Source organism: Chenopodium album, chromosome 9 (assembly GCF_948465745.1).
Source record: "Chenopodium album chromosome 9, dcCheAlbu1.1, whole genome shotgun sequence".
Classification (NCBI taxonomy): domain Eukaryota; kingdom Viridiplantae; phylum Streptophyta; class Magnoliopsida; order Caryophyllales; family Amaranthaceae; genus Chenopodium; species Chenopodium album.
The window spans coordinates 52,969,266-53,040,651 of NC_137842.1; the positions used below are offsets into that span (position 1 = coordinate 52,969,266).

Below are 71,386 nucleotides of genomic sequence, written 5' to 3' on the forward strand. Positions count from 1 at the left end.
TTTATTAAGGGTCTATAATGGTTCCAAGTTGTAGGTTTGACTTTGTCTTACTTTGGTTTGACTTTATTTTTGTGAGTTGGCTTTTAAGTTGAGTCGTCTTTAAATATTTTAAAAGAGAGTCTTCTGCTGTGTGTCTTTGATAGTTTCCTTAGCCGTTTTCACGGTGGCGGTAATATCTTAGATGTTCCTATTTAAAGTGTTAAACAGGGCAAAACAGGTATTTCAAAAGAAAGGAATTTCTAGAGTGTTACGCTCTCCCTCTGATCTTATTAATCTTGATATTATCGTCTGGTAAATATATGTCTTTCTCGTTCACCATGCACAATAAACAAAATAAAATTCTCCTTTTAGCTTCTTTACCCCTTTGACTACTTCATTATGTATCATATTTTGCACCTTATTTAGCCCTTAACTCCATTCTCCATGCTCAGTGGCTAACTCTTCTTTGTCAAAGTATAATTATTCGACTATGATCTGAGTATGTTATTCGATGTTTTCACAAAGCTTTTGCGCGGTGAAGGTAGAGGTGGATAATCTCTTAGGGTTTTAATAGACACGTGGAAGGAAAGAAGGAAAGGGATCGAAGAATGATAAATTTTTCTTCCAAATCTCTCCATTGCTAGAGAGACCAATGTATTGCAATTTAATTTCTACATTCTCTCCCCTCCAATTCCCCTCCAATTCCCTTCCTTTTTCATTTTTTTTTATCCAAATGAAAAGATATCACATTCCTTCATTTTCTTCCCTTCCTTTCCCTCCATTTTCTTTAATCAATACAAAGCATTTACATTTTACCATAAGTCATCATTATCTTTTCAATCTCTAATAGTGCATAGTTCTTCAGTTGGTTTTCAAACAATTGAAGTTTTTTTTTTCCCTAATAAAGGACAATTGAAATTTAGAATATCCTAATTGATTCCTTTGTTTGTATAAGACATCATCCAAGAGTAGTTCCAATTGTTCTCCCACAAGTCCACAACTATAAAGGTTCATATACCTCACATAATTGTGGTATTGTGACAAATTAAAAAGGTGACGTTGTTGCATAGCGTATGCCCATAGAGATGCCTCACGAATTGCATCTTTCTACTCCCTATCTCCCTCTAGCATTCCCCAAGCATAACATGATGCTTTGAATGTAGGTTAAATTGTTCCCTCGAATACCTTGATATCTACGTACGTATAACTTGGGGGTCTTTGCCGCGTGTAAAAGCATGGGCAAGTAGAAGTGTTCACTTGAGGTTGAATGAGCGTAACGTAGATCATTTTTCCAAGGTTGTTTTTATTTTTCCCAGGTCTCCATTTTCTTACATCTACATGCCACGTGATTTTAGGGAATTATACATAAGTGAGGCCTTCTACCTCTTGACACCTTGACTTTGATTTCAACCATTTTGTGAATATAGATTTTTCATCACCTTCCATGTTTAGGAGTATTTCGTACTTGATTTTCACTACATGTAACTGTGATCTTGTTAGCAGATGGAAACTTAATCATTTTACTGCTGGCATGTAATAATTAATGTCCTATTGGAAAATCCTCCATATAGTTTCGCATGTTGATACATAGCAACAATTTGGATGGGTCCTGTCTTCATCCATTTTGTCTTCAGCCAAGAATGATCTCTATCTAGACCCTTGTGCATGTACTTAAATAAGTGCTTAATTGCCCGAATTTTGTTACACTATTCTACATTAATATATGTCTAGTCTGTGGCAATCAAGGTTATAGTATGTCGTACGATATCACAATTGTGGCATCGAATTCCACCCTTAGTAAGCGTGCGACCATTATCCCTTCTCCTATAAACTGGAAACCCATACTAATCTATGAGTGTTCCCTCATTGAATTGAGTAAGGTAATGCTTTGAGCATTTTGCCTTGGCCATATATATGATACACGAGGCTGTTTTCCTTGCTTCTTTGCATGACTCGTGAGTCATAACATTTTATACTACTGCATATGCGTTTGATTGTAGTTATTCATAATATATTTCAGTCGAAATCTGATCTATGTGTGTTGGGCTAGGAAACTTGCAATTTGAGTGAAATAATAGTATAATGTATTAATGTGAGCATGTAGGAGTCCTCTATCTCTCTCTCTCTCTCTCTCTCTCTCTCTCTCTCTCTCTCTCTCTCTCTTTCTCTCTCAATTCAATAGCATATCATGTTAAAATACTCACTCCGTTTATAGTTATGTGCAACTTTGGAGGGGTTTACGGTTACCAAGGCAAAATATGGAGGGCAAAGATTAAAGGGAGTTAATTAAAGTGAGTGGAAGAGAGAAAATTGGTCTCCTCCCCCCCACTTGCAAATATGGAGGGGAAATCAGATTGTTTTGGAGGGGTTTCTTCCCCCCCCCCCCCCCAAATTTTCACAAAAATTTTGAATTTGAGAATTTTAAAATTCCCTCTAATTTTTTTTTTTTAAAAAAAAGGAAGCTAAACTTCCAAATTTTCTGATTTCATTTCAACATTTATGAGGCTTATAAATAACAGCCTCCAACATTCATGAAGCATTCAATGCTTCTCAATAATTACACAACCATGTTTGTTCAAAGGATTGTTCAAATCCACCAAAAGTTAGCACTAATAACATACGTTTAGCCCACATAAAACCCAAAAAATTACTCCTAATCTAAAATTAGTGCTACACATAATTAGTCTTCATATCATCATTACATCATCTTGAGGGAAACATCATCTCATCAAAAACCTTCATCAGCCCACCCCCCTTCACCATCACCAGCAATCTGCAAGTTAAAACAGCAAACAGAAGACATGGCAGACATAGATGAAGACCCTTTTTTCGACATTGATCACTTAATTACAGAGGAAGAAATAGCAGAGTTGTACTATGATTAATTATGAAGAGCATATGCAAGATGCAGATTTTGAAGCATACAACTCAGACAATGAGAACATGCAAGAAGAGGCTAAAGAAGAAGACACAAGCAATAACAACAACAATCAAACTCAGCAAGATGAAACACAAGCATCATTGTTTGAAGAAGGGACTCCCCAACCAAACAGAAAACAGCAGAACATGCATCAAAAGAGAGAGATTGTTGATGCAATGCTTTTGAAAATGCAAGATGGTAACCTACCAAGAGGCTACAAGGTGGAATTACCAATCAAGTTCAATGTTCATAAATCAACAATCACAAGAATTTTCACTGAAATAAAAAGGCAGATGGCAGAAGGGAATTTGATTGATGTCAGGTCCAAAAAGATAGGCAAGATAGGTCCAAAGCCAAGGGAATTTTATGATGAATTCCTACAGTCAGTCCCACTGCACTTAAGGCAGACAGAAAGATCATATGTTGCAGCACTCAATATTTCACATGTAACTCTTCATTATTTGAAGAAAAAGGGGAGAATCAGAACACACACAGCAAGCCAGCACTGACATCAGGTCACAAGGTTGCAAGAATGAAGTGGGTTTTGTCTCACATAAACCCAATCCAAGTTAATGAGAACCCCATATTTGATGACATGAAGTATGCCATCCACATTGATGAGAAATGGTTTTATCTCAACCCAGATAAAAGGAGATTCTATCTACTACCAAGTGAGGAAGATCCCTATATGGCTCAACAATCAAGGAGGTTCAAATTAAACCTTATGTTCATGGCCATTATAGGGAAGCCTCTTTATGGGAGAAATGGGGAACTCCTACATGATGGGAAATATGGGATATTCCCATTCACACAGCAAGATAGAGTAAAGAAGTCAAGCAAAAACAGACTAGCTGGCACAATGGTCACAAAACCACTTCAAAATGTCAACAGAGAGGCAATAAGAGACATTTACTTAACAAAGTCATACCAGCAATAGTGTCAAAATGGCCAGAAAGTTTGCCAAAAAAATGTGGTCATACAGTGGGATAATGCAAGGCCACATCAAGTACCAAGAGATGAAGAGTTCATTGCAGCAACACAAGAAAATGGATTCAACATTGAGTTTGTGTTCCAACCAGCACAATCACCAAATTTGAATGTGTTAGACTTAGGTCTATTCAGATCAATTCAATCTTTGCAATATCAGTCTTTTCCAAAGAATGTAGATGAGCTTGTTGAAAAGGTGATTAAGTCTTATAACAATTTCAAACCAGAAGTAAACAAGTACATTTGGGTGACATTACAAAGATGCATGATCAAGATATTAAAGGCAGAAGGAGGGAACAAGTACAAAATCTCACATATGAACAAGAAAAAGCTGGAGAATCTAGGCATTCTGCCAAATCAGATTGAAGTGGACAGGAGTATAGTGTTGGAAGCTGTGGAATACTTGAACACAATGTTCAGGCCAGCACCCTAGGGAAATCATGAAGCAGAAACAGAAGACATGGAGGTAGATGCAGACTAGTTACAAAGAGACACAGACAACAACCAAACACTGCCACACATAACCACTTAGGAGTCAACAATGCTAGGTTAAATTTCACTTTTGTTTAGTTTTTTTTTTTAACCAATCAATAGGTGGTTAGGTGTATTTTTTATGCTAGGTTATTGAAACAAACATCAAAGGCAATGATGGTTTAGTTCTAGTGCATATGTAACAGGCTTTTTGTAGCCATATTTTAAAGTTAATGGAAGTACTTAATCAAATGAATCCATCAGGAGATCTTTTTTTTTTAAACACAACTCTTCAAACATGGTGACCTCAACATCAATCACAATATAGTGATTGGTGGAGCAATACCTTTGTTCAAAAAGTATTTCATAGGAGTCCCTTCATCATTTGGATTCAATTACAACACTATAGTGTATTAAAATGGGGACTCTACAATATCAACAACAAGGGGCATGTGAAGGGAACTCCATTACATAATGTTCTCTACACTATGATCATTGAGAACATTTTACACACAACAACCCAAGCAAAAAGCCAACTCAACAAACCATCATTAAGGGTCATCATTCAACAATCAAATTCCCATATGCCATAAGCCATGATTACAACATCAACCATTATCCAACCCATCACATGCTTCATAAATTAATTAAATCCATGATAAACAGAACCAAACCAGAACATCCAACAACAATTAATCCAACACAGAAGGCAACCAAACAAGACCATCAACTAATCATTATCCAACATAAAAGGCAACCAAACCAGAAAGCAATCCCAGTCCTCACCAACATCCAACATAAGGTTGAACATAAACAGGACAGAAGCAGGATAAACATATCCAACATCAGAACAGAACAGAACCATCATAAAAAAATCAAATCCAAGTGCATAACAGAACCAGCATAAACAATTCATGTCACAAGCATACATAAACATCACATAAAAGGGACTCAGTAACAAAAATTAAAGAAGTTAAGGTTAGGAATCGTTACGAGTACAGCTACTCAAAGGGTTGAACCGAAGGGTTCATCCGCCTCACATAGCACTTCACAACAGGAACAGAACAAGAGGGCACTTCTGGTTTCTTGGCTGGAGGTTCCTCATCAGGCTCCTCATCAGAAGACAACTCAATGAACTCGTGGTCAGGGAGGCCACACATCCTTCTCAGAGCAACACGCGCGACCTTCCTTGTAGCCCTAACTCTTGGGGGTAGCATTTCCCTCTTAGATCTAGGCTTAGTTGGCACAACAGAACTTCCCTCACCACTCTCAGCAACCAGATCTACAGCCATCTCAGAGAAATCAAGCGATTTACGACGGGACTCACCTTCACCCTCCTCCTTCTTCGCTCTTTCTTCATCATCAATGCTTTTGAGGACTTGACCAAGGGCTCTGTAAGTGTACAGAGTAAAGTAGGGACCCGTCTCACTAGACTCGTAAAATTGACGAGGAAAAGGAGATCCAACCTCGAAGCAGTGGATGAGGTTTTCGATCAGATTCTCCTCTCCCTTGTCATTTGTAGCCATATAAGCATCCTTTAAAGGATCCAAGTTCACCATTGTTATGGAGGGACTTTGATTGGGAAAGATTGAAGAAGAGAAGAGTAGATCTGGAGAGAAGAAGTGAGAAAATCGCAAGAACAGAGGAGAGAGAAAATTCCAGAAGATGAACTAGGGTTCATCTTATGAACTCTCCAGAAGATATAGAGAGAACCAACCATCAGAATTAAATTTTGGTGGTTAGGAATGTGAGTAAATGAGGAAAGAAGGGGGAAATGGGAAGATAAAAGGAGGGAATCATTAGATTAGGTGAATCTGATTAGTTTAGGATAAATTAGATTAGGTTATAATAAGGGTATTGATTAACAAAAAAAATAAGTAAGGGCAAAATTATAATTTCCCCCTTTTTTTTTTACTAAAAATAGAAAGAAAATGGAAAGTAGCACATAACCCCGATCATCCCGAAATGGCAAAAGTTGCACATAACTATTAACGGAGGGAGTATAATTCATGTTCCATCTCTCTCTCTCTCTTAATTCAATAGTGTATCATGTTAAAATATAATTCATGTTCCATAATAATACAAACTGAATCAAATCCCGATATCCATTGAGACGAGTAGCCTAGATGTCGTGTTAGTTAAGCCACTTGACATGTTTTTATCAAATTAGATGCGAGTGTCGTATAAAGTGTAGTTATCAAGTCCACATCAAATGTCGAGTTTCCTACTGTTGATTGGAAAAACGATATTCAGATCTTAAATTTGCGTGTTAAAATCCGACATTAGATATATAAAATCAGATAAATTTATGTCAATTTCATATACTCAAATCAAATTAATTTTTCATATCGGATCACTTTTTAACAACTCTACAACCATAGTAGCCCATAAATAACCGAAGGGTTACCAATAACAATTCAGCCCGGCCTGCGGGGAAAATGACGAGCTATACTCAACAATCGTTAAAGTGGTAAACGTTAGATTGTGCAAGCGTATAGTTAACGTCGGTAGACCATCTCCGTTTCAATGAGCGCGTTTGACTAATTTGGGTATAAATAAAAATCGAAGTTGACAGATCCATGAAATTAATACAAAGAGAAATACAAGGAAATAATCCTTAAGTTTGGAAATTAAAAAGGTTAGAATTTTCTCTTCTTTTCTTTTCCTTACAAAAACATCATCTATCTATCTATTCTATCTGTCATCTAGATAATATAGTTTAAAAACCCCTCAAACCCTAGATATTTTTTCTTCAAAAAATTTTTTTTTTCTCTATTATCAATGCCTAATTCTTGAAGGTTTTTTCTGTAGCGTGTTCGTATTATTCTCACCTTTCTTCAGATCGAATCAATCAGGTTTGTTTTTTCTTTTGCCTTTTATTTTTTTTTTAATTTTTTAATTTTTTTTTTGGAGGTGTGTTTATCGGATCTCATTCAAAGGTTTTTTTGGCTTGAAATTAATGATTTATTTTTTATTGTTGAATTAAAAATTTAAATTAGGTATTTTTGGTCAGATTTTTTGTTTTAGGGTTCTGGTATGGTACGGATTGTTTGATAATGAGGTTTTTCGATTATTGTTGAATTCAACTAGGTTTTATTAGTTGTTCATGTGTTTTCTCCTTAATTATATTGAAAAAAATTGTATGAATGATTGATTTTCTAGTTATTACCTGATTCAGTACTTGAAGAGTTTGCTTGTTATGTATTTTTTTGTATTGAAAATTGTATGGAATTATGATCTGTTGCTTATTCAGCTTATATTGCGACGTATTGGATTGAATTTAGTTTTCTGTGTTAGTAGCAATTACAATCTCGTCATTTGAGGTTTTAAGGAGTTAAATATGGTTTTGAATCTGAGTTATTCTGAGTATCTGCTTTCAGATGTGGTTATTTGTTATCAATTTATGTATTACAGTACATGATAATATTGTTTATTGGACTATGAATTATTGAATGATAATCTAGGTTCATATAGCGTTGCCTCCTTCCCTTTGATGAATACCATTTTTTCATGTTTGGTCGTTTGGGTGATTGTTTGGAGTATATATTTCCAAATCGTTTACATTTTCTCACATGTTTGTGGCAGTAGCTGATGAAAATTTAATGTTTAATTTTTGTACAATACAATAATACAACAGATAACTCTGTCTTCCAATGCATCTAGTGTTAGAACTGCATCTTTTGATCCTTTTCTTTTTCTTTCCGTTTGGAGGATTGTCAATTCGTATCAGCCGTTTGTCACATATTTGCATACATAGGTGTTGTGATATATCTTGTTGAAAATTAATAGTATAATGTCAAGATCAAAGTCCTTGTCAAATAATCAAATTAGTTGTATAACTGTATGTTGTGCTTGTCTTCATGAGGCAGTTTGCAGTTTTAAGTATTTATTTTGATGACATTTTGATAAAGACAACTTGCATTCCCTTGCCTTAGTGAAGCTTGATTCATAGATTTCTGTTCTGAATGTTTTCTGAGATTGTCTATATCCTTGCAAGTTTTGATTCCTTAAATTTTCAATGTTGAATTGTGTACTCGTTTCCCCTTCTTTTGTGGATGTTACATCAATTCCATGTGCGAAGAGTTTGTTATGCTCTCTATCCCGGACCTTATGTAGTTTAATTCCTCTTGGCAGATTTGGATTCAATTTGTGCCACAATACCTCAAGCTAAAGGAAAATGCTACCTTTCGAGAGAATATTAACTGCATGAGTGCCTTCAACTACTCTGGCCTGAAGTTGTGACACCTAGTTTCTTATAACAGGGAGTTAGAACTTATATTAGGTTTGTTGCATTTAGAGGTTTACTTTTCCCGAGGGGGGATCGAAGAGCATCGGAGCACAATGCCTTCGGTGCCCACTACACTTCCTATTGTACCTTCAATTTTGTTGGCTACTTCTTTGCGTAGTTTATTATGTTCCCATCGTCTGAAACATCTTGAAAAAAGTGATCGGCGTGGTAATCTTAGTTAACATTAGGCTATTTCTGTTTTTCGCTTATTAGTGACGACCTTTTGTCTTCTCTTCCTCGTGTTTCTTGGTTTTCCTCTTATTAAACTGCTCACACCTTGTAGAGAGATAACAGGAATTGCTCTATAGAAGGTAGTTGATCTCTGCTATAGTCATTACAATTGTCTTTGAAGGCATTTGTTAATCTGATTGTGTTGTGCAATAGTGCGATTTGTTGGCTCTGCAATTCTCTCGTTCTGATTCGATGGGCAGCATCCATGCATATGGTAGTGGCACTGATGATCATGAGCAATCTTCTACCATGAAAGTGCAGTATGCCTGCAGTGGCACTACAGTAGACACACTGCAGAAACTTGGAATTGCATTTCATGATAATCTGCTAGTGAACAGTGAGAATTTGGATACTGGCATTCTGCCATCTGATGATAATGGCAGCAGCAGCAGTAGTAGTCTGGAAGATAAGGACACAGGATCTGGTGATTTTGACTCAGATCTAGAGGGATCCATTGCAACATCTTGTAAGTGCTTGCACAAGTGTGCCACTTTTCCTGTCGCTGTCAAGGAGGAAGCAACACTTGATTATCAGTCTGAAAGTAAATCTTGCATGCGCTCACTGTCTCTTCCAACTGAAAGCAAGCTTGTCTCTGCCCTCAAGGGTAGCCGTGAGAAGATAGGTGTGCCCCCAAGGAAGCTGAGTGTATCTTGGGCTCCTGACGTATATGATCCACCACCAACTTCGTTATCTCACTATCCAAAGAAAAAGAATCAGCAGCAGTCCAAGAGCAGCAAGAAACATGGAAAGGGAAAGCAAAAGAGCAAGAGCGTGCGTGGGGGAGGAAGTGCAACTAAAGACAAGAAGCATTACCGCAAGTCAGGAGGAAGATCTGACCGGTGCTTGGATTCCTTTGCAGAAACTGATAGGGTATTATCATCAAACAGTTACAAATCTTTAGATCTGCTGGATTTCAACGAGGATATTGATATTGGTAGCCCTGATTCCAACTGTTCAAGCAGCTTTCTGGGGCAAGCTGGTGGTACCATGCACTGTGTTTGCTGAGGCTATGTTAGCTGGTCACGAGGATTTTGCCACCAGTTTCACATCAACTATCACTGTAAATAAATAAGTTGGTGACATTTTCGAGGCTATTTTATTTGCTTTGTGCTACTTTGTTGTTTTTCTTCTTCTAAGACGCCTATGCTTGAACTGTTAGTGTGTTGGCTGACAATATACTATGTGGGTTGGTTGTTAATATTATCTGGGTTGAACTGTCATATGCATTGTTTTCTGCAGATGGTATGCTCTACAATTAAGGATAGTGTGGAAACTTACTATCCTAAAATTCTTACCCTGTTGTTTCAAATTGTGAGGTATTGCCAGATTTATTATCCCCTGTTGAGGCTCTATTTTGAAAACCTTAAGAAAAATCAAGTTTAGATAAGAGCTAGCAATGTCAAACTAGGGTTCATAAGGATTATTGGAGTTTAATTTACAATTAAAACAAGTTTTATGAAAGTCTAATAGGTTCTAGTTTTATTTGTTTAACTACAAGATAGATTAGGGCACGGTCATATGGGGAGTCGTTCTTCATCTCACTTCTCATATAATTTCATTCTTGCATAAATTAAATTAAAAGAAACGACGATAATATATTACATAAGGATGATTATGGGCATCCTTGAAAAACCAAAGCTAACTTACAAAAGGGGAAGGTAGGTAGCAGTTGAAAAATTAGCTAACCCACCACCCGGCAGATGCTTTAAAGCGGAAAGACCTGCATCCAAAAAGAGTTCTAAGAGCTGGTCAGAAATCAAAATAAAAAGCAGAATAAAAGGCAACCAAATGAAGAAACTAAGGAAACTATGGGAGCACAGAGGGGAGCCTAGGGGGGGCTCAGGGGTTGCTGCCTAAACATCATATGCCTTCAGTGGCTGCCAAAGAATTGGCCAGTTCCTCCATATAGATCTTAGTGAGCGGCGTAGGGGAGTAGAACTGATAGACCACTTCATCATCAGCCTGAAGTCTACCAATCTTAGCCAGACCATGAGCCAGTTTATTGGCCTGGCGCTTAATGTGCAGGATGGTAACACTCCAATCTTGTCTGAGTAAACTCACAATGTCATTGATGAGGTTGGACAGCTCATAAGATTAAAACTCACATTCTATCTTCAATTTACTTGTACCAAACGCCTCGAAATAACATCTAACATCATATATGTTTCAAACTCAAAAAGGAATCTCATACGTTTTATTAGATAACTTTAAGGGTTGTTTGGTAGGGTATTCAGGAAAGGAAAAGGTAATCAACTATCTTGATTCCCTTTGTTGATGCTACCTTGACCACCCTTACAACTACCTTTGACCAACCTTGAAATTAACACCCACCACCTGATATTATTGCCCAACCACTGATCATCCACCACGACCACCTCACAGCCGCCGACATTTCTCCTAATCGCCACTAAAACCATTGTGAAACCCGTCGCATACCCAAAATAATCCTAGACCCCACTTGAAAACACCCGTCCACAAACTAAATCGCCCACTCCCACCAAGAAAAACCCACCCACAAACCATTGAACATGTCTCAAAAACCACCCAATAAAAACCTTAACTTTCTCTATAAGCACCCTACCACCAATAAATAACCCCCAACATAAAAAAAAAATAATAATAAAAAAAAAAACAACCCTTACACACCATTAAAACAACCAAGCAATTAGATCAAAGAATTTTACACACACAACAACAACAACAAAAAAAAAAAAATAAATAAATAAAATAAAATGCAATTGGCAATAGAGGGAGCCGAGGGCGGCAATTAACCAAGGAGTGAGAACCGACAACAACTAACCAAAAATAAGGGATTGACTTTCCTTTTTATTTCTTTCCTTTTGTTGATTCCATTGTGTTTATCTTTGTATATGTTTTTTTTTAAAACACGAATAAGATGTATTACGACATATTTAATTAATAAGGCATTTAAGTACAACAAAAAATATCACGAAAAATACAAAATAACATGTATTTGAATTATTTGGGGAAATACACTAAACCATTAATTTAGTGATAAAATAGTATGTGAAAGAAAAATCATTTAATGTCATTGAACTGAAGTGTTTTCAAATAGTTGTATATAGGGGATCTTCTTTTGGTCCACAACTTGTTGGTAATCGGTTTTGATAGGAGGAAGTACTAGTGTAGTGTTGTTATGCATTTGCAAATGCATAACAAATACTCTCTCTGTCCCTAATTGTTTGCTCCACTTTCCTTTTTAAGGTGTCCCTAAAAGATTGCCCCATACAACTTTTGGCATGTTTTCCCACTTGCACTCTCTCTATCTCTCTCCTCATTGACATTTGTGTCAACCCATGTGCACCATTTTTTGCCCAAAGCCTTAATAAAGTAGATTTATAGTTTGAGGCAAATAATGGGGACAGAGGGAGTACTAAAATATTAAAAGTCACTTGGAAAGAGAGAAAGGAAAAAAGAAAAAGATGTGTGGGAACACTTCTAATTGTATCGCTTAAAGTTTATACGAAGTTAATACTATTAGTTATTTAGTGATACTATATATACATGTAGTTAGTACTTAGTACCACTGAATGCATTACGCATATATATTACCACTGAATGCATACATATATAGTACCACTCAAATATTCAATGGCTCTATTTGATCACCTAATAATACTATTGATTACTCAATGGTATTACTCTAAAATCAAGTACTAAATTATGTGCAATTATACTCTTACTCCTCGTTATGCAATTGTTCTTGCATAACGAAACTCCTTTTAAACAAGCTCGTTTTGATAGGTTAAGATGACACGTGTCTGTAGACACCCATTTGAGTCTCCCAAAAAACCAAACCCAGTGATGAGTACCTTTCGCGTCGAATCATAATCGAATGAAGTGAAAGTGTGGAAAGTCTAGTGTTGCGGTTAGTTTTTATTTCTTTTCTTTCTATCTATTTTTGAAAACCTATTTTAAGAAAACAGCCAATCCAGTTTGTTTTGGTCCATGACAAGGGTCCAATAATGGTGTACTTGGATGAGGCTTAAGAAGAGCTTTCCAACGATATATTATAAGCCCAATTCCGATGAATAATGAGGAAGTTATGGCCAAAATACTAAACTGGGTCCGGTTTGAAATTTATATGTGGCCCAATGATCTAGAGGAGGGCCTAGTATTGATTTATCATTCCTAATGTGATTAGGATTGATTATAGTCTTATAGAATCTTATAGAAGGTTCTTTTGAATCCTAATTTGATTAGCATTGATAAATTGACTTTAGTTGACTTTTTAGAGTTTAAATCAGAATAAAAGAAGTGTTTTTAAGGAAAATACGATTTTTCCCTCCTGTACGGCTAAATTTTATCAAATTAAGAAAACGCGTGGAAACTGTTTTCTAGTGTCTGACGACAAGACCAGCGCCTGGCGTACAAGCTTGGCATCTGGCGCTAGCCCTGGCGTTTGGCGCTAATGTCTGGCGTCTGGCGCCAATTTGTTTTATTCTCTTCGAAACTCTGATTCGTTTTTTTATCCATTCGGCTGATTTTCTCTATAAATAGCCTCCTTAAACCTCCGTTTTCAATCAACAACTATCAATTCTCATGAATACTCTCTAATCTCTTTCACCAACTCTCTTCAAGAATCTCTTGATTACTCTCTCTCTCTCTTTCTTTTCTAAACTAGCTTTTGCATACAAAATTCTGCATTCACAAGACCAAGAAACACCTAGCCAAGTTCAAAGTTGCTTTCGCCCTAGACGTGAAAGGTTTAATTTCTGAGGGTTTGGTCCCAAATCCATCTTTCAATTATTTGATTTAATTGTTTGATTATTATTTTCCTTGAAGTTACTAACGTGTGTATTTTGTTATTAGAAAGAGATACGAAGCATCCAAGTAAGTACTTTGATTGATTTATTGATTTATTGATATTATGATATAGGTTTCATGCTTAGATTGTTATTATGATTCCTAGTGTCATGTTAGGGCGTTTTGATCTTCCTAGTATTATGTTTAGGGTAACAACTATAATTTCTAATATCAAATATGTCAATTGTGATTCCTGCGATGCTTCCTATTATTTTCCTAATATCATGTTAGTATCATGTTTGGGTTAAAGCTATGATTTTTATTGTTTAGTGACATGCTAGGGTTTGTTATTAATTTTGTTAGTATCATGCCTAGGATCTTGCTATTATTATGGGCCTGTTCATATTTACTGAACTGAGCTGAACTGAACTGAACTGAACTGATTGGAGCTGAACTGAACTGATTGGAACTGAACTGAACTGAACTAAGCTGAAATGAATATTTTATGAGAGAGGGAAATTAAGAGCTGAACTGAACTGATTGAAGTTGAACTAAACTGAACTGAACTGAATTGAACTGATTGGAGCTGAACTGAACTGAACTGAAAATAAGTAAATATGAACAGGCCCTATGTTTTAACATGATTATTATAATTATATTATTATTGTTTTGATTATTATTATGTTGCTTGATATTATTTATTGTTATTGCTTGATCACGCCTTTTATGCATGTTTAAAGGAAATTGGTACTTGTAATCACGCTTAATAAGATAATTTATAATCTTGTTTAGGGTTAAGATGATTATAATTCAAGTGATCGCCAATAATAGATTTATTTGTGCATTAATATTCAACCAACATAGATAAACAGGTTTAGGGTAAACCTATTGATTGCATGCTAGTCAGAAAACGCACATGAATACGATCAGAATAAAGTAGAGGCCTATTATTAAGGCAGTTTCAATCTCTTTTAGATTGAATTTGTACCTTCATCCCCGAACTTTCAGTCATGGTTCCAGACCTATTGGAGTTGACGATCTTCTGGATCGTTAAGGGGTGTAACCTTCTCCTCGTGAACGTTTTACAAGTTCTTAAAACTTGTTGGCGACTCTTTTGCTCTAGCTTCCTTCCCTTTGGATGCCACCATGCTTAAGTGTATGATCACAGTGGGGTTCAAGCTAGGGGTAATGCTTGAAATATTCCCTACAGTGTCATTTAATAATTGGTTAAAAAATAAAAATAAAAAAAGGAAAAATACTACAAAAAAACCCACCACATAACAATCATCCCCCACCCACCGTGAAACCCTCTTCCTTACCCTAGCCCCACCAACGGCCGGTGGCCACCCTAAAGCCTCAAAAACGACTAGCCACGGAACCCCCCAATACCAAAACCACCCCGTCGACCTAAAATCACCCTCGAAATTACCACCTGAACCAAATCCCACCCACGAATCCACCACAACCACCAACTTGAAACCGCTGATAACCCCCTAAAAAACCGTCAAAACCGCCAAAAACCCCCCTCGAAAACAGTCGAGAACCTTTTCAAACCCTCTAATTATCCCCTCGTAAGGTGCTGCTCCTGCTATTCCTGCTGTCCGTGTTTGACCTGGGTTCGAATCAGATTAATTTGTGTAATTTCGTTGGGGTTTTGGCTGGTTGTGGAGGGCGGTTTTTGGTGGTGGGGCAACATGAATAGCGGGAGCAGCAGCGAACGAGGGGGAGTCAAGATCGATGTATCTCGCCGTCGGGGGAGGATTTGGAGACTGACGGGGGTGTTTAACCTGGTCGTCGGCGAGGCAAGGGGAGGGGGATACCGGCAGAAGTCTAATGGCATGGGCTGGGGTGGGTTTTTCTTTTTTCTGTATAATTATTTTACCAAAAAAATAAGTTTTTCTTTTCAATTATTTTGACCAATTATTTAGTGACACTGTCACTTAATTTTTTTTTTTTTAAAAAAAATTACCCAATGTACAGGTTACCGGTCATAAGACACCAATAAAAGAAGATCCCCTATAAAGGTGGGATTACTAAATAATAATCTAAAGGTGGGATTATTAATGGCTAACCGACCAAAGGTGGGATTATTAGAATCAAAATTTTCCAATAGTTTATTATTGACAGCAAATAAAGCTCGATTCATACATTTAACAATTGCTTCCATCCAGAAACACTCCTTCAATTAAATAACATTTCACAAGAAACAATTAAAAAATAAACAAAATAAAGACAACATATAAATCATCTATTAATGTAAAAGATTTACCCTTTCAAATCAATCTTTATAAAAATTCTAATTTTTACCCAAAATCAATTTCTTCAATATTAAACAATGAAAACCCTAAATTATCAAAATAATCAAGTTAGGAAAATTTAAACGAAATAATTCAACAACAAACAAGATGAATTTTGGGAGAAGATAGGAAATTTTGACACTTAATTGAGAACTTAATTGTGTATTATCTGATGCATTAATAGTTGCCGCCCAATGAAAATTTTTCCTCTTAGCTTCCTCCCAATGACGCGCAGAGTGAAATTTTTGCCGCCCCTGCTTTCCTCTTATTTTTTTAAGTTGGCGATTACTTATTGGTGATGTACAATATGTTTTTTAAACACTATGTGTACCCCTAGTTTTTACCAAATTCTATTCCATATTTTGATAGGTAAAGGGCTACACGTTTCCACATTTTTTATTGCATTCTCCTCTTAAATTCTTGCTCTAAATATGAAAAATAACCCATCTATCATAACTCCTTTTTACTTGCTTTTCCATTAACCTTTATAACTCTATATTAACTTTTCAAAAAAAAAAAAAATTTACTTGAAAATCCATTTAATGTTGTTCTACAAGCCATAATTGTCCTTAATAAACATAAAATAGGGAGTTAAAAGACATTAGCCTATCACATACCCGTCATCAGATTGTTGCTTTGCTTTTGATATAGCAAGAAAAAATATTTAAAATGTGACACATAATTTAATATGTGAAAAATTGGAAAAAACCAAAACAATGATTCCGAAAAACTACTTTATGAAAGTAGGAGAGTATAAGACCCTAAAATATTAGAGATATGAAGGCGTATGTAAAAGGGATATTAGATTATGTGTATGTAGAATAAGACACCTAACAATCTCTGAAATGAATTTGAAAGTATATAAAAGAATTATTAGAGCCTTGTAGAAACATTGGACAATTGAAGGATGTAGGTGGATTGCATGCTTTCAAATGATGCCCAACATATCATATTAATAGGCGATGGGTGAAGTGTGTAAAAAGTCCACACACATGTTCTTTCGTGTACCAGAACATGATCTAGAAGTCTCATAAACGATCATGTTTTCTAGTAGTTTTTGCAATTTTCTGCCAATAAGCCAACATGTTAGAGTTTTCTAGAAATTTTGTGAGACATAATTAATTTGGCTTATGGAATTTGGTCTACACTATCTAAACCCAACAATCTTGTTAGTCAAAGAGCTGATTGGTTTGATAAATTCATTCGGTTACGCCATTGATGGAGCCCATGGCCTGAACACCACTAGATTAGGAGGGTTTCCTTGAGTTTTTTCAAGAAACCTTAAAATTTTCATGAAGCCTTGAAACATCACCAAATTTCGCATACACTTGATTTTTTATTTTTTATTTTTTATTTTGTTTTAGGGTAAAAGAAAGGCCCTACCAGACGACTTACACTTTAGCTCTCTCATAGAGACATTTTGGTGTTGTTTTGGTCATTGTTTAACATTACAAAACATAAAAGACAAATGTGTTTGGAGTTTCATAAGCTGATAAATTCAAAAGAAAAATAACTTGTTTATAGATATTATTTTCTATTACACCCTCCAAAGAGAGTCTTGTCATGCCGGAAACAATATTAACGACTAAAACCTTTCATATATGGTCAAAGTAACAAATAACAATTAACCCTTCCAACAAAGCCTTACTACCTTCTTTCACAATTAAACTAAAATAAAATCTCTTATATAATTTGGTAACTATTAACGTTCTAGTAAAGCTTAACTATCTTTTTCCAATATTAAACCTAAACAAGCCCTAGAGGATCGGATCACATAAACTAAAAATGAAGTATAGTTTTATTTGAAAATTACATATTCTATAAAATAAAATAGGAAAATTTAACAACAACAAACCTACCTTTGCCTCATTCTCCCAAAACATACCAACCTTTAAATCTTCCCAAAATAAATACAAGTTTGCATTTTTTAAAATGAACCAAAATGACCGATAACCTATACAACCGGTAGTTTTTTTTTTTAATTAAAAATCGTTAATTATCCTTTTCAAGTTAACAAAATAATTTTTTAAAAATACAATTAAAAAAAAAAACCACTCTCCCCTCACCCAACCACCAGCCACCCCCTTCTCCCTTTCCAGCCACCACTCCCCCTCCCCCTTCACCTTCCATTTTTTACCATCCCATCCCTTTCCATTGCTTTTTCGATCACACCCCGCTCCCCATGAAACCCCCAAACCGACAATCCCTAAACCAAAAAAATTGTGAGAAATTCATGTTGGAAGAAAGAAGAATTGGAAGATTGAGAAATTAAGGGTTTCGATTTCGGATCTTTGTGGTAGTGAGAGGATGGTTATGGCAGGTTTCGGGTGGGAAAGAAGTGGGTTTTTGGGTCTTGGTGGTATGGTGGTTGATATGGTGTTTTTGGTGGGTTGGTTTGGTTGTTTCGGTGTTTAGGTGGGTTGGTATGGTGGTTTCGGTGTTTTTGGTGGGTTGGTATAGTGTTTTTGTTGGTTGTTATGGCGGTTTCGTTGGTTGCTTGGTATGGTGAATTCAGTGGTTTTGGTGGTTGGTATGTTGGTTTGGTGGCTGTTCGTTGGTGGTGGTGCACATAGGTTGTGATGCAGTGGGTGGAAGTGATGGCGGTGAAGGTTAATGTGTAGGTCCAGTAATTCTAGTGGCGTTAAAGGTCGCCGGCGCCGGGGGAATTGGTTGGGCGGTGGCCGCTGGTAGGGTAGGGGGTGACTGGTGGTGATAGGGGCTGTAGTGGTGGGACAAGGTTGTTTTGTTTTGTTTTTGTTTTTGGTTTTGGTTTTGGTTTTGTTTTTGTTTTTGTTTTTTTTTTAAATTTTGATAATTTTTACCAAAAACTTAACCAATGATTTAATGACAAAGTGGATTTTACCTAGTATTACAGGTAAGGTGACCCGTTGAGTTTATTTTGGGAGGAAAAAAATGCAAACTTGTGTTTATTTTGGAAAGATTTAAAGGTTGGTCTATTTTGAGAGAATGGGGCAAAGATTGGTCAGAAAGACTTGCATAATGTTATTGTGGACCCGATATTTATACACACGCAACTGACATTAGATTGAACATAGTAACCTTAATTTTAATATAGTAACCTTTATTAAAACTAATATAACGTTTAATATTATTGTGAACTTAAATTACAACGTTATGACCCTAATGTTAACATATTGACCTTTACTATTCATATTAACCAATATATAAAATATTTCGTTAAACAAATTAACCTCTTATAGTCTATATATTACCAAAATGACTTTTATTTCAACATAAAAACCTTTTTTCAATTTTTTTATTAATAAAACAAACATAGTTTCTCAAATGTTAGTGATCCACGATAAATTAGTGTGAACCAGGTCCATTTAAGAATTAAGATTGGTTTGTTGTTGTTAAGTTTTCTAATAAAATAAAACAAACATACCTTGAAACAAATTAAAACAAAATAACCTACAAAAAAGAAAGACTGATGAAGAGATATTCTAAGGGCTTGTTCTCATTGATTGAAATGAGCTGAACTGAACTGAATTAAACTAAAGTAAAGTGAACTGAACTGAACTTATTAAAGTTGAACAGAACAGAACTAAAAATAATCGTATGAGAACCGGTTCTAAGTTTCTCTATTGATAAACAAAGGCAAAATTGTAAATAAATATAACTGTTTTCTAGCCGTTCTTCGGCAACCGTTACTTCAAGTAACGTTTGTATCAATTATTGTTACTTTAAGAGTTCAACAAATGATTTTTCTTGAAACATTACAATTTTAACCGTTTGATAAACGAGCTTTGTTTTTCAGAAACAAGAGGTCTTCGGCCTTACTTGTGTAATCAGATTTGGATGGGTACCCCTAATATGGGAAGTATTAAACTAACTCCAACAATAGTGGCGAATGGTTGCGACAACACTTTCTTTGGCTCTCTCGTTTTAGGTTGGCTTTCAATCTCTCTCTTTTCACCGGAATCCTAGGTACTTTACCACTCATCCAATATTTGCTTTGTGTTTCTTTTATCTAAATTGTATTGTCCTTAATAATTTGTTTTGACTGTTAGACAATTTGCTCTAGTTCAGGAAATGTTTCAATTTTTTTGTAATGATATAATCCTATTCAACATGGTACTTTTTTTTTTTAAGTAATTGAGTTGTATATATACCAAATTACCAAGTATTTGTAGCTTATGAAATTCATAACCCCATTTTTTTTTTTTTTTACTGATTTTGATATGAAATTTGTGTTAGTGGTAAAATTTCGGCATTATTTGTGAATCAACTTACAGAATAAGATGTGAATTTTATTAAAACCCCACCATTTTTTAGTCTGATTTATGACATGAAGCAATCTCATCGAGGTTGACCCAATGGAAGAATTAGAAAGGTAGAGGAGACATTAATTTTACGACCATTTTTATAAATATAAAACCAAAATGTTGTACAAGTATCTTGTATTTATGCTATTTTCATGATATAATCTTTGAAATGTTTGTTTAGCTTGTTATGTTTTGTTTGCTGCTCCCGAGTCTAATGGTGTTTCGTTATCGAAATTGACTTGATTTTGTGAGACATTCATCGTTGAAATAGGAAGAACTTTAAGAGATGGTGGGAGACGGTGTTGAAGTTTGTGACTTTTGGTGACTAAACATTTGGTAGTTTGTGCTTGGATATGAAGCTGTTTTGGTTGGAGTTAAAAATGTTATGTGTAAGATTGTGAGGACTTGTCAATTGATAATCGATGAATATTTGTGATCTTTGATTTAGAACTACAAACTTCGTCTTTATATGTTGCATTTCAATTTGGTATGGCAACTTGTGTTCTTATGGATTTCAGAATATTTGTGATGTTTGATTAAGGACTACAAACTTCGGCTTTACATATTGCTTTTCAATTTGGTTCGGCAACTTATGTTCTTATGTATTTCAGAATGGAAGGAGTAAAATCCAATCTGGATGATGAATTGAGGGGGTTCCTGGCAGAATTTATGGTGGGAGTTATCAAGTTTGAGGAGTTAGTGGAAGTTGGACAGACGTTTCTTGTTAGATTTCAGCAGACACTTGAGTTTCTTCGACGCCCTTCAATATTTGAATCATCAGAGCTAGTCAAGAGCATTGTTAAAGCAAATGAAACTAAGAGGGTTAGTACATATGTAGATGCTGGTTGCATTAATGCTTACGATAGCACAGTGAGTGTTTGTCAGCTGAACACAAGCCTGGGCAACCTTCGGGATTATTCACTTAAAGCCAAAGGCATAATTGATGAACTTCAGAGTCTTATGGATAAGGCAGGCAATGCTTTGATCATGAACCCAGATGACCAATTAGATATGGATTCCCAGGGTTCAGAACAAGAGGTAATTGCTTCCCGAAAGCTTGATGCTGCTGGTTGTGCCTCTTCTATGGCAGTAATATACAGCATGGTGAAACAAGATTATACGATGCAGGAAAAGATTGTTTCTTCATTGAATCTAAAATCATCCAGCGGTGAATTGGATAGCTACTGCAAGATGTGGATGTTAAGGCCGTTTATAAATGATAATATCGTACATCAAGCTTTAGGACAGGTTAGATGATTTTACTAGCCTTGAATTTCTTATTTTGACCTATGATTTTTTCTGATCGAACACCTCATTATATGTCATGCTTATAGAATTGTTCATTCATTGTTAGTTATAGTTTCTCTAGTCTCTATGGATTATATTGCTCTATGTTCTCAGCAGCTTGAAGTGAAGTTCAAGTCTATTAATATATGACTAAAAATTGTTCCTTCTATAGAAAACTTCTGGTATGCGTCTGTTGCAGTGTAGCAGTACTATTATACAAACTGCTAAATAGTTTCTATCTTAACATATTAATGTAATCACTACTCCTCCTTCAGAATTATATAGTAGTGCATTATTTTAACATGTATCTAAAATTTTGTAACATTTCTTAGAATACTGTGATCGAATTTCTCAATACTGTAGTACTAATAGTAGGTTGAAGATAATTTAAATTACACAACTACGGTAAAGGTTTATGTTTTTCTCCTGTTGATATATGTCGTAATTGTGATTGGTTTAGAGAATGTGATCATAAATAATGTATGTAGGGGGTGAAATTCTAGGTCTTAAAGGTTAAAGTGCATAGTGGGTATGAATCTACAATATAGTCTCTGACCAAAATTGCAATAAGCAGCCAAACAATACTCCATCCCCAAATAATGCCTTTTGCCCACGATGTTTGGAAGGTGAACAAAAATAGAAAATAGTGGATTTAGTTGATTGAAGGTGAATAAAAAGAAGAAACTGGGATTTGGTTGATTGAAGGCAAATACTAGTATACAAAACAATACATCGATTAAAAGTGAATTAAAATAAGAAAGTAGTGGGGTTTGGTTGATTGAAAGTGAAATGAAACATTTATCTAGGGCTAAGGTCTTTGGGTCAAATGGCGTTTTCACTTGGGGAAGGAGGAAATGTTTCTAATCAAATTCAGGAATCGGACATTCCTCAGGACAAGCTAGAATCCATTCACCTTCTTCATTCATCTGCATTCCTTTATTCTTCTCCACCCACCAAGATGGTGGTACAAGACACTCTTCCTTAAGGTAATCGCATGACTTATTGACCAACGCGATACTTCGCTGGATTATAAGCTTAAACTGCCTCTTAATCCCATGCCAACCATTCACCACATGTAGCATAGCTTGCAAATTATGCCAATCGCCAGGATCTTTTGAGTGCTTTAAGTAATGAGATTTCCTTGTATCGATATTTAGTTCAGTGCCTAAATATACATAACCCATAAGCCTTGCTGGATAATGAGGGATTAAATCAAGTGTGTTTTTCACATGAAGTACCTTAAGATTGGGGTACAAATCAAGCCTCTCCTTGAAGTGCTTGTTTCCCACTTTGGGGCAACCAAATACAATGGCTGATACTGGGATCTCTGTCGTAATGTTCTCAACAACATCAAAAGCACTTAGGATTGACAAGGTTGCTCCTAGGCTGTGGCCTGTGAATAAGATGCTCAAGTCCTCATCTATGTATTTGTCAATTAGTTGCTTGATCTTATTCAAGAGCTGTGATCTTGCACTTAATTTTGTGAAGGGGGATCTTGGGTCGTCAGATGTGTATATTGTGAGCCACCCTCTCATGACTTTGGGCAACCTGTGATCATCTTCGTTGTCGCTACCATCTTCTCCATTCTCATGATGGTCTGGTGGAATAAGTTGAACAAGTTAGTTAATCCTATGTCAAGATATCAAACAAAACAATGACTTGTATGATGACATAATGCCTGTATTTTCACTTCTTTACAAGCTCACATATATTGATATATGTATTTCATTACATTTAACACTGAATGTTTCATGATCTATAATTGTATCTATCACAAATGCACAAAATCTTATATGCTCCTACACCAGTCTTTTTGTTTTGTGCACCAAAACCACTTATGCATAAATTACCTTTTTTTGTTGCTTAAGACATTCTTGTAGTGATTTGACTTACCTATTCTAAAGTGTTTACGTAAATTGATTAAAGGAGACTGGAGACCATATATGGTTACTTCAAATGATCAGTTGAAAACGTAGAAAGGTAACTTATTGTGCTCTTGGTATTAGCAAGGTGAGCTATCACTAATGGGGGGTTTTTCAACATTGTAGCTACCGCTGATTAGCCATTATTAATACAAACAATTTCATGAATACCTCTGTAAACAGTCTGACAGTGTTAGTCTGTCATTAACAACTGAATCTGCATTTAATATATGTTTTTAGATAATCTGCATTAGAGAAATGTGTTTCTTACCAAGAGCTCCTTCCCGTAGCAGGGGCTTGGCAGATTGCAGCTTAGCTCCAAGAACATCAATCCACTCATAACTTCTGGTAGTTCCTCTCCACGCCACATAAATTTCTCTCCTTCCCATTTCCCTACTCACTTCATCATTAGAAACTGCAATATATCCCATCCAGTTTGACTCCCTATCCCACCTCTCACGTGACAACGACTTTAGAAGAAAGGCCTCAGGAACACTAATCCGAGCTGTGGCATAAAGGAAGCCAACAACATCATATTTATGCCCACCACCTGGGAAGGCAGTCTTGCGGAGGAGGTTTGACTTGGCATAGCGGCTGCAGCCACAGTAGGCAGAGTTAGGATCGTTGATGAAGGTGTCGTAGGTGACTTGGCAGAAGTCACCACACCGGATAATCAGACGACGAAGATCATCATTGAGTGGGTCTAGAAGGTCTTCCCAGTTTTTGGACCCTAGAAGGTTGTGCCATGTTGGGCCACATTCTGAAAGTCCTAGTTCTTGTTCGGCCATAGGAAAGGGCCAAGAGGGGAAGGGGTGGCTCTGCTGGTGGATGGGGAGACTTTGGGGAGAGAAGATGGTGGGGGTGTTATATGTTAATGATGAGTATGGAGTTGTTTTTGATGATAAATATTATAGACCTGTTCCCTGTTGACTAGTGGATATATGGGCTATGGTACCCTGTTTTCTAAATAGAAAGTCATGATTAAAATTATGCTATAAACTTCAGTAATAAAAAATCTATAATCTGAACATTTCTTTTTTACATTGTATTAATATATGTAACATATAATATATATTTAAAAAAAAAAAGTTTGTTTAAAATACTTTCTACTGCAAAACTTTAGTGTTTGCTTGTATAAAATAAGTACAAGTGGTAATAAACAAGAAGATGATGAACATAGATAATCCAGCTACCACCAAAGGACTCAGATTGTTTTTGCAATGGTGAATTTGTTTTTGTTTTTGATTTATTGTGCTTTATTAGTTTGATTTGATTTGTTCATTCCATTCCTTTAATGTCCACATACAGTTAAATAGTTTACGTAGATACTTTGACCTTTTTTTTTTTTGAAAGAAAGATACTTTGAGCTTATAAAATCAATATTATGGTATTTTGTCAAAAATTTTAAAAAAGAAAGAAAGTAAGAGTACTATCAGAGTATCAGACCATCAGTTGTTGAACTGAAGGTAAGAGTACTGTCAGAGTATCAGACAACTCTAAATTTGTCTGGGGCATTAGTGACCAAAGAAGTGTCCAGCTCAATCACCAATTAGTTTTACATCTAACGACGAGTTTGCTGAAACCAACCCCTTTAGTCTTTACTAAACCTAATCCGAGTCGAATCTGCTCTTATTCCGTTGCTAAAAATCCCTCCCAGTTTCAATCATGATGATCAATATGAGGTCTAAAAGGCTGCAGGTACCATGGATCCTTTAAACCCCAATTGGGTTGCCTGTAGGTTGTTATGTTCCTTGAGGTGTTAAGTATATGAACAAGATAGAGTGAACTCCTAGGTCTCACGATGTTGCCTGCAGGTCGTTACGTGCCTTGAGATGTACAGTATATGAATAAGATAGAGTGAAAGGGTCCTCTCCAAAACCAAGAGGGTATAACTAACAGTCTAGACATTTCTGAACCGCATGCTGGAGGATATATAATCTCCCAACTTCAAGCGAGGAAGCATTTTAGCACAAAACCTTCCCATCTACCCAAAAAAATTGGGAGATTAATCACACTACATCTCTTTTTTCATTAATACGGAGTAACATAAGATGTCATTTTCCTTTCTCTTCATTCCTCTCCCTCCCTATCCCAAACAAAGTAATATACCACCAAATAAACAAGGATATGGCTAAGTGATGACTATAAAAGTTCTTGTTTCTTGATTTCTTCCTTGTATCCCCTTTAACACCACCCGAATTGGGCAACCACGCTGACATTTTATCCAACCTTTCAAAATGTAACTTGATCACCACTCTCCATGCCTCTCTCACCAACTAAAGCGACAAAGCACCATTTACGCCTTTCAAATCCATCTTTAAACACGAGGATGGGGATATGTGATTCAATAAGTAGGATGTCTTCATTGTCTTCACTAGATGCTTGACTGCAAATTTATCACAATTCACAAGTAACAAAGTATTAGAATTTATCTTTGCTCAACATTTTAATTGTTCAAAATTTTGGTTTATTTAATAGACTTGCACGGACAATGATTACGTTGACACGGCAACAATGGAAAAACATTTCATTTCACATATACTCCGTATATTCTTCATATTCTTCATAAATGTATCCAACTTCATGGTTTTGTGGGTCGTCCATATTAAACATGCTTGCCGTGTCTTTGACTTGCTCGCCTAATGCATTGTGCCAATGTCATTTTCTTTTATAACTTTGCTTGTATACTCCATATTAGATTAGCTTTGACCGCGTCAATTGATCAGTTACCATCATACATTATGATCAACAAATGTTTGAATCAGTTGGTAAGGTAGTTCTTTTAGCTTAATTAAATACTTGAAAACCAGCCCAAATTCGAATTAATTTGAGTTTAATAGGCTTGAATTACTGAATATGCTTAGCATAATAAAAAAGATCAAATACTACGTACTATGGTACTCTGCTAAAGATTTGGATACAATAATCATTCACAAAAACAAGTCAATAATTTAATATCCAAACAAAGCAAGAAAAATGAAGTAGCCAAACAACACAAGTTATAAACTACATTGCACCACCAAATCTCACTTCAGAAACATTTTGTTCATGAGAAACTTCAATTAGGGTTTAATCATATTCAGGAACAGGAATTTCCTCAGGACCAGCCAAAACCCATTCTCCTTGCTCATTCAACACCATCCCTTTATTCTTCTCAACCCACCAAGATGGAGGCACTAGACACTCCTCCTTAAGGTAATCACATGATTTATTAACCAAAGCGATACTCCGTTGAACCACAAGCCGGAACTCTTCCTTAAACCCTTGCCAACCATTCACAATATGTAACATAGCTTGCAAGTTATGCCAATCGCCGACATGTCTTGAGGCTTTAAGGAACGGTGATTTCCTTGAATCGATCTCTAGCTCGATTCCTATGTGTACGTACCCCATTAGCCTTGCAGGATAAAGTGGAATTGTATCGATCACATTTCTAACGTGAAGGATCTTGAGATTAGGGTGCGCGTCAACTCTCTCCTTGAACCGCTTGTTGCCTACTTTAGGGCAACCGAAAATGATGGCTGAGACCGGAATTTCCCTTGTTACGTTCTCAGCAATGTCGAAAGCACTTAGAACTGATAAGGTTGCTCCTAGGCTATGACCTGTGAATATAATGCTAAGGTCTTCATCTTTGTACTGCTCAACTAGTTGTTTGATCTTGTTAAGGAGTTGTGCTCTTGCACTAAGTTTTGTGAAGGGGGATTTTGGATCGTCGGATGTGTAAATTGTAAGCCAACCCTGCATAACTTTGGGCTTCCTATGTAAACCTTCATCGTCGTCATTTTCATCATCTCCGTTCTCATCATCTCCATTCTCATGGTGGTCTGTTGAAAAACTAAATGAATTAGAAATAATGGATCAAATTTAACTTGACATAGGTAAATAAATGACAAAAAAAAAATGTCTGCTAGTCTTCCAAGGGTGAGTATTAGGGGTGAGCATACAGGGTATTCTGTAAAAATTTCAAGAACCGAAATCGAAACCTTTCGCAACAGGTTCCTCAACATGGGAACCAGAATTCGGTTCCTGGAAATTGGAGACCGAAACCGGAACCTACAGGTTCCGGTTCCCGATTCAGAGTACCCTGTATTATAATATACTCACTAACTTTTTCGCGGATTTTTTTAATAAAAAACTGGATGGTAACTAATTTATAATGTTTGCAACTTGCAAATAAGACAAACTAATAGTAGTTGTCTAACAAACTTAATATATATATTTTTATAATTATAATTTTGATATTTATTATTTAAAAATTAAGTAAGAATTTGTGTATAATTTGAAATTAAGTGATACTTTTATCAGGTACAGGGTACCCTACATGTTCCGGTTTCAAATATTGAGTTCCTAAACTGGAACCTGTTACAACAAGTTCTTTAATTTGAACCTGCGGTTCCTAACAGATTCCGGTTCTTATTCAGGGTACCCTGATTTTTTGCTCACCCCTAGTGAGTATATTGCTACTCGATTTTTTTTCCCTAGTTATTAAGAAGAACTGAGTTGTCATTGTAAAACCAAACAGGTAGCACGAATGCACTGCAACCCACAGTTATTAGTGGCTAGATCTATGGAGCCTACTCATAGTTGTTCCTTGTGTACGGGGGAGTCTAGGATGGATCTTAAGGGTGGTGCTTCGTGGGGTAGGCGTGGTTTATTTAATGTGGCAAATAAGGTTGTAAAGGGCTATAATTGGAAGATCGGGAATGGGGATAGAGTGAAAGTCGCAAATATGAGATGGGTGCAAGGTTCAGTTCCGGTTTTCAATTCTGATCAACCCCTGAGGGGGGTGGGCTTGGAGAGAGTGAAAGATTTAATATCCCGTGATACTAAATCTTGGAATGTAGCATTGATAAGACAAAAGTTTGAATGGAGCACAGCGCAGAAGATTTTGGAAATGGAGCTACCTTCAACTGAGGAGACGGATAGACTATACTGGGGTAGCCATGCTTCAGGAGTTTATACTGTGAAAACAGGTTATGCATTTCTAATGAATGAGTTATCAGGGCAACAAGATGCTAGTCTGGAGCATAGCTTCTACCGACTAATCTGGAAGCTAAACATCCCACCGAAATGGAGTTTGTTCCTGGCCTGTGGAAGCTGGTGATGAATGGATTGGCGGTTAAGGGTAATTTAGCCCGGAGGGGAATTGATATAGATGATCATTATGACTCTTGTGGTATGGAAAATGAAGACCTTCAGCATCGTTTTAGGATGTGCTCTTTTGCGAGGTATGCTTGGCATAATTGCCCTTTGCATATCTCCTATACTCCTCTGAGACACTGGATTCAGCATTATATCCTGCTTTTTCATAGCGAGGATGGAAAGAAGAGTGACCGTGTACCAACGTTTATTGGGGTACTTTGGAGCCTCTGGTTAACAAGAAATGGAAGAATCTTTCGAAATGAAGGAGGTTATCTGGTAGATTTGTTTAGGAATTACAATCTGGCAATGAAAGAACTCTCGGTTTGGCGCAAATTAGAGGGAGGAGATGTCATAAGAGGGAAAGAGACATTGGCTCATAATTTCCCACCGGGGTTTGAGCGGGTCAACATAGGATTTGCTACGGATGACATTAGTACCCCTACAGATTCAAGGATAGAAATGGTTATCAAGGTGGATGGCTCCTGGAGCAAGAGAGATGGGAATGCAGGGGCGGGATGGGCTTACTCAGTGAATAACCAAGCTTTTAGTACAGGTGGTGGGGATTATGGAAGGGCCCTTTCCCCTCTACATGCCGAGCTTTTAGCTTGTGTGGCTGCTCTAAGGTGGACCCGAATGAAAGGAAAACGACGAATTGTATTGTTCACTGATTCTCTTGCGACAGTTCAACTGATCAAACATCCGAGAAGAAGGGAAGTGCGTCTACTATGGACAATTCAAGACTTATTGCAGGAAGGACAACTGTTTCAAACTTGTCTAATCTGGAAAGTTAGCAGGGATCAGGTGGCTGAGGCACATGACATTGCTACTAGATGTAGAGTAGATTTATTAAGCTTTTCTATTTAGTGTTTTTCTTTAGTTTGTGGTTGTCAAAAAAAAAAAAAAAAAAAAAAAAAAAAAGAAAAGTAAAACCAAACATAAAGTCATACATATAGTACATTTACCAACTCCGATAAATGGGTCGGGCTAGACGGTTTGAGAATGGGGAGAAAGGATATGGTGATCCCCACCCTCGCTCAAAGTGACCTTAGTTTAATTGAACCAATAGGCTAACCGTACACTTGGTGACTATATTGCTAAGTACCTTTTTGATTATTATGCAAAAAACCTTTTTATGAAACTTTAATATAGTATGCTCCTCGTTGAGTGCTAGATGGCTAGATGCTCCTTATCTAAATATAAGAAATAGATTTAGTGTATTTAGTGGCTCTTTTAGTTTGGTGTTACATGCAATCCACTTACAATTGTACATGATCATAATCTCCAAGGGATTTTCCTTTGCCCTTCTCCTCCTCCATTCTTAAAGTGTCTAATCTCAGCCTATGAAGAATTCCAACTCGGTAAGAATTTAATTACCCAAGGTAGTTGTTAGCCCGTGTATTTTAGTAGTGTATTGTATAGTTAGCTCTTTGGGCTATATGTGTTTTTAAGCCCGATTTATTTGTATATATACGCTTCTCTACAGTAATACAAAATAAGGAAAATCAATTCCTGACATGCTATTGAAGCCACTAAAGTTCTAATCCCTAAATCTCTAAATACACAACAATTATCTTTCTATATATGGGCGTTTAAAATAATAAAGCGTTAGATATATATATATTTTTTAAAAAATTAATTTATATTTTTATAATTTTTTGACAAGAAGACACTATTTCACAAGCATAATGCTTTTTTGAATAAGATTTCAAAATAGCTACTAAGTATTTTTTTTATCAATCTGAATCTTAAGATATTCAGACTATTTTAAAAAGCATTTTATGTAATAAGCTAAATTTGAAAATTCTTCCAACTTTTACCAACCTGCTAGATGTGAAACCATCTTGTTTGTACGAATGCTTTTTCAACCATAAAAAAACAACTTTTAGTCTTTTACCAACCTTTCAGCATAATTTTACCACTTGATAAATTTAGAAGGAAAATATCTTGTCATGAGGATATTATAAATGTTTGAAGATAATTTATACCTTTTTATTTATTTATTTACTTGTATGATTCTTCAAAAACGTGAGGAGTAGCAACTAGCAGCCATGGCATGATAACGACCCAAACTAACAGGTAAAAAAGCACCGAGGTAGGCCAACGCCAATGACATTTCATAATGCTATTATTGTTTTAAAAAGAACGCTAATTAAATTTGTATTATGCTATTAATGTATAGTTATTCTAATACTTCCTCCACTCTAATGTTTCCTTTGTCCAATAAAGTTTATTCTATGTTGTAATTTGTACTTGAGTAATCCTTATCAGAATTTATTAAACCTAAATTGAACTTATTACACTTGAAATAAGTGAAAATAAGTTGAACAGAATGTACCCTTGAATTTTCACTTTTTAAAGAGTTGTATGTTTAGCATATGAAGTAATAAGTAAAGTCGTATTAGTTAAAGATGGTAGAGACTTCTGAGGGCTAAGTAAGGGTAACCTTACAAGGCTAATAACTCAGGTCTAGGTATAAAGTGAAAATTAAATCTAATTGGTTATGCTCAAATAATTTTATGTGAAGAACACACCATAATTAGAACTTTTCACCTTCACTAAAATTTTCTTTAATTACTACTTACAATATTGTCAATCACTTTGCCTTCTTTCTGTCACTAAATCAAAGTAAAGCTATGCTTGAAAATTTAAACGTGTATATATATATATATATATATATATATATATATATAACAAAAATATTTTTATAATACTAGCATAAAAAAAATTCAACAGTAAAAAATATCATGAAATTTCTATCAATATTTTTATAATACTAGCATAAAAAAAATTCAACAGTAAAAAATATCATGAAATTTCTATCAATATTTTTATAATACTAGCATAAAAAAAATTTCTATCATGAAAAAATATCATGAAGTTTAAACTCCTATCAATGCCAACAGAACACTAAAGCCAAAGTACTAAAACTGTGGCCATATTTTTACATTATTGTCTATTTATCTTTGTCTATGCCAGATTATATTGACAAATTAGCCAATTAGCCATCACACCTTTATTCCCTTTTTCAAGGGCAAATTTAGAATTCAAGACTGAAATAAAAACCATAATAGGAAAATTAGAGTCAAAGAAACCTATCTGTTGCCAGGATATTCAGGTGATAAAAAGTATGTTATTTACTAATTATACAATAACAAAGGTTTATTTATTTATTTATTTATTTATTGTAAGCCAATAATACACCTACTTGCATTGCAATAAAATAAAATGGTTTAGACATTTTTTTACTTGACTTTTGGATTTTTGTTCATTTTGTATATCCAATGTAAATGCTAAAAAGAAATTCATTAGGAAAAAAAAAAAAAACCATAATTATGATTATAATTCTCTTACCATGACATCCTTCAGCAAGCAAAGACTTGGCAGACTGTAGTTTAGCACCAAGAACATTAATCCACTCATAATTTCTCGTAGTCCCTCTCCATGCTACATATATTTCTCTCCTTCCCATCTCTTGACTCACCTCATCATTTGAAACCGCGATATAGCCAATCCAATTAGATTCCCTATCCCACCTCTCTCGAGACATAGACTTGAATAGGAACGCTTCAGGAACACTAACACGAGCCGTGGCATACAAAAACCCTACAACATCATACTTGTTCGAACCACCAGGGAAGGCGGTTTTTTTCAAAAGGTCTGACTTGGCGTAGCGACTGCTGCCACAGTAGGCAGAGTTAGGGTCGTTGATGAAGGTGTCATAGGTGACTTGACAAAAGTCACCGCATTGGATGATCAGACGACGGAGTTCGTCGTTGAGTGGGTCTAGAAGATCTTCCCAGTTTTGGGACCCTAACAGGTTGTGCCACGTGGGACCCTCGTCAGAGAGCCCTAGCTCTTGTTGCTCTTGTAAAGCCATTGGGTTTGAGAGGATGTGGTGGTGTTGGTGTTATTGATGATTGATAGTTGGACTAGTATTTTTTGAGAGATAAAATATGAATTTGGTTGACTTAGCTTGAGAATATTCTTACACTTTGTTTCAAAATAAACAAATTATTATATAGTTTTTTTAAATTAGTGATATCCTGCAATATTTACAATATAGTGCTCTGGCTTTAAGCCTCTTAACTGTAGTTTATAATAATGAAAATGGGGAAATTATCTAAGGTTATGTTGTAAATGCTATAAAAAGGTTACTGGTAAAATTAGGCAATTGTTATGTTAATAACATCCCCTGTCCCAGATTGTTTTATTCAAATTTATATTTATAAACGCCTATTCCTTACCCTCAAAGATCAACTCAAGCTTTTGATTGAGTCGGTAATTTAACCAAGTATTAAGAGGCCGTTCTGAAGACTTAAATATTACGGAGGAAGTACTTCGTAGCACACGGAGTAATACTTTGTTCTCTCTTCATTACTTTTAAGTTCCATTAATTGGCATTTTACAAAGCAAAATATGATCAAGCTTTCTTATAACTCTTTCCAATAGAACTGATTGACTTAGGAAGCATAATTATGCATATTCTGTAGCAAGCTGTGCTTTACATGTAATTGATACATAGGACTAAGTCACTTCTATTTATGTAAAGGACCATTGAATAATCAATCAAATTTTGGAAGATATACTATTCTTTTACTCCGTAATTAAAAAAATCACCAGCTATCAGCCAATTCATTTAATTGAGACGAGAACATATTACTGAAATACTGAATATAAATTTATAGGACTGACTGTGAAAGATTGATTAACGAGTCCAGTAATAACAAGTTTTGAGCATAAGCAAATTAGGTCACCTGATCAACCAGCCATAGGGTTAGTACAGAACATATTTTCATATTGTATCTGAAATAGATGTTACAGTCGAAGAAGATATACATTGGGCATCCGTGAAAAGAATACAAGCATCAAACTACGAGTATCAAACAACACTATGATGGTTTTTTTACCTTTCTTAAGATCAGATGCTAAGCTGATAACTTTCAAAGGTTAAGGCGATCCATCATGGTCAAAGGGACTAGGAGCTGGAGGCGGAGGCTTTGGTTTTGGAATGTAAGGATGTGAAGGAGCGCCATGCTGAATAGGTCCATGTTTTACAGAAGCCTTGGAACGACTTGGGCTCGGATCAACAGGGCGATAGTCTTCCAAGCTCACATCACCATCTGAAATTCCCTGAGCAAACTTGAAACTGTAACTGATTTCCTGCAAAACAGAGAAGTCCATATGTTATTTGTGATTAAAACTAAAATAGCAAGAAACAGCTGCTCAACCAGTCAGAAAACACAGGTTAACAAAGCCGTATACCAAAGAAGTTGTTACCTTCAGATTTCTACTTGCTGTCATTGTCATTTTATTGCTATCGAAAACCATTCCTGAAAAGTTGATATGTTATCATAATGATGAATATAATAAGGCTGATTAGAGGGGCGAAAATGACTACTAGCTAGCAAGGTATATCCAGTTCTGGTGCTTAAATGCCAATTGTTGTTATAACTTTGCAGCCAAAGCACCCATTGGCTTGAAATTAGAGTCCAGGCAACTTAGCTTTGGTGTTGTGATTTGCAAATTCAAGGCGAGCAAACCAAGTGCATCATCAAAAGACTGGTGCACTTTATTTTAATAAGAAAGTTTTCAACCAGATTTTGTCACATCGTGCAAGTTCTGAGACCAACACAAGGCATACATGCAAGTATGAGCTAAATTATCAGAAATGCAAGTTCAGCATATAAACTATATAGGACTCTAAAAGGAACTCAAACACGGGGACAAGTAACTTACACGAATTAGTGCTAACTGCTTTTGAGTGCCCAACATATAAGTGTTATACGAGTACTATGTTTTTAGCCATTGTTCAAGGGCTTTCAGTGAACCCTTGTTGTAGAGTAGAAATTAGAGTGAGTTCTTGTTGTATATGGGAGTTACGTAGGACAGACTTAAGGTGTAATTGAGTCGTTGGTTCATTATAATGGTAAATTCAAGTCAAAATCTGAGCCTAGGATATTTCCCTAGTATATTTTCTCTTGCATATTTGTCAACCCAGCTTTTAAGTTCCTTTCAATTCCGTAAAATCTCACTATCATCAAGTTCAATACTAAAATTCACCCCCCTTCTTATACTACTGCATCCAATTCACGAATTACATATACTTGTAAGTGTTGTTACCCTACACATGAATGTAAGTATTAAACCACTAATATTATTCAAAAGAACCAACGGTTTATGATTCCTCGGGATCTGACTACGGAGTACATCCATGGCCTAGTCATTTATTTGGATGCAAAGTGACTAAAAAAGCAGAGGAGTACTCTTGTGACACAAACTAGTGCAGAAATTCAATAATCTTCAAATGAATTTTTCAACGTAAAAAATATTTAACCGTAGACTAATAACAAGGAATGAAGTCCCCCTTCCCGCATGAAAGAATGATCATTTACAACAAAAACACAAATTACATAAGGTAGTGTTTGGATTCAAGTATTTAATTTCAAATCTGGAATTTGAAATCTGTAATTACTTACATTTAATTCCAAATTATCTGTTTGGGAAACTTGGAATTTCGAGTAAATCATATTTCAAGTTTACTTAGTATGACCATCTCTACTTAATTACCTCTTCCCTTACATTTCTCTATTTTCTCTCTCTTCCTTACATTTCCCCTTCCCATTCTCTTTCCTTCTCTACTATTCATCCTAAATCCCCAAATTATCGACCAAAATTATGGAAAAAATAAGTCCCTAGATCTGCATGTCTTTTGATTTCTCCTTTTGTTAAACTCAATTTTTTCCAGATTTTAGTTTATGAATTTTGACATTATGCTGCCATTGTTGGAAGGTGAAGGTGGCATCTATGAAGGTTGCCGATGCGATGGAGAACGTTTATAGTGGATAAGAGAGAGAAAGTTAGCCATTATTAATGGTGACAAAAGATCGAGTAGTCGGCAACCGTTTTACAATTATTAGGAAAATCAAAATGAGGAAGATAAGTAGAGAATGGATCAAAGAATTTGAAATGCCATCAATTGATATTGAATTTCAAATTCTATAAACTGAACTTGATTATTGAAGGCTAGAATTTCAGTCAAATCCAAATGCAAATTCTCATAATTCCCAAACAGGTTATTTGGGACAAATCCATCATTTGAAATGAAATGATGGTTTCCAAACAAGCCATAAAGTTTTCATTGTGATAGAGCAAAAACTAGTGCTGCAGATAGACAAATGCAGGGCATACTATGAAGGTTCATCTCAAAATCTCCTTATCATGCAAATATGAAGTAAAAGTAGTTACCAGAAACTAGTATAGATCGATTAACTGTACCACTAGAGGAGTTGGATGTCATTAGTAGAACTCCAACAAGCCATAGCGCTATGCAGAAGCCAAAAGCCTGCATTCTGAGTTTACTGCGCTAGAAGATAAACAAAATTAATAAAACTGGGAGTGCAAATACAAAATCATATGTATATGTATATCATTATATACAAAACTTTATAGCATAATTTATGTTCTAACTTTCCACAACCCTCTATCCAATAATAAACATTACGCGTAAATTATATTCTCTTTTTTCCTTTGATAATCAGAAATCCATTATGATGAAAGGAACCACAGCACATTATTAGCAAGGATTTTAACCTACCACACCTAAAATAAACACCCCATGAAGCCGAAGTTAATACATCAACTATCAAATTCAATGCAATACGGTCCATTTTGATAGGAAACAATAAATAGCGGCAATGGTAATGAGTTTATGTCATTTTGTAAACATATTTAATCATGCCCATGTTCGCGGTAATGGCCGTCCACCATCAAGTATCTCTTTGGTTACTTCCTCCATCCCAAAATTACATTCCTACTTCGTCTCTTCATTATATGTGAGGAATAAATGCTAGAAATAGGAGTTCTGCCGCGAAGTCACCAATTTAGATTGTGGTAGTTGATGGTGATGAAAATTTTTGAGGATAAAACAATTTTTGGTATGAAGATACAATACCATGGATGTTAACTCCAGACTTTTCTTACAAATTTTATGTGTTTATTTAGTTATTTATATTTGGTACGATTGAGCCACATAGAAAATTGCATTTAATTCTACGCCATTGCTACAGTTTTATAACAACTTACCCAAACAAGCCACTGAAGATAATCAATCAACAAATTATATCAATGGAGTTAAAAAAATCATTTCACCCTTTATTTTTAGCCAAAATTTGTCACATCATCTCAGTATACAGAGTATAAAACTGAAATTCATCTTTGATAAAAAAGAAAAAAAAAAAAACATACTTTGCATTCACAATTCCTCAACTTGTATTGTTTTTAAAAAAAATCAATTCCTTGATTTCCAATTAAAAGTTATGACTAAAGTATCTCGATTAAAAAGCTAAAACTTTGACCATAATTAATACTCGTATTATTATTAAGTGGGGTATTATTAGATTTGTATTGTACTCTATAAATGATAATTTACCTGTACCCGACGAAAAAACAGCAAAAACCTATGCGCGCTAATCCGCTACAAGTTAGAAGTGGCTAGTAGATGAGCATAGTGGTGGTTAATAAGGGAGGGAATGTAATATGTATTCATGTATTATTGAATGAATTGGAAAATGATAAAAATTGGCAATGAATAGAAGCACAATAATTTGGATTTGGAGTAGCCCATGTGTGAAAGTGACACACGTCTAGGATTGCAGACCTTTCTTTTTCTTCTATATCGTCCATTCGTGGTTTGGGACTAGTGCAATTACAGATGTTGTCGTGTTTCTATGTTTTCAAGACACCATGCAATGGCCTATTCATTTCTCCTTTGGATTCTTTTCTTTCTTTCTTCTATGTTAAAGTATTGTTTTTAATCTTAATGTTTGAATTTCAATTTTTAAGTAAGTAGCAATTTTTTTTACTAAATTAATAAAAACATTTGAGGTACTCTTCAAGGTAAAGGCTACACATTCAAATTATAACTTACTCCATAAGAAATTGTTTCATGAATAAAATACACTTCGTAGTCCGTACTTGTACAATGTTAGTATTTGTGCGATCTATGATTTGTGATTTATAATACTATTTCCGTCCCATAATATAGTTATTGTTTGTGTTTTTCACGGTAGTTAAGAAATAGAAGGAGAAAGTGGATGGATTACATTAATAAAAGTCACAATCATGAACAAAAGTTAGAGAGAGAAAGTGAAAAAAATAGCACAAGACGTGTAAAATTCAAGGGTAAATTAGGAAAAATAATAAATAAAATTAAAAAAAAAAGTAAGGGTAGAAGGGTCTTTACATACTATCCAAAAATAAAAAAAGGAACAATATTTTGAATTTTTAAAACAGAAAAACGGGGTACAAATTCTTAAATGGACCTGGTTCACACTAATTTATTGTGGACCACTAACATTAGAGAAAGTATGTTTGTTTTATTAATAAAAAAAAAGGGGTCACTATAATTAAAAAAAGTCACTATGTTGAAATAAAAATCATTTTGGTAATATATAGGCCTAAGTGGTTATTTTTGTAATGAAATATTTTATATACTGATCAATATGAATAATAAAGGCCACTATGTTAAAATTAGGGTAATAGCGTTGTATTTCAAGTTCACAATATTATTAAACGTTGTAGTAGTTTTAATAAAGGTTACTGTGTTAAAAATAAGGTTACCATGTTAAAAATAATGGTCATTATGTTCAATATAATGTCAATTGCGTGTGTATAGACATCGGATCCACAATAATATTATTGTGGACCAGGTCCACACAAGTCTTTTTGAAAACAGGAACTATATTATGAGACGAAGTGAGTAATTTTTTTTTTTTGTCTATTTCAAAATACTTTGATACAGATTGTATGGCTATCGTCTATCATTACGCCTGATCTACTAGGTACTACATAGTCTGTACTTGTACATTGTTAGGACTTACTATGGAAGATGCCTATGAATGATTAATGAGTCATGTAAATAGTTTTGATCATAAGCATATTAGATAACCTGATCTACCATCCATAGTGTTTTTTCTAGCTGACTCGAGACTACAACGGGAAAACTTAACTCTCTTAGCGAAATTAATACAAGAACTAAACAGGGGAACCATAGTGATATTACAGAAAATATTTTCATATAAATTTTGAAATACTAGTAGATGTTACACTTGAAGGAGATGTACATTCAGCATCCGTGGGAGAAAAAGAATACAGCTAATTAAGCTGACGACTTTCAAAGGTTATGGCGATCCATCATGGACCAGAGGGAATAGGAGCCGGTGGCGAAGGCTTTGGCTTTGGAATGTAAGGATGTGAAGGAGAGCCATGCTCGATAGGTCCATGATCTATAGTAGCCTGACTTGGGCTCGGATCAACAGGGCCATAGTCTTCCAACCTCACATCACCATTTGAATTTCCGCGTGCAAAGTTGAAACCAAATCTGTTTTCCTGCAAAAAACAGGGAAGCACATACTTGTGTTAAACTGTAAAGAGCAAGAAATTGCTAGTTAACCTATAAGAATACACAGGTATCAACGCTGGTATACCAAAGAAATTGTTACCTTCAGTAATCTACTTCTTTTCGTTGTTGTCATTGTATTGCTATCTTCTATCATTACACCTGTAGAACTGATATAATGATGAAAATAATACAGAAACAGGATATGTTGGGTTGAAGTTATCAGAATTAACAATTGTTGTCTTAACATTATGTATTATTGGGGTGGAAATGACTACTAGCAAGGTGTTTCCATCGCTAATGCGTTTTGATATACAGCTATGGCTCGTTGTTTAAAAATTCTGCCGTCAAAATGCCGTTTACTATGGCTTGAAATTAAAGTCCAGGTAACTTAGCTTTGGTGTCATGATTTATAAATTCAAGGCTAGAAAACCAAATGCATCAGTCTTTCAGGGCATCATCAGAATGGTGGTGCACTTTATATTCCGGTGACTAGGAGAACCAAAAAGCCCTAGCGAAAGTGTAATACATCGTGATAAGAACTTAGGAGTGAGTGTGTAACATGTTCATTGTCAATATTGCTACAATAGTCCACACATATTCGTATACCACAAAGAATAAAAGACTTCCTTTACACATCGTCAGGTTTTCACACCATACAGGTTCTGAGACTAACATATTAAGGCAATAATGCAACAATGCAAGTATGCAGCGGAATTAACAGAGCAGTAAATTACAGCATATAACCATACAGGAATCTAGGAGGAACTCAAACAAAATCAGAATTACAATTGGCTTCATCCTATAGGTTCTAGCTTTCCACAACCCTGATAATTAATTACATGCATTTTTTTTTTATTTTTTTTTTACAGTTGATGATTAAATATCCATTATGAATTTATGATGAAAGTAACGTAGCACGTTAATACCAAGGTATTCAGCCTACTACACCTAAAATTACGGAAATATTTATGAAAACTAAGTTTAATACACCACCTCACAAATTCATTCAATTCAATGCAGTATTGTCTCCGTGACTTCGTCCCTTTATTAGATCTCTACTAGCCTTCTAACCCGTGCAATGTACGGGTTGTTTATAGAAAGTTGTATTGAAAGGTAATGATCAAAGAAATACCAATAAATCATTATGGGATGTAATGTGTAATCTAAAATATAATTAAAGAAATTAGATTTTTAGGGCTCTAATTCAAAATGAGGCTTTAAAAAAAGAAGGTGAAGGGACTAAAATTAAAGAGAGAAAAGGAAAATGTTGAATTGAATAGGGGAGATGAATATGAATTGAAGCGTGTATGAGAGAGATGAAAATGTAAGTTTAATGAAAAAATTAAGATAGTGTAATAAAATTTTTTTAAAAAATATATAAGAAGACATGTGGCACATCTAGTGTAAAAGAAGTTAGAAAAGTATAATAGAATGGAGACATGTGTATTTTCCGGTTAGAGTTTTTAAATACTAAGTATATATATAGATTTCTAACATTATTCCTTTTTTTTTTTTTTTTTTTTTTTTTTTTTTTTTTTTTTGAGGCAACATTATTCCTCTTATAATTGAGAGAATTAGAAATCTAATTAGGGGTAGAGGGGAGTACAACACCGATTTTTTTTTTATTTTATTTTATTTTTTTGAATAGATACGGTTTGTTTAGATAGGAACAATAAATGAGGTGTAATTAATAGCAATAACATTAAAGGGTTCCGCAATACATTAGCAATAACAAAATTGATTCAATCATCAAACATAGCTCAAAATCTCACATAATTTTAGAAAGAAAATGCATATTTGATTCAATTATCAGTAAGGCTCATTATTCTTATTTAATTTTTGACAATCATACTTTTCTTTTCTAACAACATAGTCTAATTATAAGCTTTCATAGTCTTAATAATTAGAACCAATAAAGCCTAAACTTACTGCACTAACATTTAATTAAAAAAAAAAACCCATGATATACATGATGATTACAAAAAGAAACTAACTTACCACATAAGCTGCTTGAATGGGGGATACAAGTGTTGGAGGCGCTTTCAGTGAAAAAATGTGTGTGTGTGAGAGAGAGGAGGATTTTGTTTTTGTTGTTGGAAATTAGAGCAGTTAAATGGGTTGGAGTCCCATTAAAAGCCATGACTCCCCCTGTTATAAATACGTAAGATACGTCCAATAGATAAAATGGCACGTCTTTGCCCATCTTTATGATTCACAAACTTTGTTAATCAATTTTGCCATCTCGTCTTTTTTATTATCCTACAAGATGAGTCAGAGTAAAGACGTACACCTGTATGTATCTACAAGATGAGTCAGAGTAAAGACATACACCTGTATGTATCTTAACTCTTTTATCACTATGTTGGTGACCTTGGTGTCAGAGGCAGAGCTACAAAACTTAGCACTGAAAATGGCTCGATGTAATTTTGTTAATTTAGGCCCTAATATCGTTTCTTTAAGGAAAAATATTTTACTAAATTATACATTTTATGATAAAATTGAAGAATAGATTATTGATTAACAAGTTTTCTCTTTACTTTTGTTGGACTATATATTATGTATAGCTAATGGGCCGATGTTATGTTCCACCCTAATCACTTAGGTTGTATATATATATGTGTGTGTATATGCTAATACAAGAGACACAACTCTCTATTCTCTCTATTCACTCTAAATTGACATGGTATCGGAGCTAAAATCAATCTAAACCCTAAACCCTAAATTTTTCTCTAAATTTTTTTTTCTCTAATCTCTAATCATCTCTAATCTCTACTCTCTAATTTCTAAACTCTGAAATTTTTCTATCACTGCTTGCTTGATCGACTACTATGGAGGACGGCAAAATTGATCCATCTTCCCTTTTCTACCTTGGCGCCGGTGACCAGCCTGGTAACCTCATTACCCACGTGGTTTTGAAGTCCGACAACTACCTCGCGTGGTCTAGGGCGATTACTTTGTCTCTGAAATCTCGACGAAAGTATGGGTTCCTTGATGGCACGATTAACAAACCACCAGAAAAGAAGAAACTCCTTGACTGGGATACTGTAAACTCTATGCTTGTTTCTTGGATTTTACGTTCTATTGATCCCAAACTTGCGGCTTCAATCCCTTACTTTGAGGAGGCAAAGAAACTTTGGGACTATTTGGAGAAGCGATTTTGTGAGGCTAGTGGTCTTCGTCTTCAACAATTGCGGACTACGATTGCTAACTGCAAACAATCGAAATCTATGACGGTGGAGGATTATTATACTACTTTGATGGGATACTTTGACGATCTCCTTCGTCTCAAACCACCACATGGGTGTACTTGCGGAAATTGCACTTGTGATGTTGCTGCGAAATATGAATCGGATCGGGAAGAGGAAAAATTGCATCAATTCTTGATTGGAATTGATGATGACAAATATGCATTGGCCCGTACGAATCTTCTTTCACAACAGCCCCCTACGAGTCTTGAACGTGCATATCAAGCTTTTCTACAGGAGGAACGTTCTCGAAATATTACTAGGGAGCGCGCCTCCTCTGATAAAACAGAGGCCCATGTATTTGCTCTGCCTCATGATCGTCGTCCTTACCAGGCTGCTCCTCGTGTTGACAAGACAAAGCTTTATTGTACTCACTGTAAACGTGCGGGACACGAGAATGCAGGGTGTTTCATGCTCCATGGGTATCCCGATTGGTGGGTTGAGAAGTATGGCAAGAAAGGGGGGGCTGTCTCTTCTGGTCAGCAGGGGTCTACGCCCAGCAGAGCCGCTGCCAACGCTCCCTCTGCTGCTCACTCCTCTGCTACTGCTGTTCCTTCCAAACCCACGGCTAAGGCTAATGCCGTGGGTGCTCTTAGTGCTGCTGCTCCTCTGCCCTCGCTGGACACTCTCTCGGCATTGGCAGAGCTTCAACCGGAACATGTTCGTCTTCTTCTAACCATGGCTAATAATCGTCAACAAGATACGATGACGGGTGAGTATCCTTCATAGTCTTGGATCATCGACACCGGCGCTTCTCATCATGTTACACTGGTGCCGAATCTTGTTTACTGGATGTCAAATTCATCTCTCCTTGCCCTGTCGGTCTTCCGGATGGTAGTCAAGCCATAGCAACAAAGGAGGGTCGAGTGGTTTTAGATGATGGAATAATTCTTGAAAACGTGTTATACGTTCCCAAATTAAATTGCAATTTAATTTCCGTCTCTAAAATGATTGATGATTCTACATGTTATGTACAATTTACAAACTCTTCTATGTGCTATACAGGACCAACTCTCGGGGAGCCTGATTGGAGGCGGTGAACGGATAGATGGACTCTACTACTTCCGGCGACTTCCTAAAGTATGTGCGGTGTCAAGTTCGGCGGTTTCGACATTCGAGTTATGGCATCGTCGTATGGGGCATCCGTCGGATAAGATTGTCAAGTTAGTCCCTGTTGTTAGTTCTAGTTCTAGTAACAAATTTTTGAATAAAGCATGTGATGTTTGTCCTCAAGCTAAACAATCCAGAGATAGCTTTCTTAATAGTGATAGTAGAGCTAGCCGAATTTTTGAGATGATTCACTGTGATTTATGGGGGTCATATAAGACACCTTCTACTTGTGGTGCTCATTATTTCTTAACTATTGTTGATGATTTTTCGAGAGGTGTTTGGGTTTATTTATTGAATGATAAAACCAAAGTTTATTCTTCTTTTTGTTCCTTCTTTGCTATGGTAAAATGTCAATTTGATGTTAATGTTAAATATGTACGGAGTGATAATGGAACCGAATTCAAACACATGCTTCCGTATTTTATTGACAATGGCATTTTATTTCAAACCTCTTATGTTGGCACCCCTCAACAAAATGGGCGGGTAGAGCGTAAATATCAACATATTTTAAATGTGAGTCGTGCACTTATGTTTCAAGGCAATTTGCCGATTGATCTTTGGGGTGAATGTGTTCTAGGAGCGGTTTATTTAATTAATCGCACTCCCTCTACTTTATTAGCCAACAAAACTCCATATGAACTTCTATTTGGCAAAGAACCTAATTTTGATGAGTTGCGTGTTTTTGGGTGTCTTTGCTTTGCTCATAACCAAAAAGCAAAGGGTGATAAATTTGCTCCACGGAGTAGAAAGTGTGTGTTTGTAGGCTATCCTAATGGCAGGAAGGGTTGGAAGTTGTATGATTTAGATACCGGTGAAATATTTGTCTCCCGTGATGTTAAATTTTTTGAGAATGAATTTCCGTTTGATAAAAAGGATGAGTCGGTTTCTAATCATGACAATATCAACGAAGAATCTCACGAAAATGTTGGGGTTGATAATGATTTTTTGGATGACTTGGAGTATATTTTGGAAGTGGGTGAGGGGTCGTTAGTACCCGAAAATCAACCCCCCACCCCTGCTCATGCTGCTGACCACACGGCTGCCCATGGGGACAACCCACACCGCAGGCCACCTGCGGTTTCTGCCAGGGACAGCAGCCCCCACCGCAGGCCACCTGCGGCTGCTGCTGCCTCCCCCTCCGCCGAGCCTGCTCCTACAGAGACAGCAGCACCACACTCAGACAGCAGCGCCTCGGCTCCTCATGTGGCTGCTCCGAGTTCCTCTACTTCTACTACAGTGGACCTAGGCCGTGGTCAAAGGCCTAGGCAAGCTCCGGGCTGGCATCAAGACTACGTCGCACATACTATTTCCCTTGACAGTTCATTTATCCCTCCATGTTCACCGTCTACTCCAAGCTCCTCAAGTACTCCTTATCCTTTAGCACATTTTGTGAATTGTAATAAATTTTCTGTGCGCCATCGTGTGTTTATTGCAGCTGTGGATTCGATGGTTGAGCCTCATAACTTTAATGAGGCTATGAAGCATGAAGGTTGGAGGGAGGCCATGGAAAAGGAGATTACTGATCTAGAGAAAAATGGAACACGGGTGATGGAAGAGTTACCTCCGGGAAAGAAAGCATTGGGGTGTCGTTGAGTGTACAAGGTCAAGCTTAATTCCGATGGCACTATTGAAAGGTTGAAGGCTCGTCTCGTTATATTTGGTAATCATCAGGTTGAGGGTATCGATTATAACGAGACTTTTGCTCCTGTGGCAAAAATGGTTACTGTTCGTGCTTTTCTTGCGGTGGCCTCTGCGAAAAATTGGGAATTGCACCAAATGGATGTTCATAATGCCTTTCTACATGGTGACCTTGATGAGGAGGTTTATATGAAGCTTCCACCTGGTTTTCATGGTTCTCAGTCTGGGTTGGTTTGTCGTCTTCTCAAGTCCTTATATGGGTTACGGCAAGCACCTCGTTGTTGGTTCTCTATGTTGGCCACTTCTCTGAAAAGGTACGGTTTTATTCAATCGTACTCTGATTACTCTCTTTTTACTCTGCAATCTGGGGCTATTCAACTTAGTGTTCTGGTGTATGTTGATGATTTAATTATTTTTGGGAATGATTCTTCTGCAATTTCTTCATTCAAATCTTATTTGAGTGAATGTTTTCATATGAAAGATTTGGGTGTGTTGAAATACTTTCTTGGTATTGAGGTTGCACGTAGTCCGGAGGGCATATTTTTATGTCAACGGAAATATACTCTTGATATTATTGCAGAGACTGGTTTGCTAGGAGCACGTCCTGCAGGTACTCCTATTGAGCAGAATCATACTCTTGCTAAATCAGAGTCCTCTTTCTTCTCTGATCCTGAAATGTATCGTTGTCTTGTGGGTCGCTTGATTTATTTATCTTTCACAAGACCTGATTGGGCCTATGCGGTTCATATTCTGTCTCAATTTATGCAACAACCCCGTCAGGATCATTGGGAGGCTGTACTTCGTACGGTGCGTTACTTGAAGGGATGTCCGGGTCAGGGAATCCTTTTGAGCTCTGATTGTGATCTTCATCTAACTGGTTGGTGTGACTCGGATTGGGCTAGTTTTCCTCTCACGAGACGTTCTATTTCTGGTTGGTTGGTGTTTCTTGGTGTTTCCCCTATATCTTGGAAGACTAAGAAGCAGGACACTGTGGCTAAGTCTTCTGCTGAGGCCGAATTTCGTTCAATGTCTAAAACCACTGAGGAGTTGAAGTGGTTGAAGGCTCTACTTCTGAGTTTGGGTGTCGCGCATCCCCGCGTAATGAGTTTATTTTGTGATAGTCAATCGGCATTGTATATTGCACGGAATCCGGTCTTCCATGAGCGTACTAAGCACATTGAGGTTGATTGTTATTATCTCCGTGATGCGATTCAGGATGGTATTATTAGTCCGTCGTATGTGAAAACGACGGATCAACTTGCAGATATTTTCACAAAGGCTTTGAACAAGCAACAATTCATGTATTTACTTGGCAAGTTGGGCATTTGTGATTTGCATGCTCCAACTTGAGGGGGGTGTTGGACTATATATTATGTATAGCTAATGGGTCGGTGTTATGTTCCACCCTAATCACTTAGGTTGTATATATATATGTGTGTATATGCTAATACAAGAGACACAACTCTCTATTCTCTCTATTCACTCTAAATTGACAACTTTGTATAAGTAAATTTCAAATATTAAGGCCCTTTAATATCAATTTCACTTAGAGTTTTGTGCAATCGATCATTCTATTCATGCTCATAAGCACCCCTGCTTGGTGTGGCCTGGCCGCAATTCGCAGCTTATTTTGTTTCCTAAATTATTTTATCACTATTGAAAATTGAAATACTTTTATTAAAAAAAAACCGTTTAATGGACGTTAGTATTTATTACAAGGATACAAGGTAGTTGGCGGCATTGATTTAACTTCAAACTTTGTAAGACTGAAGGAACTCAATGAAGCCGTAACACGGTAACAGTGTTACCTATATATGGATTTGTGAGCTATGTATTCCAATTTTTAGCAAGTACAGTTGTGTAGGGATGAGTATTATTGAACTACATTTTTTTTTTGGTTGGAGATGCACGCGTACCAGTATGCACCAACGTGGCTCCGCCGCTACGGCTGTGCTTGGTGTGAAGCTAGTGAGAAGACTAGGCTTTGGTTATTGATAATAGTCTAAAGGGATAGATTAATTATACTTCTTCCATTTTGTAAGTATATCTTTGTTCACATAATAAATATCCAACATAACATTACTTCTAATATCCCCAACACAAGCAGAAGCTATTGCAACACTCAAAGCTGTTAAGAATCCTAATCTCGCTGGAAAAAGCATCACCATTCTCACTGACTCCTTGGAGCTCGTAAGAGCTTATGAAGACGGAAGCAACGCGAAAAGGGAGGTAAAGCAAGTGGTGGAACAACTCAAGTCTTACACTAGGATTTTTACCTGTTTTTCAATTAAGAAAGTAAAGAGATGTAAAGTAGCAGAGGCCGATAACCTTGCCGTTGCAGCAAGGAAGGGTAGCTAGTTTGCATCTCTCATGTTTTGCTTATTTGATTGTAAAAAAAAAAAAAAAAAAAAAAAAAAAAAAAAAAAAAAAAAAAAAAAAAATTACTTCTAAAACTTGATTTTATAGAGTTGTGTTTGAATCACATGGATAATTTAGTTTTTTTTTTACCTTTTTTTTTTCTCTTCCTTTATCTACTAACCAAAAAAAGTGTATCGAGCCTCTACGATGTAATAATACAATAATGTAAGAAGTATATAAAACTTAATCTCAATTATAAATTCTATCTAGATGAAGTAACATCAGAGCACCGCAATAACTTAAACCAAAAACGCATCTACAATGCAAGAATTAAAGGTTTGCGATTGAGGCCTAATATCATTTTCAAATAGATCAAAATAGAAATTAAGTATCCTTCAAAAAAAAAAAAAAAATAGTACGGTGCTAACAAACGTCCCAATAAGTTCAAATAAATCAAGAGCAAGGCAGTTGCCTTTATATGGATACCATGATCTCACTTCTTGACTTAGAGGAGATTAGTACTTAACACTTAGATATATGATCTAGTTGGAATCGATCTAAAGTCAAGAGGTGAGATCATGGTATTCATTTGAGATATCTAATTTGCTTTTAATTTTAACTACTCTATTAAGGTAGTTGGTACAGTCGCAAAAAAAATTTTAAAATACAATTGCATACAAATAAATCTAGTTACAACAAAAGAAAGAACCAAATAAAATAAATGTTATACAACCATCCAAATACCAAAAAAAAAAAATTGTACACTATTCAATTCTAAAAAGTAAGTAATCATCAAGCAAAAATAATGTACTTAATCAAATTCTGGAGCAGGAACTTCCTCTGGACTATCCAAAACCCAATCTCCATCCTCATTCAATATCATGCCTTTGTTCTTTTCAACCCACCAAGATGGAGGCACTAAACATTCCTCCTTAAGAAAATCACATGATTTATTCACTAATGCAATACTTCGCTTAATTACGAGCTTAAACTCTTCCTTAACCCCTTGCCAACCATTCACAACATGTAATATAGCTTGCAAGTTATGCCAATCACTAGGATTTTTCGAGTCTTTAAGAAAACTCGATTTCCTCGTATCAATCTCTAGGTCGATACCTATATTTACGTACCCCAAAAGTTTAAAAGGATAAAGAGGGATCAAATCGATCACATTTCTAACATGAAGGACCTTAAGATTAGTGTATGAATCAAATCTTTTCTTGAAGGCCTTGTTACCGACTTTTGGACATCCGAACACAATAGCCGAAACCGGGATCTCCTTGGTTAGATTCTCAACAACATCGAAAGCACTTACGACTGATAGTGTTGCACCTAAACTATGGCCGGCGAATGTAATGCTAATGTCTTCGTCTTTGTATTGATCAATAAGTTGTTTAAGCTTAGTCAAAAGTTGTGTCCTTGCACTTAGTTTTGTAAAGGGAGATTTTGGATCCTCGGATGTGTATATTGTGAGCCAACCTTCCATGATTTTTGGTTGATCGTCTTCATCATCGTCTTTGTTATCAGCATTGTCTAATAAAATATAAGATAGAAACAAAATAATCAAATCAAATAATCTAATATTCTTTAACAATGTGACTAACATTTTTATGTGCATTAATGGTACGTTTGAAAAACATTTATAAATTAAGAACATTGTAATAAATGTTGTATCTTATATTCTGTTATTTATTAAAGATTTTTCATAATCAAAGTTTCTCTCTCCACAAATCATGAATTTCAATGAAACAAGCAAAAAGGAACGAAAGGAAAAGGGACAAAGGAGTAAAAACAAAAGCATTGTCATATACTCATATGAGTTATTGTAGACATTTGGGTTATTTGGTAGGTAAAGATGAAGGGTCCTATCAAGCTGGAATTTCTAATAATTAACCTGACCCACGTTAGCGGGTTAGACAATTTGAAAGGATGGGGAAAATAAGGGAACTCCACCTCCAAATTGTCACTAGTGAGGATTGAACCTCCAACCTCATGGTTGGAAGGTGCTCTCCTTTTCTACTAGACCAAGCTTATTTTGGTAGCATATTTCACTTATATATTAATCATCATCTTTTGATCTTATTTTTATTATAGACTACACTAGTACACTATATTGTAAAATTATGTGAAATTTCAACGCTATTAAGTTAATATTATACCTGGATTTTTCTTAAAAGTTGGTTGACAACATGACAAGATCCATGAAGGAAAAATTGTTCCTGCCAATAGGATGGTAAAGGTGTTAACATTTTGTAGTTGAAGTCATTTAAAACCACGATAGTGTATGTCATGATTTAATGATATATTGAAAGGAAAAATTGCTTTGAACTTTGCCCCATCCGCCGAAATTAATCCCAACTTTTGTTTATTATCTATTGCACCGAACTTTGGGGGTATTAATTTTCGTTGCACCCAACAGGTCAGCCAACCTGATGTAGCAGGTTACCTAGACACGTGTCAACACGTGATAGGTCCAAAAAAAAAGAAAAAAAAAAGAAAAACAAAAATTAAAAAAAAACCTACCAAACCCAGCCCCCTACCCTTTCCCGGAAAACACCACACCCCACCCCCACCCCCACCCCGCCGGAATTTCGGCCCCATCCCCGAAAACCCCTCCCCCCGCCATCGAAAACCGCCGCCCAGCCACCCCACCCCTTCCCCCACCCCCGAAAACCCCTCCCCCACCCCCAAAAACCCATCCCTTGCATCGAACACCACCCTTAAAACCCCAGATCCGCCGCCCAGCACTCCCCCTTCCCTCGAAATTCACCCATTTCCTTCCCCACCCCCGAAAACCCCTCCCCCGTTGCCGGAAAACGGCGCCCATCCCTCCCTCACCCTCGAAATTCATCCCTTTCCCTTCCCCCACCCTCAATTTCACCCCCTTCCCACGAAAACGGCACCCCCTTTCCCCGTCAATTAGCCAAGAAAACAACTATGCTAAGGTTGTTTCCGGGGTCTGGGATGGGTGGTGGAGGAAGGCCGGTGGTTTTTAGTGGAAGTCGGGGGTTGTTCGACCGTTTTCCGGTGAAACTAAGGGTCGGGGTTAGGGTGAACGGCGATTGAGGGTGGTGGTGGTGGTGGAGGTGGCTGTGCGTGGGTTTTTTTTTTAATTTGTTTTTTTTTTTAAGCCTATCATGATGCGACACGTGTGCAATTAATCACAAGTCAACAATGTTTACCTGATTAACCGGTTGCAAGTCTTTTGGGTGCAATAGAAATTAATATCCCCCAAAGTTCGGTGCAATAGATAATAAACGAAAGTTGGGATTAATTTCGGCGGATGGGGCAAAGTTCAGATTAATGGGAGCAATTTTTCCTATATTGAAATCATAAGTTATTATGATAGTTACTCAAAGAATAAAGTTGGAAATAGAAGAGAACTAAGACAATTAAACTCTGTTTTATCAAAGAATGATCTACTAGAGATAATATATATACCAGTCCCCTCGTTTTTTGTTGGTTCTGTTGAATCCACTAATTTGGATGGTAAATCTTCTGCAATTCCATAAAACAATAATGTTACAAATGTAATAATTAAAGCATGTACAAGTGCACAACTATAAGATTTTAAATTTCTACAGAGTAACATTTATTGTTTGTACAAGAAGTAAGCTAAGGGGTAGACAATGTTACAAGATGATGGGTCAAAAAAAGAAAAAAGTGTTACAAAATGAGTGAGTGCAAGAAAAAAAAAAAGAAAAAAAAAAGTAAATACAGTTAAAAAATGAGTAAATTTAATTATGAGTGGGTGTTGTTAAAAAAAATTATTATCACAGAAATAGTAAAAATATATGGTGACAAATAGGGCTTAGTTTGAGTCCAAAAGGCTTATAACAAAATACGGAGTACTACTTATTTGGAGTACGAATTGAAAACTCGAGTACGAATTGAAAACTCCAAATACAATTATCTACTTTATGTTGACCCCTTTACAAAAACGTGTGTATTTAAATTATCTCTCGAAGTCCCAAAAACAATTAGAAGATTATCCTAGAATCACCTTTTTTTTTTTTGAAAGAATCCTAGAATCACCTACAATTAAAGTTATAATTTGAAGTTTATCAAAATAATAAAAGTTATATTTTGAAAATGACGTGTCATTACATCATATGGTATCTATACTATATATTAAAAGGTGTTTTTAAGAACGTCGATGTGATCGAACTCTCAAGCTCTTATAACAAGAATAACCATTTCACCATCTAAGCCAATTATCAAGTATGTTATCAATATGTAAAAAAAATTATGTAAGTGCAAACCACAAGATTCAATTAAAATAAAATATACAATAAAAAATCAATTTTAGTTTGACAATGATAATTACAATTTTAAAAAGCCTTTTAAAAAATTTATTGATTGCACGTCTACAACAGTAGCAACCCGGGGTAACGTCCGGGCTACTCACTAGTTCAATTTTAAAAAGTGTCACTTAATTTAGCTAAAGCCACAATCCTATTTAAGTGTCAGCCCGTCTTGTATGTGGCTTGCCACATCGTGTGTGGCCACTTATAAAAGAACAAAGTAAACCATGTAACACTGATAAAGTAACCCCTATAATACTGACTGAGTAACCTCTATAACACTGACAAAGTAACCTTGTAACACTGACAAAGTAACCCTTTTAACACTGAGCAAGTAACCCCTAGTACACGAAGTAACTCCTGCCACACAATGTGGCCAGCCACATATAAGACTTTGTGTAAATTTTTATATGTAGCTCTTATCATCTTATATGTATTGTTTTCTTATTTTTTATTTTAGCCAATGTTTTTTAACTATTCCAAGATCGCAAATAAGAAACAATAACTTAAACAAATACTTCCTTCATTTTCAAATACTTGCTTCATTTCTATTTTTTGCACTATTCATTTATCTTATTTTGACCAATGTTTGTGATTTATACTCCCTCCGTTTTTAAATACTTGCTCCACTTTCCTTTTTCGGCCGGTTTTAAATACTTGCTCCATTTCCTTTTTTATAAAGCATTTACAATATTTAATTCATTACTCACACTTAGTGGACCCAACATAATACTTTTTCTCCTCCTATTCTTCCACTAATTTTGTTTTTTACAATTTTTTATTTTCTCAACTATCCCACTACCTTCATATTTTATTACTTTATTTAATTTCTCCTAAAACTCCGCGCATGGATAAATGAAAGTATTTAAAAATGGAGAGAGTACATAAGAAAAAAAATATAGTATTGTGGGTAATTGTTGGAACCATCTCAATGAATAGATTATTAATTTTCAATTGTTAGAATTTATATTTATTGATCATTAAAGATATTAGTAACCAAAGATTAATATCGGCATGCGTGTCCAATAGAAATGGAGCAAATATTTAAAAACGAAGGGAGTGCAAAGTAATTAAATTAAAACAAACTTTTAAAAACAGGAAATTAAAGTAGCACAATTAAAAAACTCATACCAGCAGGAACACCATCATCATCTTGATCACTTAGCAAAGGTTTAGCAGACTGAAGTTTAGCACCAAGAACATCAACCCACTCATAATCTCTAATAGTCCCTCTCCAAGCCACATAAATCTCCCTCCTTCCACTCTCCTTACTCACCTCATCATTCGATACGACGACGTATCCAATCCAATTGGACTCCCTATCCCACTTCTCACGTGATCTCGACCTCAGCAGAAACGCCTCAGGCACACCAACACGTGCAGTGGCATACAAAAACCCAACAACCTGAAATTTATCAGCACCACCAGGAAAACAGGTCTTCTGTAAGAGGTCTGACTTAGCGTAGCGACTGGCACCGCAGTAGGCGGAGTTAGGGTCGTTGATGAAGGAGTCGTAGGTAACCTGACAGAAGTCGCCACAACGAAGGATCAGACGACGGAGATCGTCGTTGAGTGGGTCTAGAAGACCTTCCCAGTTGTTGGACCCTGTGAGATGGTTCCATGTTGGACCTCCTTGTGAGAGTCCTAGCTCTGGTAAGTCTGATTCGGATGCCATTGTGATGGATCAGATGAGAAATATATGAGAAATATGAATATGATGAGTTTTGAGTGATGGAGGTTCTTTTTTTTTAAGAAAAAGCTTGGATTTGTTTTGGATTGGGTAAGGCACTAAAGGAGTAAGTGAAGTGTGTGGAATTGTTGAAAAGTTGGGTGCATTATTGTTTAATTTGTCGGAATGTTGGACAATAATTATTAGAAAGTACGTTTTAGAATAATTACTACTCTTTTTTTTTTAATTGTTTTTGATTAATTGCAACTTTTTTAAAAAATCGAGTATATAATAAATATTGCATATCCATTGTGAAGCTGCCGTAAAGTGAATAAAAGTAATCTTTAAAATGAATAAAAGTTACCCAAAATGTATAAAAATGTCACCCGCCCTATACATGCAAATGATGCAATACATGTTGAATGACTAAAAATCAAATAGAGTTTTTCTAAGCTATACCCCTAAAGTATTCGAGTTTCTAAGGTGTACTCATGCTTTTTAAAGGTTCTAAGTTGTGCCCCTTAACTCACTACTATTAATGAATGGTACCCTCCTTGGGACTTCCACCCCTAGTAGAAAAAACATTATGGGAAGCGGTTCAAACCCCCAAATGGGAAGCGGTTCTGAACCGCATGGGTTTAGGGGGCTTGCCAATTGCCAAGCAAATGGCAAGCGGTTCAGAACCGCTTCCCATTTGGGGAGAATGGCAAGCGGTTTGGCGCCAAAACCGCTTCCCATTTGTAATTTTTTTTTTATTTTTATTTTAATATATATAATAATTAATAATAATAATATTATTAGTGACCTGTTTTGAGAAGCACATTATTCCAGTTTTTTAAAAATTATTATTATTAGTAATATTATTATTAATTAATAATATTATATTAATTAATATTAATAAATAATAATTAATTAAAAATATTACAAATTTTGGAATAATAATAATTCAATAACAATAAAATGCATTATAATAATAACATATATAAAACTCATAAATAATGTATAGTACTAATTACAAATAAGTAATATAATGTACATATGGATTTACGTACTATATATAAAAATAAAAAAGATACGGTAACAACTAAATATTAATATTGTTCATAAAAAAAAAATAAATAAATAAAACTCAATCCAAGTCATTATCTAACTAACACATATATATTATATATTCTACCTAGATGCCATCAAATGTCACAAAAAAAGCCCACATGTCGCGAATTTCATCAACCTCTTCCTTTGTCAAAGGGCCTTCCCTTTTACAAACCTTTGAAAACAAAACAATACCAAACATTAAACATCATTCATATATATTACATAAAATTCAAACTAATAATTCAAAATAATAATGTATATATGTTAAATATTTCAAACATCATTCTAACTTGCCCGATTTAGCACTCAACTAAGTTTTAGGACGGCTTTTACCCAAAATCGCCTATTTCACTACTACTTTGCCCGGTTTCTACATTTCTTATCTAATGAGCTATTTATCTATCATAATATGTCAATTACAACTAATATTTGGTGTCTAATGTTTGAAATCATAGCAAATTAGCATTATTCTAAGTTTTAGGACGGCTTTTACTCGAAATCGCCTATTTCACTACTACTTTGCCCGTTTTCGACATTTCTTATCTAATGAGCTATTTATCTATCATAACATGTCAATTACAACTAGTCTTTGGTGTCTAATGTTTGAAATCATAGCAAATTAGCATTATTCTAAGTTTTAGGACGGCTTTTACCCGAAATCGCCTATTTCACTACTACTTTGCCCGTTTTCTACATTTCTTATCTAATGAGCTATTTATCTATCATAACATGTCAATTACAACTAGTCTTTGGTGTCTAATGTTTGAAATCATAGCAAATTAGCATTATTCTAAGTTTTAGGACGGCTTTTACCCGAAATCGCCTATTTCACTACTACTTTGCCCGTTTTCTACATTTCTTATCTAATGAGCTATTTATCTATCATAACATGTCAATTACATCTAGTATTAGGTGTATAATGTTTTAAATCATAGCAAAAGATCATTTTACTCAGTTTTAGGACGACATTTACCCAAAATCGCCTTTTCCACTTCTACTTGCCCATTTTTTATATTTTTTTCCGTTTGGAATTTTTTTTCACAAATATTGTCCATAATACACTAACAATGCAAGTACGCAAAAATTACACAAAGTTGCATGAACGGCTTGGTTTCATGAACGGATGCTGCCTGGGCTGCTGCAGTAGCTGCCTTGGCAGCTGCCTGGTGGCTGCTGCAGCTGCCTGGTGGCTGCTGCAGCTGCCTGTGAAGCTACCTGGTGGCTGCTGCAGCTGCCTGTGCAGCTCCTAGGCTGCTGCTGCAGCTGCCAGGTGGCTGCTGCGGCTGCTTGTGCAGCTGCCTAGGCTGCTGCTGCTGGTGCCTAAGCAGCTGCCTAGGCTGCTGTTGCGGTTGCCTGGCAGCTGTTGCAGTTTGGTGGCTGGCTGCTTGCAGCTGCCAAGCATAACCCGAGGCTGTTGCCTCGGGTGCTGTAGTTGCCTCGGGTGCTCACTTTCCTAATTTCTTCATTTCTTACCTAATGAGCAGTTTCTTTATCATAACATGTCAATTATAACTAGTCTTAGGTGTCTAATGTTTGAAATCATTGCAAATTAGCATTCTACTAAGTTTTAGGACGGCTTTTACCCGAAATCGCCTATTTCACTACTACGTTGCCCGATTTCTACATTTCTTATCTAATGAGCAATTTCTTTATCATAACATGTCAATTATAACTAATCTTAGGTGTCTAATGTTTGAAATCATAGCAAATTAGCATTATACTTAGTTTTAGAACGACTTTTACCCGAAATCGAACCGGAAAAAAGTAAAAACAAGTACCTCCTCAATGTGTTGGGCTTCAGTGCACCTATTGACTACGTCATTCATAAACCTCATCACGTAGAGGGCACAGTCAACGTCGTTGTCTTGTTGCGCACACTAAAATGACACAATGTTAAAATAGTCATGCATAGCCAAAACTCAAGGCAATTTTTTTTAAAAAATCAATATATCGAGGCTTTACCTTCGCATATTTCCACGTGGGACCCGCAACCGAACGACAATTCAACTTCTTCATAACACTTCAAAAAAATAAAAAACAAACGATTTAGGAACATAGTCACTCAATCACTTAAGTGATGATACAAAACAATATATAGGAAGCGGTATGTACCTATTCAATAGGTTATTCACTAGCAACTTCCTTGGTGGCCATATACGAGTCGAGTCAAAGTAGTAGATTGTGTTATTGGAAACACAAAAATCACCATAAGGCTCCAATGTAGACTACATGTATATTAAAGCAAATATCATATAAATCAATTGTTATGCGTCAACATCTATACTTAACAAACAAACTAAGAGTGATATATTTACACTTAACAAACAAACTTCGGTAACCACATTATCATTAATAGGTGGGGCAGTTTCAGCTATACGCTCAAATTCATCAAGCTTATGTTGGAACTGGTCATAAGCTTGGTCTTCCGGTTCCCCCATATCCGTCTCCTTATTAACATCATACAACTCGTCCCCAGAATCATCATCTATATCCTCATCAGAATGAAGGTTCTCATCAGGATCCATGATATGTGCACACCTACAGTAAACAAGCAAAGCATGTTGTTAGTCATCAGTAATGGCAATCAATTTTGAGGCACGATGAAAGACAAACACTTACCCAACTTCTTTGGTTTCATAACAAATTCACATATAATCCTCTAAACAATTCATATATTTAGTGAATATTACATGCTTATACGTTGAAAATACAAAAAAATAAAACACTTCCCGAAATAAAAACAAACTTTTTGGAGCATAAGATATTTAGTAAATAAAACATGCATTAATAAAAGTACCTCATTCGTGTATTCCCTCATTGTGGTCAGATCGAATATAAGTAGCAGCATCATCTACATCAGTTGCTACATCAAGTGTAGGAGCAGTGAAAGGGGGAGAATCATCAAATGCATCATATTCTTCCTCGTCCTCAACCTCTCCAACCCCTAAAATTCTCCTTTTGCCAGACAGGACGATGGACCATCTTGGATCGGACGGGTCAGTTACATAGAACACTTGCTTAGCTTGAGATGCAAGGATGAATGGTTCAAGACTATCCCGCAAGTGGCCAAGATCTACAAGAGTGAAGTCATCATTTCTTACGTTGCGCCTATTATTATCGACCCATTTACACTTGAATATACCAACCTTGAAGTCACGATAATCTAGTTCCCATATTTCCTGAATTCGTCCATAGTATGATAATAGTGCGTCAACTGGTGATGTATCCTTCGCACTGGCAAACTCTCTTGATGAAGCCACAAGAGTGACACCACTATTTTGAGTCGATGAGGATTTCTGATCCCGACTTTCAGTCCAAAATGTGTACCCATTTATATCATATCCCTCAAATGAATGAACATCTTCCTTCGGACCATAAGCTAGCCACTTTATTGTATCAGACACAGTCTCATCCAATTGACGCATCACACGATCATGGAACCACTTCACAAACATCTTATTATGCAACTGCATTAGTGCTCTTTCCCCTTTTGATGGATATTCAACACGCAAACTATCCATGTGCTCTTCTAAATATGGGTGAACCTCCGCAATATGATGAAGCACAAATAAGTGAGCTTGCATGATTTGATCTCGAGCAGCCCAGATCCTTTTTGACCCGATTGTGCCATGACCATCAAGTCTCCCTTCATGTCGGGATGTAGGAAGCCCAATAGGTTCGGCAACGGCAACATACTCTGCCACGAAATTCCCAATCTCCTCGGACACAATTCCTTGTATCATACTGCCTTCCGGATGGGCTGGATTTCTTACTTTATCTTGCAGTGTACCCATGTGTCGTTCAAAAGGAAAGCACCACCTCATAAATACTGGACCGCACAACTTAATCTCACGAACCAAATGCAGAATCAAATGCACCATTATGTCAAAAAGTGAAGGTGGGAAAAACATCTCAAATTTGCACAAAGTTACCACAACAGTCGCCTGGAGAGCATCAAGTGTAAAGGGATCAAGAACTTTGCTGCAGATAGTATTGAAAAACCCACAAAGGCTTGTTATAACTTCTCTCACGTGCTTTGGTAAAATTCCACGAAGTGCAATCGGTAGGAAAACTTGCATCATCATGTGACAATCATGGGATTTCATACTTGTCAACTTCAATTCTCCATTTAAGGAAACAAACCTTTTCATGTTTGACGAGAACCCAGAAGGAAGCTTAATGTCATACAAACAAGCACAAAACCTCCGTTTTTCTTCCTTTGATAATGTGTAGCAAGCTGGAGGTAAATACACCTTTTGGTTTTTTCCTTTTCCATCACCTTTCTTCTTTGCGATACCCGTGGCCTTGTCCTTGCGCTTCCCCTTACGGTTTTGACAACCATATTTGTTTCCCTTTTCCTTAACCTTCGCCATCCCTACCTTAGCTTGAACCCACAACTCCGGACGAACACCCCACTCTTGCAAATCTAACCGCGCATTCTTGCCATCCTTCGTTTTTCCAGGAATGTTCATAATTGTCCCTAGAATTGCATCACAAACATTCTTCTCTATATGCATCACATCGAGACAATGTCTAACATCATGTTCTTTCTAGTACTCAAGCTTCCAAAAGATTGATTCCTTTTTAAAGAGAGCGTGTGGGTCAATTGGTTTCGTTGTTTTACCAAAAACACATGGAATACCCTTCACTCTCTCATAAACCTCCTTTCCACTCAATGGCCTAGGCGCAACCCCCTCCTCAACTTTCCCATCGAAGGCCTTTTTCTGCTTACGATACGGATGATCGCGCCTAAGAAATCTTTGGGTCCTCACGTACACATCTTTGCCATAGTGGTCAAGGTACACGTTCGGTGTGTCATCAATACAAATGGGACATGCTTTATGCCCTTTGTTCTTGTACCCGGACAGATTGCCATATGCAGGAAAATCATTGATGGTCCACATAAGGGCAGCACGCAAAAGAAACATCTCGTTCTTATGGGCATCATAAACGGTAACACCTTCGTCCCACATCTTTCTCAAATCATCAATAAGGGGCTCAAGGTAAACATCAATGTCGTTTCCAGGTTGCCTTGGCCCCGTTATCAAAAGTGAAAGCATTATATATTTCCGTTTCATACACAACCACGGAGGCAAGTTGTAAATCACTAAAAGTACCGACCATGTGCTGTGTTTAGTACTAAGAGTGCCAAATGGATTCATACCGTCTGTGCACAACCCAAGCCTTAAATTTATTACTTCACCACCAAATGCCCTAAACTTCATATCGATGTTCTTCCATTGTGGAGAGTCAGCAGGATGCTTCAACAAACCATTTTTCTTTCTTCCCTCAGCATGCCATCTCAGGTTCTTGGCGTCTTTTGGAATTGAAAATAGACGCTTTAACCTTGGAATAATAGGAAGATACCACAACACCTTGGCAGGAGGTCCTTTACTACCAGCATTGCAGCTTGATCGCTTGTAACACGACTTACCGCAACGTGGACACTCCTCCAACTCTTCATATTCATTTCGATACAGAACACAGTCATTAGGACATGCATGTATCTTTTTATACTCCAAACCAAATGGACACATTAGTTTCTTTGCATAATAATAGGAATTAGGAAGTTCATTCCCAGCTGGCAACATATCACATAACGCAGTCAACAAAGAAGTGAAACTAGTGTCACTCCAGTTATGCTTAGACTTAATGTTAAATAGTGTAAGCACGGCTGAGAGTTTTGTGTATTTTTTGGACCCGGGATACAAAGGCTTTTTGGCAGCCTCTGATAATGACTCAAATACATCAGGTCGGTCACCAAATTCACCTTCAACATCACGCATCATCTCATCCAAGTGATCATCACCACCACCATCCTCGGTGTCATCCCCTTCACCACCATCATCACTCCCATTTTCTTCTTCAACATGAATCTCGGCACTTTCAACATGCGTCTCATTGCCAACAACATTCTCCCTATACGCTCCCTTCTCACCATGCCAAACCCAAACATGATATTGAGGCCTAAACCCATGACATTGTACATGAGCCATGATGGTATCCACACTATTGACCCTTATGACATTATTACAATTGACACAAGGACAATAAAGGTAATTGACACCCGTTCTAAGCTGATACTGTGAAGCACTCTTGCAAAACTCTTGAACCCCATTAAAAAATTCCAATGTATCACGTCTACCATACATCCAACCGCGATCCATTGACGATTTAAATTACCTTTAAACATACCAACACATTTCAAACAATGATAAATGTAACATATATTATGTAATCAAAGTACATAGCATATATATCATCCATAAATCGTAAAAATGAATGCTCCCAAAAGGTCCTTATCACTCCAACCTAACCCATCCTTGAACGTCTAATCTCACTAGTGAATGTATGTCAACTTTTCAATTTTAAGGAAAATCCGGCAGCATTTCCCCCCAGTTCTCCAAGTACACGATGTAGGTAATAACTTACCTACATATGTACCCAGAGAACATGGTGAGAAAATGAGAAGCCCGGATATTCCTTAAAATCGAAAAAGAGACATACATTCACTACCTAAGTGAGATTAAACGTCCAAGAACAGTCCCAACTGGGGACTATTCAAGACTTTCTCCTATTGAGAAAGACTCGAACGGGTATCTAGGCAAATGATGATGCAAGCATTCAATTATTATTTGCATTTATTTGACATTCAACAATAAACAAGTTCATTCATTTAAATAGGGCTAATAATTAAATTAACATACATACAAAATCAAACTAAGTTTACTTATATATATATATATATATATATATATATATATATATATATATATATATATATATATATATATATATATATATATATATATATATATATCAATCCATTATATTCATATATACATTGCAATTTATTAACCACATTTAACAAACTAAAATGTTAACTAATATATATTCTATTCATCAATTTCATTTAAAGCTACTCAAATTCAAACAATATATATATACATATGAAACTTGGATTAACTACTTAAAACCCTAACTTGAAATTTTGAAATAACAAACAATTAATACTAATTAATACATATGAAACTAAAATTTAGCAAGAACTCACCCTAATTTGAGAGTGAGAAAGACAAAGATTGAAGATTGAAGCTAGAGTGCGTGCTTGGGCTCGGTTCAACAACACCCTCGAACATGCACCACCACCAAGTACACCCACGAACACCACCAACTAACACCGGCAGCCTCGAGCAACCACTATCAACCTCCGACCAAGCAGCAGCCGCCTCGACCCACCACCAGCAGCAGCCTCAACCCACGACCCACGCACGACCCCCAAACGCGCAGCTTCACTTAATTCATTAAATAGCCAAATTAAAAAAATAAATAAAAATGAATATGAATGGAGTGGTGGTGGTGGTGGTGGCCGGAATCAGAGAGGAGAAGACAGGTGAGGATGAGGGAGACAGAGAGGAGGAGTGAAGGCGGGGGAATTGAAAATTTTGGGAAGTTGGAATTGAATGAATGAAACAGGGAGGAGAAGAGGAGTGCGAAGCCCGCTTTTTTTTTTTTTTTTTTTAAATGGTAAGCGGTTTAGTCTTGAACCGCTTGCCAATTTAACTAATGGTAAGCGGTTCAAGGCCAAACCGCTGGCCATTAGTTAAAAAGGAAGCGGTTCGCGCCAAAACCGCTGGCCATTTCACTTCCCTTTTTTTTTTTTTTATTAATCAAATGGGAAGCGGATTTTGTAAACCGCATGCCTATAACCGCTTCCCATCACATTTTTTTTTACTAGTGCACGTCACCTAAAGTTAACTATAAATTTAATAGAAAGATGATAAAAGGTAAGGAAATGGTATGAGAAAGAACTTTTAACCACCGCAACCCTAATAATGAAAACTGAAACCACGAAACACAATCTTAAATAACTTTTAAACAACTAATAAGGGTACATTTTAGTATTGATAAGGAGTTGAAGGGCACAACTTAGAAACTTGAAAAAGCATGGGTACACCTTAGAAACTCGAATACCTTAGGGGTATAGTTTAGAAAAATCCAATCAAATATTAGTGATTGAATTACCCGTATAAAATTTTCATTGTTGTCTACTTAATTACATAAAAATCGTATCGAATTTGGGAGGCAAGAAACGAACTGATGATCTTCAAGAAAACCAAGCAGAATGCTTGGGCCACTATTAAAAAAATGGAGAAACTTGAAAAGGCATGGGTACACCTTAGAAACTCGAATACGTTAGGGGTATAGTTTAGAAAAACCTAATCAAATATTAGTGATTAAATTGCTCGTATAAAATTTTCATTGTTGTCTACTTAATTACATAAAAATCGTATCGAATTTGGGAGGCAAGAAACGAACTGATCTTCAAGAAAACCAAGCAGAATGCTTGGGCCACTATTTAAAAAATGGAACAAAAAGTGGCTTCTTACAAGAACAACAACATTTCTAGTGATGTGGCAGATGCTACAGACTCAGACAATGATTTTCCTCCGGGTTTTGAAGTTAGAGATGAAAGGAGTAACAAGCATTGCCATAATACTACTGTGAAGCTTGTTGCAGGGAATTGTGAATGCAGGACAACTACTCTGGGTTTAAAGAAAGCAGGATGCAGGGAGAACACCATATGGACCTGGGTGCTCAACAACACTGATGGCTCTTCTTATCAAGGAGAGGCTCCTATGCAGACAGCAGATAGTGTAATCTCTATGTTTGATCTGTTACTTACAGGTATTAGCTTAGCACTGGAGAAGCAGCTATGACACTTGGAGGTGATCACTCAAGACATCAGACTTACCAAATGGGTGCAGGGTGATCTAGCAGGTGCCACTACTAGAAATAAGCCTATTTCCGACGGATTGGTTTCGACGGACACCTAATTCCGTCGGAAACATAGGAAATTCCGACGGATTTTTATTCCGTCGGACATTTACGACAGATTTTGAAGATCCGTCGAAAATCCGTCGGAGATTTCCGACGGAATATAAATCCGTCGGAATATATAAGCTTTACGACGGAAAATTCCGTTGGAAATATAATTTTCCGACGGAATTAAAATCCGTCGGAAATTTCCGACGGAATATTCCGTCGGAATATATTTTAAAAAAATTCTACAAACCCTAAAATCATCCCTTCTTTTATTTCACCCCTCAGCCGTTTTTTTTCACTTCCCCCTTTTCATTCTCTCTCCTTTCTTTTGCTGCGTTGTTTCTCTCTCATCTATGGCTTCCTCTCCTTCTCCTCCTTCTTTCACCGTCATCTCACCCACGACCCTACGTTCTCTCCTTCGTACTTCCTCTCCGCCGTCGTCTCACGCCGCTGCAACCTCTATAAATCCCCTTGCCGCGCCAATTATCTTACGTTTTTGATTTTATACGGTTTTTAAGGTTAAATTCGACAGTGAAAACTCTAGATCTAGAGTTTTTATTGTCGAATTAAGCCTTATTAACCTAAATTTGGTGAAATTCGAAGCTAATTTCATAATTAAAGGTATGCTTTGATGTTTTTAATGTTCTTTCTTTTGTTTTAAAGTTTTTTTAAAAAAAATTTGGTGGTTCTGGTGGCTCGTTGGTGGTTTTAGGGTCAGTTTAAGGGTGGGTCGAGGGAGGTGGTGGTGGGTGCCGCCAGGGCTAAGGGTTAGGGTTAGGGTTTGGGTGGTGAGCGAAGGTTGGTTTAGTTAGGGTTCGTTCTCGTCTGGGAGGGGTTTGGGTGTTTTAGGTCGGGTTTGGGTTTGGGGGGTTTGGGTCTGAATTTAGGGGGTTTGGGTCTGGGTTAGGTCGGGTCTGGGTTAGGGGTTTGGGTCTGGGTTAGGTCGGGGCTGGGTTAGGGGTTTGGGTCTGGGTTAGGTTTGGTTTTGTGGTGTGGGTTAATTTAGTGGGTGGCGGTGGTGGTGGTCTGTAGTGGCGGTGTTGGTCTGATGTGGTTGGTGGTGGCAGTGGGTTAGGGTTTGAGAAGGTTGGTTTGGTTGGGGTTGACAGGGCCTTTTTCGGTGGTTGGAGGTGGTGATACGCCGTGCCGGTGGTGGCACGGCGTATTTTTTTTAATTTCCCGAAAATAGTTTCCGACGGAATTTCCGTCGGAAATTTCCGACCGAATTGGAAATTCCGTCGGAAATTTTCGACGGAATTCGCAGGTACCAGAAATTGTCTTGTGACGGAAAATTCCGTCGGAATAGTGTTTCCGACGGAATTTTCGTCGGAAAAGGTGGTTTTTCCTACCAAGGCATTTCCGACAACCTTTTCCGACGGATTTCAAGGTGTTTTCGACGGAATTTTTCCGTCGGAAATGGGCCTTTTTCTAGTAGTGTGCTTTATATGCCAGGGGAAAGCTCAACAAATTACAATCCTTTCTACCTCTGTTTCACTGTTTTAGTATTAGCTATTATAAGGTTTCTAGGGACTAATCTCCCTTTTTCCCGGCTGTAAAAAAAAAAAAAAAAAAAATTGTATCGAATTCAAAGTTTTCTCAAAAAGACAAAATGATACCCCAAAGTGGCTAAAATTTACCCTTATACAGCTCGTTGACACTAATATGGTTCTGTTTGGCAAAAGTAGCGGTAGCGGGTAGCTTTTAGCGGTCGAGTAGCGGGTAGCTGTTAAGGTAGGGAGTAACGGTCAATTAGTAGTGGATAGAGGTTAACTGTCAAAGTAACGGTAGATAGTATGAGTGTTTGATAAAAATAACGGTTGCAATACTAAGATATATTTCGTATCAAAATTCGTATAAATATTGTTTAAAAAGTAATAAAAATTTGTCAAATGCTACCCGCTACTATTTTTAACGTTTCAGAAAAGCTACTTAAACGCTACCTCTATTGCTAACTATGACTAGAATCGCTACCTTATCAAACACTCAAATTTTTTCTACTAGTGTTTTGACTAGTCAAAACGCTAATCGCTACCTCAAACGTTACTACCAAACAGGGCCTATTACTACAAACCGAATGTACCCCCAAACTTTTATATAATATTCCCTTTGTTCCTAAATTGACATAGTCTCATCCTAAAAAATCCGACACTTTCCTCACCTCTACTCTCTTCTAACTTTTTAATTTAGGTTTCAATAAATCTACGCACATAGTGTAGATGTCCGTGTCATCTCCCTATGGCGGAGTTGTTTTTGTTAGTGGGCTTATTTAAGATCAATATTAGTCTTTAGTTTTCTAAGTTTTTTTTGTATTGAAAACAAAAACCAAAAACAATCTATTATTAGTTTTTAAAATTATCATGATTTAATAAGTTTGACTAGTTTTTGTTTTATTTTATGACATACTACCTTTGTTTTGCATTACTCGCCACAAAGAGTAGTTTTGCGGACTCCTAGGCACAAAGTTCATAAGCATAGTTATTGAAAAATAAGGGCATATATTTAAGTATTAATCCAACCAAAAAAAAATTAAAACAAATTCAACCAAAATTAAACTAATAATCCACCACCAATAGCTCCACCAAGTAGCACTGAAACCACCCACTGCACCACCACCACACAACAACACCTAAACCACCTACCACAACCACACAACAACACCTAAACCACCCACTACCACCAGACCACCACCCAATACAACACCAAAACCGCCTGGCACCACAAAAAATCAAACCCATGCACCACCACCCAGCCGCAGCACCGAACCTACCATCGACAAACCCCACGTTTTGAACCTACCACCTACGATCTGAAATCATCGACGAACCCCACGATGTAAAACCACCGATCTGAAAATCACTCACAATTTAAAATTTTTTAGGGTAAAAATACCCCTTACACGTGGTCCAATCCCATAGTGACACGTGTCCCAATCAAAGGGTGACACATGTCCCAATGGGAAGATGACAGCACGTGTAATAAGCTCACAAAGAGCACTTGAAATGAGAGAAAAAAGGATATCTTACATCAGGGCCCAAATCCCGAGATTCTTATTGAAAGCCGCAAAACGGCGCCCCAGGTGACATGTGTTAATACCTGATTGCGCAGTCAATCAAGACACGGAAATTTAGGGCACAAACCCTAAAGAGGCACAAATTCCCACCCCAATAAATACCCCATTCATTTATGATGGGAGGGGTGGATTGTGACATAATATTCAATAGAGCACCTAAGAGCTTCAGTCTCTCTCTACTTTCTCTCTCTACCCTTTCCGTTTTCCGGTTACTAACTTAACCGTCGGAGGCGAATATTCCGGTGACGGAATATTCGTTGTTTTGCAGGTGTCAAGCCTCATTGCCAGCAAGAACGTGACCAGTGTCCCGAGGGATTCCAAAAAAATCTCGAAACAAAAACCACCCACGATTTGAAATCACCGACGAACCCAGCGATTTGAAACCACCCACGATATGAAACCACCAACCTACCATTGACGAACCCCACGATCGAAAACCACTGCACCGATCTGAACTCACCGCTCTGAACCCACGAGCCCACCATGAAAATGGGGTTGGAGGAGAAGAGAGAAAAATAATGGGGATGAAGGTGAAATTAATTAATCTTGGGTTTAGTGTAATGAGATTAGATTTGTAGTTTAATTAGGATGTATTTAAAAAAAGTAAGGGTAATTTCGTCATTTCGCAGTTAAAAACTTACTAAAAAAAGGAAAGAAAAACATTTATTGCGAGTATTGACAAATTTTACGAGTAATGCGAAATAGAGGTAGTATATTGCATAATTTTTAAAAAAAACTAAAAAAAACAACGATACCAAACGAACCCTTAAGGATTTTGTTTTTCTTTAGGCTTTTTTGTGTGTTAGGCTAAAAAAAAAATTCATTTTTTGCCCTATTATCAGATTGTTAGTAAATATTTATTTGAGATCACAATGATTGTCAATTTTCAAATACGTGTGATCAAATTAGAAAAAAAAATCATCCTTATGACCACAACAAATCATTAGACCCATCACTCTAAAAAGGTTGTATATTCCAGCAATTGGTGTGACAAATATATCACAGTTAAACCTCTATTCAATGATTGTATGTAGCTTTGATGAAGGAAACACTTGTAGTTAATTTCAATTTCATTTGTAGATTCGGTATGACCTTTTTTTAATGGATAATATAATCCAAAAGTATCCGAGTGTGAAGGGGGAAATAAAAACAGACTTCTTCCGTCCCATAATATAGTTCCCGTTTTTCTATTTTGGAGAACCAAAATGTTGTTCCTGTTTCTATTTTTAGATGGTATGTAAATACATTATACCCTCACTTTTTTAACTTTATTCACTGTACTTCCTAATTTATTCTTAAATTTTGTACATACCTTATACTTTTTTCTATTTTTTCTTTCTAACTTAATTTATCTATGATTGAACTTTACACTTTTATTTTTATTTTTATTTTTTTTAAGACAGACAGAGAAGGTGGGGCACCCCACTATCCAGAGATTCTAGTCTTAACAGCCAGATTGTGAGCTAAAGACACATTCCTTCTATCTAGCTTAAGACATACTAGGTAATCTCTCTTTTCAGCATCTCTTAGCTTCTTATATCTTGGACTAAAATTTTTATGTCTTCCTCCGCACTGTTTGGATTACATAGCGCTTTAACCACTTGTAAAGAGTCCGACTTGATGATCAGGTTCTTGAAGCTTGTTGGCACCTGTTTAACTGTCTGAAGGATAGCCGTAGCTTCAGCCTGTAGAGGGGATGCTGCAAAGACTCTAGCTGCTCCTTGGATATGTCTTAGATGCTGGTCCTCTGCAACCCAGGCTATGGATGATTTCCACCCCCTACCTTTAGCTCCTTTCTGCTCCTTCCAAGCCGCATCAACAACAATGCTAATGATTGGTCCTGTCGAAGCTTTTCCTATCTGCCAAACTACTGGGAGGCTGCATCCCGCTCATGGTCTCTGCTCCTTGCTGCAGAGGGTCTTTTCTCTTCCTTGGATTTTTCTCCATTCCTGAGCGTGTAACTGTGCTGCCTCAATGATCCTTGGGGGGTTGACACTCACGCCTTTGTAGATGATTTCGTTGCGATGTAGCTAAATTTCCCACAGGATTTCCACAAAATTCACTAGCACTGTAGGACTCTCCTGCAAATTATCCATGCAATAGCTAACCAAATCCGCTGCCCATTCCTTGCAAGACAAATGATTAGATGATAAAGAATTAATTCCTAGAGTGGAGGCTAGCCACACCCTCCTAGAAATTTCACAGTGCATAAACAGATGGTTCACAGTTTCAGGCTCTTTCTTGCAGAGGACACAACTCTCTTCAATTCTTATACCCCTTTTCCCAAGATTTTCTTTGGTAGGGATAATATTATGTGCTAGCCTCCACAAGAATAGCTTTATTTTAGGTGGTAGTGGTGATCTCCACCATTTCTTCCAAAATAACTTGTTGTTTGGCCTCCAAGTTGTTTCTCCTTGGTTAGTAATTTGTAGCCAATATTCAGACTTGAATGTGTATTCTCCTTTCTTCTCTAGAATCCATCCTCTGTCTTCTGCTATGAAAGGTGGATTGAGAGGATCTCCCTAACTGTACTCTCTTCAAAAGAATTCCAGATTAGTCTTGCATTCCATCTTTTGTCTGATGTTATCAGATCACTCACTTTTCCTGGTGCATTAACTACTCCTTGCTTGACTTGGATCTTCTTTTGTTTTACCCAAATATCCTGATCCACAAGAGTATTTCTTCCATTCCCTATCCTTCTTCCAATGCCTGACCTGAGAAAGTAGACTGCTTGAACCAGACTCTTAGCTGCCAAGAACCCTTTTTTAACCTTTGAGACTTTATTCCCAGGCTCACTAGATCCTTCCCATACTTTGCCATGAACATTCTACTGGCTAGATTATTTGGGTTCTTATACATTCTCCAGCTTTGTTTCATGAGGAGGCTAGTATTGATATACTCTATGTTTTTAAGTCCAACTCCTCCTTCGTTTTTATGTAGCTGCAGTACATGAGCTCTTCTCCAACTTAAGTATCCCCCCTCTGAACTAGATCTCCACCAGAACCTGGTGATCAGGGCATTAGCTTGCTTTATTAGAAGAAACTTGTTGGTTCCCTATTAACTAAAACTGAGTAGGATACTAAGGAAATACACTGCTTTATCCACATCCTCCAGGTTAAAGGAAAGCACATATGGATTAGAACCTTATCCACAAAGTCCCAGGCTACTCTGTCATAAGCCTTACTGAGAATAGCTTCAAAAATGTCACCCTTCTTTCTATGCTTGACATGATTCAGAATCTCATGAGCCACAAAACAGTTGTCAATCATAAGTCTGCCCGGGACAAAAGCATTTTGGAAGTCTCCAATAATGCTAGCTAAAATGCCCTTAAGCCTATTCACCAAGCACTTAGAGATGATTTTATAAAAAGAATTGCATAGGCTTATTGGACGGAACTCATCTACTTTTGCAGGTTGCTTCACTTTGGGGATCAAAGTTATAAATGTTTTATTTACCTCCTTAAACATATTACATGTTCTGAAGAAGTGTTGGACTCCTTTGATGATCTCCTTCTTGATTGCCATCCAGTTCTCCTGGAAAAAAAGTGGAGGGGCTCCATTCAGACATGGAGACTTCAGGGGATGAGGAGCAAACACTGCTGCCTTTATTTCTTCCTCCAAAAAAGGCCTTTCAAGCCACAAGATTTGATCTGAAGTTAGCTTAGGTATGTCTTGTAGCCATTATTTGATTAGGCCCTCTCTATGATGGGTCTCCTCCATGGAACATTGAGGACCTTCATACATTGCAACAAAATGGGAGAAAAATTGATTAGACATAGCTTTCTTATCTGTGGTCCACTCATCTTGGGCTTTCTGTAAGGCCCTTATTTCCATCTTGGATGCTCTTTGTTTCACACTTTTAAAGAAGAAGGCAGTGGACTGGTCCCCATACAAATTCCACTTGGATATGGCTCTTTGTTTAATTTCCAAAAGATCCACTTTCTAGTAGCTTCTTCCTCCAAAAATTTCCTTTGTTCTATCTCGACCCCTCTCTGAAGAGCATCTATATCTCCCATCCTTTGGGCAACTTAAAACTGTTCTTGCACTTTCTGCCAGTTCCCTACCTCATGGGTATTTTTATAGCGTAGGCACCAATGTTTTAGCTCTTTTAAGCACCTTGAAATCCTTCTCTGGGCACTAAACATAGGAGATCCTTGCACGTTTTGTGCCCAAGAAGAATTAACTAGCTCCTTCACCTCCTCCAAATTCATACACCAGGCTTCCATTTTGTAGGGTGTACATCTTTTATTCCTTTTATGTTCTAGTTGGAGGATCAGAGGGCCATGGTCAGAAAACATGATTGGGAGGTTCAACATAATGGCATCTGGGAAAGTTGCTCTCCATTCATTATTTGCATAAGCTCTATCCAGTTGTTCATAAATTGGATCCTCTTCCCTATTATTACACCATGTGTATTTAAGTCCTGTGAATGGTACCCCAAAAAGTTTGTTATTTATTGTCCAATTCACAAACATGTTTAAACCAGGGATACAATCTCTCCCCCCTAGATTTTGGTCAAGAGAATCCAGTTGGTTGAAATCTCCTAACAACACTGTTTTTCCTTTATATTTAATCATAAGTTCATGCAACTTTAACCACACTTCTTCCCTAGATTTCAGATAAGGACTACCATACACACAGGCTATATAATATTTAACACCTCAGTTAGATTAATAGAGCACAAAATGACAAAAGGGTGGACTTCCACCACATGTAGACACACCCTATTCGACCAGCCTTGGAACAGACCTCCTTTGCTGGCATTAGCATTGCACCCCGTACTTCCTACAAATCCCATTCTACTAAACATGGGGATTAAACTTTCAAAATTACATTTAGTTTCACTTAAGGAGACAACATCTACATTAAACCTAGCCGTTAGTGATCTAATTACTTGGAAAATTGGGGAGTTTAGATCACTCACTCCCCTACAATTCCACCTTAGGACATTCATTTTCCACCCAAAGGTTGTTGGCCAACCGCGCCTTCTTCATTTGGAGCAAAGGGATCCTTGCTCGAAACTTCTCCATCCGAGTCCATTTGGTCCTCTTTCGCTGCTATCCTAAGCACTTGTATCTTTGTGGATGATTTCCCTT

At 36.6% G+C, this 71,386-nt stretch overlaps 6 protein-coding genes, 1 long non-coding RNA gene and 1 pseudogene across 12 annotated transcripts; 3 read left to right on the forward strand and 5 right to left on the reverse strand.

The window, feature by feature from the left end:
• Positions 1–3,431: 3,431 nt before the first annotated feature.
• On the forward strand, positions 3,432–4,319 carry LOC145557720 (uncharacterized). The gene is made up of 2 exons (XM_081618894.1): positions 3,432–3,794; positions 3,882–4,319. The coding sequence occupies exons 1-2, from the start codon at positions 3,432–3,434 to the stop codon at positions 4,317–4,319; spliced, it is 801 nt and encodes a 266-aa protein (XP_081475020.1).
• Positions 4,320–6,852: 2,533 nt separating this feature from the next.
• Positions 6,853–10,096, forward strand: LOC145558564 (uncharacterized). The gene is made up of 3 exons (XM_081619841.1): positions 6,853–6,995; positions 7,169–7,212; positions 8,492–10,096. The coding sequence occupies exon 3, from the start codon at positions 9,069–9,071 to the stop codon at positions 9,879–9,881; it is 813 nt and encodes a 270-aa protein (XP_081475967.1). The 5' UTR covers positions 6,853–6,995; positions 7,169–7,212; positions 8,492–9,068; the 3' UTR covers positions 9,882–10,096.
• A 9,482-nt stretch (positions 10,097–19,578) lies between these two features.
• Positions 19,579–21,762, forward strand: LOC145559863 (uncharacterized). The gene is made up of 2 exons (XM_081621144.1): positions 19,579–19,888; positions 20,838–21,762. The coding sequence occupies exon 2, from the start codon at positions 20,839–20,841 to the stop codon at positions 21,481–21,483; it is 645 nt and encodes a 214-aa protein (XP_081477270.1). The 5' UTR covers positions 19,579–19,888; position 20,838; the 3' UTR covers positions 21,484–21,762.
• A 22-nt stretch (positions 21,763–21,784) lies between these two features.
• On the reverse strand, positions 21,785–24,351 carry LOC145559864 (phospholipase A1-IIdelta-like; annotated as a pseudogene).
• Positions 24,352–26,306: 1,955 nt separating this feature from the next.
• Positions 26,307–32,512, reverse strand: LOC145559865 (phospholipase A1-IIdelta-like). Its single transcript, XM_081621145.1, has 2 exons — positions 31,929–32,512; positions 26,307–27,259 (listed from the first exon to the last, which is right to left on the reverse strand). Exons 1-2 carry the CDS (start codon positions 32,452–32,454, stop codon positions 26,505–26,507), a joined length of 1,281 nt encoding a protein of 426 aa, XP_081477271.1. The 5' UTR covers positions 32,455–32,512; the 3' UTR covers positions 26,307–26,504.
• Positions 32,513–33,278: 766 nt separating this feature from the next.
• LOC145559866 (uncharacterized) lies at positions 33,279–37,194 on the reverse strand. Of its 4 annotated transcripts, none has more exons than XM_081621149.1 (4): positions 37,006–37,194; positions 35,853–35,935; positions 33,855–33,907; positions 33,279–33,737 (listed from the first exon to the last, which is right to left on the reverse strand). In XM_081621149.1, exons 2-4 carry the CDS (start codon positions 35,923–35,925, stop codon positions 33,525–33,527), a joined length of 339 nt encoding a protein of 112 aa, XP_081477275.1. In that variant the 5' UTR covers positions 35,926–35,935; positions 37,006–37,194; the 3' UTR covers positions 33,279–33,524. The 4 variants fall into 4 exon arrangements, with proteins under 4 accessions (XP_081477275.1, XP_081477272.1, XP_081477274.1 ...); XM_081621146.1 differs by having other exon boundaries at positions 35,823–35,935; XM_081621148.1 differs by having other exon boundaries at positions 35,853–35,940.
• Positions 37,195–38,346: 1,152 nt separating this feature from the next.
• LOC145559867 (uncharacterized) lies at positions 38,347–41,086 on the reverse strand. Of its 2 annotated transcripts, none has more exons than XR_014093010.1 (3): positions 40,975–41,086; positions 39,077–39,135; positions 38,347–38,963 (listed from the first exon to the last, which is right to left on the reverse strand). It is a non-coding gene; the product is annotated as an uncharacterized LOC145559867 (long non-coding RNA). The 2 variants fall into 2 exon arrangements; XR_014093009.1 differs by having other exon boundaries at positions 39,077–39,143; positions 40,975–41,065.
• Positions 41,087–47,885: 6,799 nt separating this feature from the next.
• LOC145558565 (phospholipase A1-IIdelta-like) lies at positions 47,886–53,416 on the reverse strand. 2 transcript variants are annotated; one of them, XM_081619843.1, is made up of 4 exons: positions 52,763–53,415; positions 50,769–50,825; positions 49,487–49,546; positions 47,886–48,860 (listed from the first exon to the last, which is right to left on the reverse strand). In XM_081619843.1, the coding sequence occupies exons 1-4, from the start codon at positions 53,304–53,306 to the stop codon at positions 48,139–48,141; spliced, it is 1,383 nt and encodes a 460-aa protein (XP_081475969.1). In that variant the 5' UTR covers positions 53,307–53,415; the 3' UTR covers positions 47,886–48,138. The 2 variants fall into 2 exon arrangements, with proteins under 2 accessions (XP_081475969.1, XP_081475970.1); XM_081619844.1 differs by lacking the exon at positions 49,487–49,546 and having other exon boundaries at positions 52,763–53,416.
• Between the last annotated feature and the right edge of the window lie 17,970 nt (positions 53,417–71,386).

Bases quoted from the DNA above. Each gene is read 5' to 3' on its own strand.
- LOC145557720 (XM_081618894.1), top strand. From the start codon at position 3,432: ATGAAGTGGGTTTTGTCTCACATAAACCCAATCCAAGTTAATGAGAAC. The intron at 3,795-3,881 runs GCAATAAGAGAC...GTGGTCATACAG, and splicing joins TTCAAAATGTCAACAGAGAG to TGGGATAATGCAAGGCCACA.
- LOC145558564 (XM_081619841.1), top strand. From the start codon at position 9,069: ATGGGCAGCATCCATGCATATGGTAGTGGCACTGATGATCATGAGCAA.
- LOC145559863 (XM_081621144.1), top strand. From the start codon at position 20,839: ATGGAAGGAGTAAAATCCAATCTGGATGATGAATTGAGGGGGTTCCTG.
- LOC145559865 (XM_081621145.1), bottom strand. From the start codon at position 32,454: ATGGCTTTACAAGAGCAACAAGAGCTAGGGCTCTCTGACGAGGGTCCC. The intron at 27,260-31,928 runs GTAAGAGAATTA...GTTTTTCAACAG, and splicing joins GCTTGCTGAAGGATGTCATG to ACCACCATGAGAATGGAGAT.
- LOC145559866 (XM_081621146.1), bottom strand. From the start codon at position 35,925: ATGCAGGCTTTTGGCTTCTGCATAGCGCTATGGCTTGTTGGAGTTCTA. The intron at 33,908-35,822 runs GTAACTACTTTT...TCAACTTTTCAG, and splicing joins TCGATCTATACTAGTTTCTG to GAATGGTTTTCGATAGCAAT. The intron at 33,738-33,854 runs GTAACAACTTCT...TCTGTTTTGCAG, and splicing joins CAGCAAGTAGAAATCTGAAG to GAAATCAGTTACAGTTTCAA.
- LOC145558565 (XM_081619843.1), bottom strand. From the start codon at position 53,306: ATGGCATCCGAATCAGACTTACCAGAGCTAGGACTCTCACAAGGAGGT. The intron at 49,547-50,768 runs GTATATATATTA...TCCTATTGGCAG, and splicing joins AACAAAAAACGAGGGGACTG to GAACAATTTTTCCTTCATGG. The intron at 48,861-49,486 runs GTATAATATTAA...ATATTTTATTAG, and splicing joins AACTTTTAAGAAAAATCCAG to ACAATGCTGATAACAAAGAC.